The sequence below is a fragment of the Lithobates pipiens genome, unplaced genomic scaffold, assembly GCF_037356315.1.
Source record: "Lithobates pipiens isolate NorthernLeopardFrog02 unplaced genomic scaffold, aLitPip1_a1.2 Scaffold_8, whole genome shotgun sequence".
Lineage (NCBI taxonomy): Eukaryota > Metazoa > Chordata > Amphibia > Anura > Ranidae > Lithobates > Lithobates pipiens.
Genome location: NW_027507903.1, coordinates 420,856,388 through 420,928,476, shown reverse-complemented (window position 1 = coordinate 420,928,476; position 72,089 = coordinate 420,856,388).

The window sequence follows — 72,089 nt, the reverse complement described above, 5'->3', positions numbered from 1 at the left end:
GGGGGGGGGGGGGGGGGGGGCAAGCCAGGACGGCCAGCTTCAAGGGCCATCAGGTTGGCATGTTCAGGTAAGTCTGTGTCAGGCCCAACTGAGGCCACATAGTTCGGTAAGTACTTTTTCAAAAAATTGTGCAGAATGCAGCAGCAAAGCACAATATGATTGAGTTTATATTCCGCCATGTAGATTGGAGTCAAAAATAGGCGAAACCAGCTGGCCATTATCCCAAAAGTGTTCTCCATTACTCTTCTGGCTCTGGCCAGCTGGAAATTAAAAACCCTCTGGTCCGGGGTGAAGGTCCTCATCGGGAATGGCCGCATCAGATGGTTTCCCAGCACAAAAGCTTCATCCATGACAAAGACGAAGGAGAGTCCTTCCACATTCTCCTCTGGAGGTGGCAAGCCCAGACTGCCACTCTGGAGATGCCAGTAGAACTCCGTTTGCGCGATCACTCCACCATCCGACATCCGGCCATTTTTCCCCATGTCCACATACAGGAAGTCATATGTCGCTGACACCACCTCCAGCATCACGATACTATTATACCCCTTGTAATTATAATAGTAGAACCCCGAATTGGGAGGTGGGACTATGCGGACGTGTTTCCCTTCAATTGCACCTCCACAATTGGGAAAGTACCAACGGGTGGCAAAGTGGGAGGCCACAGTCTGCCATTCCTGTGGCGTTGAAGGAAACTGTGGAGTCAAACAAGAAAAAAAATTGTCATTTTGCACATCAACATTGCAAGCAGATTAGACACAAACATTTTTGCCCAAGATCAGTATAACATTTATGGAAATTAGTATTTAACCACTTCCCGACCAGCGCACGACGATGTACGTCGACAGAATGGCACGGGCAGGCATATTGGCGTACATGTACGTCCAATATTCGTTGCCGCCGTGCCATCGGGAGCACGCCGCCGGCGGCGTGCTCCTGCGCTGGTCGGGACCCCCGTGAGTCCGGTCGCGGGACCCGCGGACTCGATCACCGCGGGCATCCCCGCGATCGTCTCACGGAGCGGCCGAATGGAGGAAATGCTGTATAAACAACATTTTCCCATTCTGCCTAGCAACTAGTGACGCTGATCTCTGCTCCATGTGATTGGAGCAGAGATCAGTGTACACTAAATGACAGCCCAACCCCCCCACAGTTAGTAACACACCCCTAGGAACACTTAACCCCTACACTGCCACCCACTGGTTAACCCTTTCACTGCCAGTGTCATTTACACAGGAATCACTGCATTTATATAGCAGTGATTACTGTATAAATGACAATGGTCCCAAAAATGTGTCAAAAATGTCCGATGGGTCCCCCACAATGTTGCAGTCACAATAAAAATCGCAGATCGCCGCCATTACTAGTAAAAAAAAAAATAATAAAAAATTATTAATAAAAATGCTATAAAACTATCCCTATTTTGTAAACGCTATAACTTTTGCGCAAACCAATCAATAATTGCTTATTGCGATTTTTTTTACCAAAAATATGTAGAAGAATATGTATCGGCCTAAACTGAGGGAAAAAATGTTTTTTTATATATTTTTGGGGGATATTTATTATTACAAAAAGTAAAAAATAATGCGTTTTTTTCAAAATTATCGCTCTATTTTTGTTTATAGCGCAAAAAATAAAAACCGCAGGGGTGATCAAATACCACCAAAAGAAAGCTCTATTTGTGGGAAAAAAAGGACAAAAGTGTAAGGTCCACTTATCAGATTCCTCACCTCATCTGATGGCCCATTGCAAAAAAATTAGGGGATGTTTTGGACAGGTAACCCTCTCCACTTCATTGAGAGCTGAATGCTTAAATAATGTGTGATACTTTGGCCAGACCCTCCTTACTTACACTATTGGCAGCCCACTGGACAGATAAGAAGTGTCATAATACAAAAAAATAAACAATGAACAAATGGAAGCACATTTTTACATTCTGCTATTATCTTTTAAGATAATAATAGGAGAAAAAAAAACTTTAAACAGTAACATTTGAAAGTATTGAGGCAGGCCCTTGCACTACATGCTTTGGTGAATTCATCCATAAATCTGACCACAAAAGAGGTAGGTATAGTGTGTATTGGGTTTGGCAAAGTCAGCAGATAGAAGATCAGCTCACCTACCTGTTAAATAATTGATATCTGCCCTGGGGTAGAAAGGCTTCACCAATTTCAATAGTTTATCCAGCGTTGTCTTCCTCTTTATTTTTTTATACTTGACTGTGTATTTTACTTCAAAAAGGACAGTTTTTTTTATGAGTAGGCAGGTACATTTCAAAAATACAATGTCAAATTAACAAGGGACACCAACACCAACCAATCTCTTTTGAGGTTAACAAATAAAAGATAATAATGGTGTTGTGGTAACTTGACACAAAAAAAAGACAAAAAATATTATGGAGATCACTATAAAAAAAACAATTTGGGAGATCTTGATAAAAAAAAAGTAGATCACTATAAAAATAAAAAAATGATTCTGGAGATCTGGTGAAAAAAAAAAAGAAGAGTATTCAGATCACGAGAAATAATAAAAAACCAGTTTGTCAGAACGTTGTGTGAATATCATCAGCAAAGCAACTTCATTATTCTAGCATTATAAAGAAGAAGAGAATGCGCTGCATTGAAAGATTTAAAAATTTGCAGCGTGACGGATGTGCTTTCTCCATTACGAACGATAGGTTTACAAGACCGAGTGCTTCTGTCTCGTACTCTATTCAGAGCATGCATGGAATTTTATGTGTCGGACTTGTGTACACACGCTCTGAATTTCCGATGTTTTTTGTCAGAAAATTTGAGAACCTTCTCTCAAACATTTGTTGGCAGAAATTCCGACAGCAAATGTCCGATGGAGCATACACACGGTCGGACTTTCCGACAACAAGCTAATGTTGAACATTTCCCGTCGGAAATTCCGATCGTGTGTACGTGGCATTACAGTAAAGAACCTTCTACGTAGTTTATGGTTAAACCTCTTTTCTTCTCATTTTATTTATTGGCCAGGTGTCTTATTAAAAGTTTTATCCCTATTGTGGGGTCACCACAGTATGATATTTTTAAATTGAAATCATATCCCCTCTGAAGCGTCTCTTCTGCATAGAGAAGTTCAGTGCTCATAACCTTTCTTCATAACAAATTCCCTCCAGACCCTTTATTAGCTTTGTTGCCCTTCTTTGTACTCTCTCCATTTCCAGTACATCCTTCCTGAGGACTGGAGCCCAGAACTGGACAGCATACTCAGATGAGGCTGGACCAGAGTCTTGTAGAATGGGAGAATTATTGCTTTATCCCTGAAGTTAATCCCCTTTTTAATGCATGCCAATATTCTGTTTGCTTTGTTAGCAGCAGCTTGGCTGTCAGCTGCATAAACACTTAAGGCTAGTTTCTACTAGTTGTGCACTCTGAAGAGGATCCGTGTTCAGATTGTTCTTCAAAGAGCATTTGGCAGGCAGCGAGGAGGTGCAATATTGCTTCCTCGTCACATATTTTAATTCCTTAAACCCTGTAGTACTGTACCACAACCACATTCAGTTGAATGGAGATAATTTTTGCTGTGCTGCATTACAAATCCCCATGACCTAAATGATGCCTTTTAGTTTGAAAGACCTGAACCCCCTCCAGTAAAAAAAATTATCTACGGCCCTGATACTACTTAACCTCCTCCTTAATCTCAAAGCGGTACATTGTTTTGCATAAAAATTTGGCGTTTTATATTGTAGGCCTGTAAAACCACTTTTGGGACACTTCTTGGTTGCCATGGACAATCTCAAGTTTCCAGGCAGAAAGAACAGTATATATAAAATATGTATGCAGGGCACTGGACAAAGTGCTTGGGACAAAAGGGAGGTGAAATGATTTGTTACAGTAATGTAATCTGTACGATTACAGTGTATTGTATGTGTTATGTTTTTTGTACTTTTTAAATTAGCCACCAGGCTCCACCCCCATGCATCGCACCGCTAGCAGGGAACGAAGTCCGGAACACAGAGCATCAGGCGGAATGATCCGGCGGAGGACACAGCGCGGGGACATCGCAGTATCCTGGTGACAAGGTAAGTAGGCTGTACCAGGATTCTGCAATGCAATCCCGAGTGTAGCTCAGGGTTACCGCTAATGGTACTGAAATTTAACCCCAAGCCACACTCAGGAATAGTGCCTGGAGGGTTTAAGTGTATGTCAAGCCAAAAACATTTTTTCTAGTTTTGGGTAAAGCGGAAAGGGTTAGAATACCTGTCACATCTTTACTGCTATCCGGGACTCTTTACCCTCACTTCATGTCTTGCTGACAACGGTTTCACCTCAATGGAAAATCTGCAAACAGGGACACAGATAGAGATACAAAATTTGACATGAGTTCTAGGCTTTCCCTACTGTACTGAAATAAAGCATTTTATTTCTGTCTTTGATATCAGCTAGACAGGAAGTGAGCATGCATTTTAACCCCTTACCTTTCATCCTCCCTTTAAATAATTTGGAATCCCCAGGGGGCCCGAAGGTTCGGTGATCATGTGACCACTGTCATAGTGGTCACATGATTGGAAGCCTGTCCCGCCAGCTGCCTATCTTTACCCTTGACCAAAAGGTGTATTTAACAGCTCAATTCTTTGTGCTGAGAGCATACAGTGAGCATAAACATTGGATACCCACTGTATTACCCAGTGTTGCATATGTGCGGCACGTGGGTGTTAAAGCCCACCATTTTGTCACTGCAAAAATGTGTTGGGTGGTTGTAAAGGGGTTAATGTCACAGTTTTTATTTTTGCTGCTTGTCTTTACATCTGATATATTGCCTGTCCATTTTATAAATATACCCGCTCCCCCTTCCAGTAAGGAGAACAAAAGTTATCAAGCGCTACTCAATCTCTAAATGCTCCAGAGCTTCCGCCCACATGAATAATGCCCACATATTGTAATTCAAACACAATTGCTGTAAGTCCATGGTGTCATGCATGCACCCGCTAGGGATGAGTCTTTGAGCTGGCCTAGCCCCACAGATGAATGCTGCAGAATCCAGCTTTCAGGACCCTCCATTGCAGGGAGAAAATACTCTGACATGTCATGTAACTAGACAGAAGACACCTGGGAGAAGTAGATCTATGTATACCTTTTAAAAAAAGGATCAAAATATATGAGGAGCCCAGGAGGGAGTAATGTTTCAGTGAGGGTAGAGACTAGCCAAAAATGAAATACAGTATGCTGTTAGAAGTCATTTTAAAAATGAAGTATGTTTTTAAATATGTAGGAATACATTGTAAGATGCCATTATTTTCTACAAGGTCCCAAAAGTGTCCCTCCTTTTTCGATCTAACTTTTTATTGTATAAATTTAGAAGACTGCATGCATCATTCTTTGGAACAACTGAATTTGTTACAGTTTACAACACCCAGAAGTTAAAAAAAAACTGCAAAAACTGCATTTGTGTAGCTGTATAAGCAAGACCTTTGTGACCTTAACAGCTAATTTGACAGGATGCAAATTTAAATCCACAATAATATATACAGAATATATGTTGCCTTGTTTGCAGTGGCACTTGTATGTATTATTAATGTTTGTATTTCATTATGCATTGGGGACAGAACCGTCTGTGCACTTGTAGTATCAACTGTTTAACCACTTGTGCCATGAAAATGTAAGTTCATATCTGTACCTTAAAAAATGAAATAATAACTTTTGGATTTGTTGTTGACCATCTCATTTAAACATGACATATACGCAGTTTCACATACTATTATTACAAATAATGGTGTCATCGTTCTCTGCTGGACCCTCCATAATGAATACACATTTGCTGTATTCAGGTACAGTACAAGCTAGTGGTGCCTTTCAGAAGGATTAGAAGACATAATGAATTGAAGGGAAATTGTGTTGTTAGAGTCTCTGACTGTCAGTGGGTGGTTTACTCATTTGGTATCCACTGTAGCAGTGGCTGGAGCAGCTTTGTAATCTCCTGCGCTAACCCACCATGCCCCCCACCCCACTGCTGCAGCCACCGGCTGTGTATCCCCCCCCCCCCCATAACTGTGCTGCCAACTATGTGAGGAAGAGTGGGTTGTGGGTGTTTGTGCTGACTTTCCAGAAAATGCCTACATTCTCTCAGATTCAGTCACTTTTTGGATATTCTGATAGCAGTGGGTGCCAGCTGTGAGAATAAATAGCATCACTGCAGATTTGTCCATCCATGCTGTTTAGTGTGGATGTGGGAATCAAGTAATTTTAATAGAACTGTGTTATGGCCAGAAGACGGGGTCTTAGTCTTATAGTATATACATTAGCAGAGGCCCTAGGGAATAAAATAGAGGGTTTCACATTTTTTATGTCACATGGTATTAGTGGAGCGGTTTTACCAACACAATTATTTTGGAAAAAAATAAACTTAAAATTATGTTAAATTATTTTATTATTTATTTATTGTTTTTATTTTTTTATTTATAAAGTTTCTTTCCTTTTTTTGTATTACTTTTATTGCTATCACAAGGAATGTAAACATCTCTTGTGTGACAGCAAAAGACTCTTGACTATTGTATAACAGATGTACTGTCCCTCCATGCTAACGGACAAACCTTGCTACAGGCCCCATTACCATTCCCAATTAATAGAGACCACACCAAGTTGGGGTAAAATTGGCCGTAGCAGCCCCTTTATTAATAAATTTAAATGAACATAACCATAAACATCTGATATTGGTCTTGGCGGGCACTACACATACCCTCTATTTAATAATAATAATAAAACTAATAATAATACTAATGCACTGCGGAACCTTTTATATCTGCTAATAGGCCTCTAGCCGACATACTGGCTCGGAGACAACCAACTGACCGCAGTGCACCCGTTAACCAAATTCCAGCTAAAACCACCGTTAGCTGGAATACCACCATCGGGACCCATACCACCAATGGGTCCCTACTCTCCTTATCCGAGGTTTCTTCATTCACCAGCCAAGACCAACACCCGCCAGCTGCAACGACATCCTGAGTACACACCGATCTGTAGGAAGAAACGAAGTCAAGTACAAAAAACAAACAGGGAGGGTGGGTGGGAAGCTTGTTCCTGTTCTCTGCACTGATGTTGGGGGGGGAGGGGCCAGCTCCTTTTTACTCTCCTGTCCCCTCCTCCCCACCGCTCCTCCAATCAAGAAAGACCTAACCCTCTCTGTACCCTGTTAACTCTGTCATGCCCGCCCTGCGCTATCTCTTCATTTTATTTCTTTTTCGCTCCGGGCTCTTCTTTATGGAGGGATCTGGGGTCTATTAGAATGTAAAATACAGAGACAGAAAGAAGTCTGCCAGCAGAAGTCTGGCTACTGGATTACAGGCAGGCTGTGCTCCCAAATAGTATGCAAAGAAGAAACCGACCACACTGGGATGGATGTGCTTCCATGTTCTAGCCTGGTCAATTTGAAAAAGGAAAGCAGAGGGACTGGCAGGATTTCATACATAGGAAGCAATGCAAAGAGAACAGGATACATTTTAATGCAATTACATAGAGCACAGACAAATATCAGAAATATTAAGTGTTATGTCAAGGCTGACACCAAGTCAGATTCAGCTATTTACACCAGGTGATTTTTTAAATATTTATATACATACTGTAACTGTATTAATTTGTGTTTTTTGGGGTTTTTTTTGGGGGGGGGGGTTATCTACATTTGCCTATGTTTCTACTGTAATGAATAACAGGTGAAATTGAGACGTAAAATGAATTTATCTGGTGCAGTGTGACATCCATTTCTTGGCTTGTACTCAGCACTGTTATCACACAGGACACATCCAGTTGTCACAATGGAGACCTGGGTGCCAGAATACCAGGACCAAAGCTACACTTACAACCATGGTGATAATTGCACACTATGCTCTGCTCTCCTTCGGTGAAATTACATTTCATCTCTAGTTTAGTGCAAGAACAAGGTTTCATTTTATCCAACACACATTTTTCATGCTGTGAATCAGAGTGACTTTGGGGGGTATCAACAAAGCACTGAGTATTACCAGTTCATTCAAATAGACTCTACTCCTACTGTGCCAGTCAACAGTAGCAACAAGCTTTCCCGGAGAATGGCATAATTTGTCTGACAGTATGGAGCTCTGTTTTCCATGTCCTGTAATTTTCTCAGTGGTGTGTTCAAATGTATTGATGGACAGATTTTATTTTCAAGAAATATATATGTATTCTACCTTTTTATTACTTGTAACAAAGACTCTTTTTTAATCTAATCATTTATACAAGGCTTACAGGTATATTTAATATTTAAAGCAGAATGTAGTAACCTAGGCAGTAAAAATCAGAATTCCACTAGTCACAGTAAATAGATGGGTTGCAAAAGGTTACTGCTTTTGTCACTTTGCTGTACTAGTAATATTACTAAATATCTAGCTATACAGGACAGCTGCTATGTTGCTAATAGAACTGAGTGGAATTGACATATCAAACTTAAAGTGTTATTAAACTTTTAGTAATATGAAAATAGTTCATCTGCCCACCCACAGTGCCCACACCACTTGACGACCAGCCGCCGCAGTTGTACTGTGGCAGAATGGCACAGCTGGGTGAAACGACGTTATGCAACATCGCTTCGCCCTGTGGCCACTAGGGTCGCACTCGCCCCCCCCCCCCCCGAGCTGATACAAGTGCCCAATTTCCAGTTCTCTGAGTGGAGAACAGACAGATCGTCTGTTCATACAGAGTATGAACAGCGGTTTGTCATCTCTCCTGCACAGTCCCCTTCCCACTTCAGTTAGAATACACACTAGGCAACACATTAAAGAGGAAGTAGACTCTCCCACTCTGATGCTTCTTTTCATTTAGTCCATTATAATAAGTAATTATCAAACTATAGCCACTGTAATCCAGACCAAATTGCATATTACTTACTGTTTAAAGGAATGTTAAAAAAAACTTGTTTACCAGGGGTAAGGCAGCGCCATCTTAAGTATTGTTTTCTGAGTCCACAGTGGAGTGTATTTCCGCCCTTACATTGCGCACTTCCTGTACTGTTAACCAAGCCTCCTTCTCAATGCAATGTTTCTATGGCAACTCTGCTTCCCTGTTCATAGCTGACTTGTTTTATTTAATAGTATTTACTTGTGCCGATTGTCTAATGTTTGCCTATGTCAGTCTTATCAGCTTCAGCTGCAGTAATGGCCAGGTTTACACTGCATGTGATGTCACATGGGGTGTAGGAGGAAGCTCTGAGTGATTCTGCAGCCTCCTGGGATTTCAGTGTTGTGCTGTAGGAAGTCCTGACAACAGATAGATAAGCTGCTACGTGCACCAGGTCTGTCCCCCACTCCCTCGATCTTGCTGGTTGCAGGGCTGGGGGCCTGTACTCGCTGCGCGTGGAAGCCACGCCCCATACACGCCCACACAGATGACCTCATTATGGTGCCGCGTGTTGGCATGTATTTGAGCATCTGCGTGCAGTTTGCCGGAGGTTTAGGTGCCTACATATAGGCGTGCAGTCGCCTGTGTGTGGTCGCCTCCTCTCGCAGTGCACGGCATAGCGTGGCGTTGGTGGGTCACCGCTGGCGGCAGGCTGGTTTTCTTTCCAGCATCCAGGGGCTTTATAATTATGCCCCTAGTGGCACCTCCACTTCACTTTCTTTCACATACTTTCATCTAGCCAAGGTATTCACTGTTTATTGTGTTGCTATTGGTGTTTCTGGTGCTTTTGGCACATTTTTTAATTTAATTGTATTGCACTTCTGCACTTTCTTGTTCCCTGGTTGGCTCTGCCCTGCTGCCACTGTGTCACCACCTCAGTTTCCCGGGTGGATGATTCTATCATTCCTTGGTGCCTCTCATCATCAACAGTTTTTCTATTTATGTTCTTCAACAAATGTATTTTATATCCATAGGTAAGAGTGCTAGGACTGTAGTTGCTGTTCCCTCTCTTCCAGTGTTAATTAATGAACATTAATTATTTACCTATTATCCATTTTAGGCATCCCCAGTTAGCTGCTCCTGATGAGTGGATACAAATCAACGAAACGCGTAGAGATTTTATATTTGATGTCATGTCACAGAAACCATGTCTATACCATGGGTTTTATCTGGATGAGCCATCAATTTATTTAATGCAAGATGTTTATGTTGTTCTGTGACTATTCTGGATGTACTGTTGATATTGATTTTATCATATGATACATTGACTACTAGGTTATTCTATTATGATATGATGTATCAATCATGCTTTACTAATTTGTATCATATTTATTGAATTAATTAAATGCATATCAATCACTATATTAAGTCCATTATCGCCACCAATGAATATCCTAGATATTATATTGTATGTCCCATCCTACCCGAGGGGTGTGTTATCATATAAAGTCCCACTTTTTTCCCCTTGCCCCAATTTCCCTTTATATTTCACATAGAGAGTGTGCCGTAAATCAGGGGAGATCTGGGCATGCTCAGTGATGTCATTCTAAAGAACAAAAAGGATTACAACAATAAGGAGATATCTACAAGCAGTGTTTATTAGGGTTTTTTATGCTGATTTACATGGGACAAAGTTGGGGGGGAGAGTTTACAACCACTTTAACCCCTTGATCGCCCCCTAGTGTTAATCAATGCATTTTTATAGTATTGATCGCTGTATTAATGCCAATGGTCCCAAACGTGTCAAAATTGTCTGAGGCATCCACCATAATGTCGCAGTCCCAATAAAAATCGCAGATTGCCGCCATTACAAGTAAAAAAAAAAAATGTAATAAAAATGCCATAAAACTATCCCCTAATTTGTAGACACTATAACTTTTGCGCAAACCAATCAATATACGCTTATTGCAATTTTTTTACCAAAAATATGTCGAAGAATACATATCGACCTAAACTGAGGGAAAAAAAGTTTTTTATAAATTTTGGGGGATATTTATTATAGCAAAAAGTAAAAAATAATGCTTTTTTTTTCAAAATTGTCACTCTTTTTTTGTTTATAGCGCAAAAAATAAAAACCGCAGAGGTGACCAAATACCACCAAAAGAAAGCTCTATTTGTGGGAAAAATTTTGTCTGGGTGACACGTCGCACGACCACGCAATTTTCAATTAAAATGACGCAGTGCCGAATCGCAAAAAGTGCTCTGGTCAGGAAGGGGGTAAAATCTTCCGGGGGTTGAAGCGGATAAAATACTGCCACTATATACCTTTTTGGCTGATCTGTATACCACGATTGCATGATAAGCGGCAGAGTTTGTGCAGAGCTGTGTGTTCAGCTAGGAGGAGATTTCCACTGCAATATGTATACAAGCCCACATGTGTGATGTCAATATCATGTGACCTGGCTAGCCCTGAGAACAAGGAAATGTTCTCTCCAGCAATAGAGACTAAACTGAGCATGTACAGGAGGCCTACCCTCACTGTACTAGACATGTGCACCATCAATAAATTAGTTTATTTTCATTCTGTTCCATTTCGTATTAGCCGTTAAATCATATTTCCTAATTTGTGTCCGAAATTCAATTTGGATTCATAACAAGTATGAATTTTTCGTTAGGTTCGTTAACTTTTCGGAACAATTACAAACGTTCGTTTTGATGAATTTAAGAAGCACCGTTACCGTTAAAGTCTATGGGACATGAACATGAAAAATCAAAAGTGCTAATTTTAAAGGCTTATATGCATAGTATTGTCATAAAAAGTGTTTGGGGACCTGGGTCCTGCCCCAGGGGACATGTATCATTGCAAAAGAAAGTTTTAAAATCTGCAGTTTTTTCGGGACCAGTGATTTTAATAATGCTTAAAGTGAAACAATAAAAGTGAAATATTCCTTTTAAATTTCATACCGGGGGGGATGTCTATAGTATGCCTGTAAATTGGCGCATGTTTCCTGTGTCTACAACAGTCTGAGAGCAAAATTACATTTCTAAAGGAAAAAAAAGTAATTTAAAAGTGCTAGCGGTAGCGTCAGCTATAATGAAATGTCGGGTCTCTGCAATACACATAAAAGTCATTGAAGAAAAACAGCCTGGGATTCCCCCACAGTACATTACCAGGCCCTTTGGATCTGGTATGAATATATAGGGGAACCCGGACCCAAAAGAAATGCGTGGCAGCCCCCCAAATTCCATACCAGGCCCTTCAGATCTGGTATGGGTATTAAGGGAAACCCCGTGCCAAAATGAAACAAAAAAATGGCGTGGGGGTCCCCTAAAAATCCATACCAGACCCTTATCTGAGCATGCAACCTGGCAGGCTGCAGGAAAAGAGGGGGGGTGAGAAAGCAGCCCCCCTCCTGAACCGTACCAGGCCACATGCCCTCAACATGGGGAGGACCTCATCCCCACAACCCTTGCCCAGTTGTTGTGGGGGTATACGGGCAGGGGGCTTATCGGAATCGGAATTTAACAAGGGGACCCCAAGATCCCGGCCCCCCCTGTGTGAAATGGTAATGGTGTACAAATGTACCCCTACCATTTCACAAAAAAAGTGTCAAAATTTTTTAAAAAGACAATAGCCGTTTTTTTTAACAATTCCTTTATTAATGTCTTATTCTTTCCCTGCTTCTTCTTCCATCTTCTTCTGGTCTTCATTCAGTTTTCTTCCTTCATCTTGTTCTTCCCCCGCTTCTTCCTCTGCTTCTTCCACAGATTCTCTGCTTCTTCCTTCAGTCTTCTTGTCTGCATATTCCCCTGGCTTCTTCTTCTCCGATTCGTTCTTCGGACGATCCGCACCCATGGGAGGTTCCCGCTGTGTGACGCTTCTGTTCTTCTGACAGTACTTATATAACTGAGGGCAGGGCAGGGCCACCCGGTGACCCTACCCACTCTGACGCATGGGGACATAACCAGGTGACCCCGCCCCCCTCGGACATTTCAGGTTAAGCCATAGAGAAGTCCCCGTGAAGTCCCCGTGCATCAGAGGGGGGCGGGATCACCTAGGATAGCATGGCTTTCTCCTCCCCCCACCTTTTCTAAGCAAACATACTGTCTACTGTTAACCCTTTCCTGTGACGACTGGAAGTTCAGGGAGGCAAAACTGGGATTGCAAGAACACCTAAATGGCCCAAGTGCTCCTCTAAATGTGAGGTCATGTGATGTACTAGTAACTTTGTGTTTTATCGTCTATTAGAGTGGGAGGGTTTCGGGTGTCACCAGGATAGGAAGACAAAAGTTCTAATTCTTCTTCACTGAACTTTTTGTCTGTGCCCAGTGTGGAGAGATGTCCCATTATGTTTTGTTCTGATTTGAGCGTCCTTTAGCAGGCTTACAGAGAGTAATAAACAACCTGGTGATGACTTTACCCTATAATATCACAAGACTACCACATCACTTTCCCCAAAATTTAGGTGAATACAAACTCAGCAATTTTGTTACTAAATCAAGTCCTCTAAAATTTTCAATTTTAATGGTGTTACTAAGTATCATTGATAGAGAAAGGGATTTTTTTCTTAGAAAAACATGTGCAAAAACTCACCTCCTCCCCTAGGCCATGCCCGTCTCTGCCCCCTACCCACCCCTAGAACCAACCCTAGGACTGCCCTTTGTCTCCACCCCTACACACCTCCTAGAACCGCTCCCTTAAGAGAACAGGTAACCAAGTATAATTTAGGGGGCTATACAAGTAATTTATATGGAATTTGTTAAAAGAAAGCAATGTTGTAAAATGTATAAAATATTAGAAATACCCAGCACTTACCAAAGTAAGCTCAGAGGTACTTCCAGAGAATTTCAACAGGCCCATATCCAGCAAAGAAACAGCCTCATATCCCGCAAAGAGACAGCCCTATATCCTGCAAAGAGACAGCTCCATATCCCACAAAGAGACAGCCCTATATCCTGCAAAGAGAAAGCCCCATATCCAGTAAAGTGATGGCTCCATATCCAGAAAAGAAATACGCCCATATCCAGCAAAGTGAATGGCCCATATCCAGCAAAGTGACAGTCCCATATCCTGCAGAGAGACAGCCCCATATCCAGCAAAGAGACAGCCCCATATCTAGCAATAGACAGTCATAATATCCAGAAAGAGACATTTCCATATCCAGCAAAGAGACAGTCCCATATCAAGCAAAGAGACATCCCCCATATCCAGCAAGAGAAATCCCCCATATCAAGCAAAGAAACAGCCAAAATCCAGCAAAGGTCCAGCCCAGCAAAGAGACAGTCCAAATCCAGCAAAGAGAAAGCCCAGTCCAGCAAAGAGACAGCTCAAATCCAGCAAAGAGACAGTCCAAATGCTGCAATGAGACAGTCTAAATCCAGCAAAGAGGCAACCCAAATCCAGCAGAGACAGTCCAAATCCAGCAAAGAGACATCCCAAATCAGCAAAGAGACATCCTAGCAAAAGACAGCCCAAATCCAGCAAAGAGACAGCCCAAATCCAACAAAGATATAGCCCGAATTCAGCAATTTTTGCCCAATCCAGCAAAAATATGGCCCAATCCAGCAGTGAGATGGCCCACATTCAGCAAAGAGACAGCCCAAATTCAACAAAGACACAGCCCAGTCCATTAAAGAGACAGCCCAGTCCAACAAAGAGGCAGTCCAATCCAGCAAAGAGACCACTCAAATCCAGCAACGAGATGACCCATTCCAGTAACAAGATAGCCCAGTCCAGCAAAGAGACAGTCTAATCCAGAAAAGAGACAGCCCAATCCAGCAAAGAGACAGCCCAAATCCCGCAGATAGATAGCCCAGTCCAGCAAAGAGACAGCCCAATCCAGCAAAACGACAGTCCAATCTAGCAAAAATACAGCCCAATCCAGCAAAGAGATGACCCAATCCAGCAAAAAGACCAAGTCCAATTCAGCAGAGAGACAGCCACAGATACAGCACAGTTTCAATCAGCAGCATTGTCAATTTGTTTACCAAAAAAGGCTAAAAACTTGTGTCCACAGAGACACACGGTCAATTCACTCCACTCTGTGACTTTGACCTCCGGTCTGCAGGGAGAGGCAGAGCAGAATGTAGATCACTCTGCCTTCTGCTCTTTCAGGCTGCAGCCCGGAGTTGAGCTATATTTCCTGCTTGACCACTCTGCCATTTGATCACTCTTGCATGGCAGTGGGCTTTGCTCCCAGTGCCCCCCACACTGTAGAAGATGCCGGAACACCATTCTGGCAAGTTCTGCTAGAATAAAACCCCTGGATAGAGATATCCTTTAAATAATATCCACGTTGTGTTTTCTTGTTTAAAGTCATCATTATAGATATACTGTATATGTAGTATCTCACAAAAAAAGAGTACACCCTTCACATTTTTGTAATGTGACAACCCTGAAGAATTGATACTTTGCTACAATGTTTCCCTGCAGTCAAGCATGGTGGTGGGAGTGTCATGGTCTGCATGAGTGCTGCCCACACTGGGGAGCTACAGTTCATTGAGGGAATCATGAAGGACAGCATGATCTCCCACCCCCCCTTTGGAGACTGGCCCGCAGGACAGTATTCCAACATGATAACGACCCCAAACACACCTCTAAGACGACCACGGCCTTGCTAAAGAAGCTGAGGACAAAGGTGATAGACTGGCCAAGCATGTCTCCAGATCTAAACCCTATTGAGCATCTGTGGGGCATCCTCAAACAGAAGGTGGAGGTGCACAAGGTCTCTGACATTCACCAGCTCCATGATGTCATCATGGAGGAGTGGAAGAGGACTCCCGTGGCAACCTGTGAAGCTCCGATGAACTCCATGCCCAAGAGGGTTAAGGAAGTGCTGGAAAATAATGGTGGCTACATAAAATATTGACACTTTGGGCCCCATTTGAACATTTTCCCTTAGGGGTGTACTCACTTTTGTTGCCAGCGGTTTAGACATTAATGGCTGTGGGTTACATAGTTACATAGTTACATAGTTATTTAGAGGGGACATCAAATTTACACTGTTATACAAGCTGTACACCTACTACTTTACATTGCAGAAAAGTATAATTTCTTCAGTGTTGTCATATGAAAAGATATAATAAAATATTTACAAAAATATGAGGGGTTTACTCACTTTTTTGAGATACTGTATTTAGAGGTATAGTGGCTTCTTCTACTCAGGGGGCCAAAGTGCAACCTTAAAGCATAACTGAACCCAAAAGCAAGAATATAACATACAGCAACCTACAAGTCCCTAGATGTACAGTAGTGGTTGTATTAATTTTCTTTTTTGCTAGACTTTTTTTTCTTTGATTTATATTTACTTTATATTTTATTTTATTTACTTCATATTTCTACCCTGTGTTTCTGCGAATAACACAATTACACTATTCCTGGATGACTGTACTTATTCCTCCACTCTATCTATAGAAGGAGCCAAGGTTGTCTCTCAGGATGAATTTCAAACTAAGGGTAGATTGATGGGACTAGTAGTTTATCAAGATAAGGTAATTGAGTTTTTTTTAGGTTCAGAAGGCACACATCTTTTTTGAACAACAAGTATTTTCTGTCTTGCTGAAAATGTTTTTGGCCCAAAAAAAAATGCATGCACCCACCACATCTAAGCACTTGTAAGCTGTGATATATTACATATTTGTTCTTAAAGTGGTGTTGCCACCAAAAAATGAAAAAGTGCTTAAAATTCTTAAAAACAAAAAACAATTGGAAAAATTTTTTTTTTTTTACTCACCTCTAAATACCTGTTGCCAGGGGGTCCCTTGTAGTCTGCCTTCTTCCTTGCCCGGGCTGGTGACATCACTTCCCCTCGCGCCGCACAGTCATCTGGGACCTGTCACGTGTCCCAGATGACTGTGCGGCGTATCACGGCACCCTGCGCTGCTCGCGCATGCGCAGTGGGTGCCCGGCTGTGAAGCCACAGCCGGGTGCCCACAGTACAAATGACGGCGCCGCAAGCGGAGCGGGGAACGAGGGGGGGCTTCGTTCTCCCGCATTGCTGGACCCTGGGACAGGTAAGTGTCCGATTACTAAAAGTCAGCAGCTACAGTATTTGTAGCTGCTGACTTTTAATTTTTTTTTTTTAGGGGCACCCCACTTTAAGTTTAATTATCCTCAAGGAGCAAAAAAAAACTAAGCAAAAGATTTTTTGGCCAGTAAAGACCAAATGCTGGCACCTTATGGCATGTGTGCTTATGCAGGACGTTTCATTTTAAAAATGTAATATGCGTGTTAGATTTAAATGCAGTGCATATTCTATTTACATTTAAAAAAAAAATGCATAGTCAGAGAAAGGAAGAAATGCCACCTTTACCATGACAAAATGTAACGGAAGTGATGGTAAAAAAAAAAAGGTTATGTAAGCAGTGCAAGCATTAATGAAAATCTCTAAACTCAGAAATAGTAAGAAGTAGAAGCGTTAGACTACGTTCAGTAAATAGTGCTAGAACGACAATGTACTGCTGAGTACTCAATACCGATAAGTCAGTCTGTGCAGCAATTCCTGATTATGCCCTTTCCACAGCATCTCACTAGAGGTCACCAGGAATGGACTTCATACACTCAGAGAAATCACAGTATAAGCTCACTGAATCATCTCTCTGGCTCCGGCAACAGATTGAAATGTCAGGACTGTTCACTCAGGTGGCGCTTGAAGACATTTATAAAGTGATTCGGCTAGTTTACCTTTGTGAAGCTCAGAGAGGCTTGCCACCTTTAGAGAAATGGGAGCTTTCATTGCAGTATTTTCTTTCTCCCTGGGTTTTTGTATTTAAATAGAATTTTTTTTAAAGATGAACTGCAGGCAAACAGCTAACTACCCCTTCAAAATACATATATCAGAGCAGTTTTACCTGCCAAAGGATTTGTATTTCTATTCATCTAGTCCTCATTTTTATGCTGCCATGGCAAATTGCACATTCAGACTGGTGACCTGACTTTTTTCTGCAGCAGTTAAAGTGTAATTCCACTTTTATTGAGAAAAAAAAAAAAGTGAACTGTGCCAATTGCAATGATTTTAACAAACCATGTTGCAGATTCCTACCTGTTTCTGAATAGCTTTTTGTTTCACCATGTCTTTCGTCTACAGACTTTGAATGAGAAGATCTGTATTCATTAAAATCTGCTGGTGTACTGTTGAGAAAAGGTGCAGAGTCTGCATCCCTCTAGAAGTATTTAACCCTTGGGAAACATCTAACCAAAACCTAAATTTCTATTGCAGAGGGCACATAAGAATTGATTCATGCTTTTTCATGGAAATATACATTTTGGGGTCCGTTCTAAATACCAGCGATGTGCAAAGCACCTTCAGGCTGCCATATTGTATTAAATTGTACAGAAAATAATGACAGTGGCTGCAGATTGAGAAAGTAAGTTTTATAACATACAATTACAATATGTCTTGTCTTGTAATATAAATATATGTATAGTATCTCACAAAAGTGAGTACAGCCCTCAAATTTTTGTAAATATTTTATTATATCTTTTCATGTGACAGTACTGAAGAAATTACACTTTACTACAATGTAAAGTAGTGAGTGTACAGCTTGTATAACAGTGTATATTTGCAGTCCCCTCAAAATAACTCAACACAGCCATTAATGTCTAAACCGCTGGCAACAAAAGTGAGTACACCCTTAAGTGAAAATATCCCCAACTAGCCATTTTCCCTCCCCGGTGTCATGTGACCCATTAGTGTTACAAGGTCTCAGGTGTGAATGGGGAGCAGGTGTGTTAAATTTGGTGTTATCGCTCTCACTCTCTCATACTGGTCACTGGAAGTTCAACATGGCATCTCATGGCAAAGAACTCTCTGAGGATCAGAATTTTTTTTTCAGTTTTTTTTTTTTCTGCTCTACATAAAGATGTCCTTGGCTATAAGAAGATTGCTAAGACCCTGAAAATGAGCTGCAACACGGTGGCCAATACCATACAGCAGTTTAACAGGACAGGTTCCACTGAGAACAGGCCTCACCATGGTCGACCAAAGAAGTTGAGTGCACGTGCTCAGCGTCATATCCAGAGGTTATCTTTGGAAAATAGATGTATGAGTGCTGCCAGCATTGCTGCAGAGGTTCAAGGGGTGGGGGGGTCAGCCTGTCAGTGGTCAGACCCTACGCCGCATACTGCATCATTATTGTTTTGAGGGGACAGCAAATTTACATTGTTATACAAGCTGTACACTCACTACTTTACATTGTAGCAAAGTGTCATATCTTCAGTGTTGTCACATGAAAGATATAATGATATGTGAGATTTTATATATATATATATATATATATATATATATATATATATATATATATATATATATATATATATATACTGTATATATTATTTACCATTTAAAGTATTTTTAGATCCAAAACATTATTTTTTTTTATTTAGACAGAGTGGAGAGGAATTTGACCATTTGTTAAATTTTTTGTTAAGAAGATTTACCACCCCCCCCCCCTTCTTTTTCCTTGTGACCTTTGTCCCCAAGAATTAAAAGTGGGAGAATATCTCAACTTTTGAGTTGCCACCAGAAAAAGACACTATAGTAATGGTTACATAACTATAAGGGGAGCAGGGGTGGACTGACAACTCATGGGGCCCCCGGGCAATAGGAGATTATGGGGCCACACAGTATACACAAACACACACACACACACTGTATACAATAACACAGTATACACAAACATGTTTCTATTGGCTGAGAAGGTACTGGAGAGGTGGGGCAGCTATAATCTCTGGATTTTTAGACCAAAAGGATGTCGGTAAGGGACATTTCAGAGACAGATGTAAAAAAAAAACACAAATTTTTACATCCTGTCCCTGGTTTTACTGAGGCTGGCAACCCTGATGGGGCCCTCTAGTGGCATGGGGCCCTCGGGAAGTGCCCGTGTGGCCCAATGGTCAGTCCGCCCCTGAAGGGGAGATTTCACTCAGTACTGCTAGGACCTTGAAGAAGGGGACATATCACCCTTGTCCTGAAAAAGTGTATGTTAGGGCAAATAAAAAAAGGATCATGGACGGTATTCAATTGTTTTGCAGGTGCACTAATATGGCTACAATCACTCACATTTAAAGATTTATTCACATTTCTTATTGTGGCTATGGGACAAGAAGCAAAAGGAAATCACTCTAATGTGAAACAGATGGCAAAAAAAAACTGATGGGGTTATAACCCTCCTTACTTACTTAGTTATATTTTAAGCAATACAACAGGGTCACTTCTTTGATCCCCTGCCTGTGAGTGGACCATTAAGAGTCACAAGAAGTTCACTTTTATTGCTGCCTGCATGATTCTTGCCAACACATGTGCATGCAAAACACCTTATTGTCTCGTAGTAATGCCCATCCCTCTCCTAGTATGAGTGCTGCTGTAAAAGGCTGATTTCAAGTCAAATTCTGGTATTTTTTGTTAAAAATGTTTTACCAAATTTACAGGATTTTTTTTTTCCAGACTACATGTCTGATTTTTTTCATCTTAGTCCCGCGCTCTCCAGCTTCAATTAGTAAAAAAAAATTCAAATAAAGTTATAAAAAAAAAAAATGACATTTTCTTTTTCAAGGGAATGGCAGGAGGGAACGTGCAGGTTACTTTTGACATCTAAAATAATAGTTACTTGACTTTTCTCTAACTTCACTTGCTGCATGATGAAGAATTGAAACCCAAGACAGGCAGGTAGCATTTTTGGGAGGTTAGGAAGTCAGCAATAGCTGACTTTATTTTCTGCAGTACAAATTTCCTGTCAATCATTAAAGCATAAGAAACTAAAAAGGAAAGAGTGTACATTTCTATTTGATTAATGACATTAGATCAATGGCATTATTAAGTCATTAAATCGGAACAAAAATAGAGTTTGCAAGAATGCAGTATATCCTACCACAATATAGACTTTATTGGCACCCACATAAGACAGATACTTTGATCTAAAAATATATATATATATATATTTTTTACAATTTAAAACCATACAGTTCTAAATATCGATTGAGGGGGCATATAAACAGGGCCTTCTCCACATGGCCACAATGGGATGGTGGTACTGTCTGCATCAGGATCCATAAGGTAGGAGTATGGACTGCTGGGCAATCATTTGATCTTACCATCTTTATTTTCCTGGTCCTTATTAAGTCTCTTGGATAACTGTAAATCCCTCTATCTCTTTGGAGAGCTTTTAACGTCTCTTCCATACTGGCTTTAGAATCACAAGCAATGGATATCGAGTATTGGCCTCATAAAGTGTCTAAATTGAAGGTATAAATGTGATAGTGATTAGGGATGAGCCAAACACCCCCTCTGGGTGGTGGTGGTGCCAGAACATTGTACCCCTCACAGATACTCTTGTTGGGCACCGGAATGGGCCCTGCTGTGAAATATTGGATCAAAATTTGTAATTACATGCTCTTGTTAAACAGGCTCAGAAAAATTGGGCCTTGGGTGATGGTGCCCTAAACCAAAAAGATTGTTGGAAGCTAGCATCATCAAGATTGAGGAGGAATTGGATAGTCAGCATAGGCAGTCTTCAAGGGATCCCATATCCATAGCAAATTCAATTAGTTACATCAGCATCAAGTGTTTGATGGCTGCTGATTAGGGATGAGATTTGTGTTCGAGTCGAACATACGTTTGACTCGAACATCGGCTGTTCGCCCGTTCGGCGAATTCCGAACGTTATGGGCCGTTCGCGCCAAATTCGTGTGGCGCTCACGGCCCACAATGCACTGCGTCATCGCAGTGCATTGCTGGCTCATGATTGGCCAAGCATGCACTGTGACCCCGCATGCTTGGCCAATCACAGCGCCAGCAGCGAGGAGAGCCATGATTGGCCACAGGCAGGATGCCTGTGGCCAATCATAGCTCAGGCTGTGTAGTACACACCCCACACTATATAAGGCCGCCAGCGCGGCGGCCTAGTGTAGTGTGTTGGCGTCTGAAGCAGTTAGTGGGTGTTCTGTGTACCTTCAACACAGTACACACCGATAGTTTTCGGCCGATTTTCGTTCTTGCTGTTGTGTAGTGGTTGTTGTCTGTGTGCCCTGACCTCAGAATACACCGCTATATTCACCTCACCTATATAGCTAGTGATCTATCTTTTATAATAGAGCTTGCAGTCAGTAGTGTTAGGAACTTGTGCGTGCTGTCTGCGTGCTCTGTACCCAGTACACACCGCTATATCCACCTACATAGCTCTTATCTATTTGAGCCCACTTGCCATCTGCAGGAGTTAGTGGGTTTTTTGTGCCTCCAGCACAATATACACCTGTATCTACCCTTTATTGCTGTTCTCTAATAGAGCCATCTGCAGGGCTTAGTGGGTGTTGTGTGACTCAATTACAGTATACCCCTTTATCTCTGGTGTTCTATAATAAAGGTATCTGCAGGAGTTAGTGGGTGTTGGGTGACTCCAGCACAATATACACCTGTATCTACCGTTTATTGCTGTTCTCTAATAGAGCCATCTGCAGGGCTTAGTGGGTGCTGTGTGACTCCATTACACTGCTGTTTTACCCAACTCCCTTCAGGCCATTACCATGTCTGGAAGGCCAGCAAGGAGAGGCAGACAGGCGCGAGCCGATAAAAGAGGGCAAGCAGGCTCTGTGTCTAGAGACAACAGTCCTGGTCATGGACGCGGTGCATTGTCATCAGCACGTGGCCATGGGACACGCTTGTCCTTCTTTTCGGCAGCTGGACATGTTGAACCGCAACATGCCAACGACTTGGTAGAGTGGATGACCAAGCCCTCTTCATCCTCCTCATCCTCTCTCACCCAGTCTCAGGATACTAGCAAAGCAGCTGCCAACGCATCGTCTTCCCTCCTCTCAATGTCATCATCAGTGACTCCTTCCCTAGACCCACCACGTCCTCCTGAGGAGTCTCCTGAACTCTTTGAGCACAGTGTTGGGTACATGCTCCAGGAGGATGCCCAGGGTTTTGTGGGCTCTGATGATGACACTCAGCTAGAGGAAGGCAGTAGCGTGAGCGCAGAGAGAGGGGATGCTCAAGAAGGACAGCAATCTGGCAGTCATGTTCCACAAGCTGCAGCATACTGCCAGGTTTGCTACAGCGATGAAGAGGGAGGGGATGATGAGGGCACTGACTCCACGTGGGTGCCTGGAAGGAGAGAGGAGGAGGAGGAGGAGGAGGAGAAGGAGGCACATGTCCAACGAGGCAGGATGCCCTCCGGGGGCCAGCTTAGGGGCAGCACACCGACTGAATCACACCGCAGAGCTCCGCCTGTGCAGGGCTCTGCCTCTGCGCGTTATTCTAAAAGTTCTTTGGTGTGGGCCTTTTTTGAGACGAGTGCATCAGATCGCACCGCTGCTATTTGCAACATATGTCTCAAGCGTATCTCGCGTGGCCAAAACATCAGCCGCTTGGGCACCACATGCTTTACCAGACATATGTTGACCTGCCATGCAGCTCGTTGGCAAGCGTACCTCAAAGACCCACACCAAAGAACAAAGCGGACCTCTCCTTGCTCCTCATCAGCTGGCATCTCCAACCCCACTAGACCTTCAGTCCTCTCTGAAACCTGCTCTGAGAGGAATGAAGGTGTAGAATTAGGTGTGTCACAGCCAAGTGCTTCCGGGAACTCTGCTAGCGGTACACCCACGTCCGATTATAGCAGGCAAATGTCCCTGCCCCAGCTGCTGGACCGGCGAAAGAAGTTCACTCCCAGCCATCCACATGCCCAGCGGTTGAATGCTAGCTTGGCTAAATTGCTAGCACTTCAACTGCTGCCTTTTCAGTTGGTAGACTCGGCACCCTTCCGTGAGTTTGTACAATGTGCGGTTCCTCAGTGGCAGGTCCCCAAACGCCACTTTTTCTCACGGAAGGCGATTCCGGCTCTCTACCGGCATGTGGAAGGCAATGTCATTGCCTCGCTGGACAGGGCGGTCAGCGGTAAGGTGCATATTACCGCTGACTCATGGTCCAGCAGGCATGGACAGGGACGTTACCTGTCTTTCACGGCCCATTGGGTCACTCTTCTGGCAGCTGGGAAGGATGCAGGACAAGGTGCAGTAGTGTTGGAGGTTGTTCCGCCACCACGCCTCCAAAATGCTACTATTGGTTGTGACACACCTCTCTCCTCCACCCCCTCCTCTTCTTCTTCCTCCATGGCCTCTTCCAGTGCTCTGTCCTCAGAACCAGCGGTGCTTCGTAGGCGTTCCAGGGGCTACGCAAGTACGCAGGCAAAACGATGCCATGCCGTGCTTGCGCTGGTTTGTTTGGGGGACAGGAGCCACACTGGGGCGGATGTTTTGTCAGCTCTGCAGGGGCAGGCTGAGAGGTGGTTGACGCCATGCCAGCTTAAGCCAGGAATGGTGGTTTGTGACAATGGCACCAACCTCCTCTCCGCCCTCCGACAGGGACAACTGACCCATGTGCCCTGTGTAGCTCACGTCCTTAACCTGGTGGTGCAGCGGTTCTTGGGCAGGTACCCCGGCTTACAGTATGTCCTGAAGCAGGCCAGGAAAGTCTGTGTGCATTTCTGCCGATCATTTAATGCCTGTGCTCGGCTGGCTGAGCTCCAAAAGGAGTTGAACCTGCCCAAGAACCGCCTTATATGTGACATGCCCACCAGGTGGAACTCAACGTTGGCCATGCTGCAGCGGCTGCACACGCAGCAGAGGGCCATCAATGAGTACCTGGACAGGATCAGGGGAGCTCGGTTTTTTCTCACCACGCCAGTGGGGCATGATCAGGGATGCATGCACTGTCCTGTCACCGTTTGAGGAGGCCACAAGGATGGTGTGCAGTGACAGTGCATGCATCAGTGACACTGTACCTCTTGTCCACCTCTTGGAGCATACGCTGCGTGGAATAATTGACAGGGCACTTGAGGCAGAACAGAGGCAGGAAGAGGAGGACTTCCTTGCCTCTCAAGGCCCCCTTTATCCAGATAGTGTTCCTGCTGTGCCACCCATCACACAGGAAGAGGATGAGGAGGAGGAAGAGGAGGAGGAGGATGATTGTGTCAGCATGGAGGTGGAGGCTGGCACTCAGCATCAGCAGCAGCAGCAGCAGCAGCAGCAGCAGCAGCAGCAGCAGTCTTGTAGGGATGATTTACAGTCCCAAGAAACATGTGGACTTGTACGTGGCTGGGAGGAGGTAGCTGCGGATCATGTTGTCCTTAGTGACCCAGAGGACTCCGGACCGAATGCCTCAGCTAACCTACGCTGCATGGCCTCCCTGATCCTGCAAAGCCTGCGGAAGGATCCTCGTATTCTTCGGATCAAGGAGAGGGACCATTACTGGCTGGCCACTCTCCTTGATCCACGGTACAAGGGTAAGGTTGCCGACCTTATCTTGCCATCGCAGAGGGAGCAGAGGATGAGACATCTCCGGGAGGCCTTGCAGAAAGGTCTGTGCAACGCGTTCCCAGAGACTGGGAGGTTACAAACTCCTGGTCCTGGACAACGTGTTGCTGAGGCATCGGTCAGAAGGAGCGGTGGAGAAGGTGGCCGTCTGACTGATGCTTTCAGACAATTTTTTAGTCCGCAGCCCCAAGGTATGATCGGTTCCAGCAACCATCGCCAGCGTCTGATTTACATGGTGCAGGAATACCTAGGGGCAAGGTCAGACTTGGACACCTTTCCCACCGAAAATCCTCTGGCTTACTGGGTCTTGAGGGTGGATCACTGGCCAGAGCTTGCACAGTATGCAATTGAGCTACTGGCCTGTCCTGCATCCAGCGTTCTTTCGGAACGCACCTTCAGTGCTGCTGGTGGCTTTGTTACCGATCACAGGGTGCGCCTGTCCACCGAATCAGTTGATCGACTGACCTTCATCAAGATGAATCAGTCTTGGATCACCCACAGCTACCAAGCACCTGAAGCTGATGTAACAGAATAATTTTTTTTGAAATATCACATCCCTTCAAGACTGCCTATGCTGATGCTGAGTGACTGTCCTGTTATGTTGATTGTCTATCCTCTTCCTCCTTCGCTGATATGTTGGAAGAACATTTCTGGTTCTGGGTGATGCCTAAGGCCCAATTTTTCTGCCCCTGTTTAACAGGGGCGTTTAAGTACAATTTTTGATGCAATGCTTTGCAGCAGGGCTAATTCCTGCAATCAAACAAGAGTATATGGAAGAGGTTGCAGTGTGGTGGCACCATCACCAGTGCCTAAGGCCCAATTTTTATGCCCCTGTTTAACAGGGGCGTTTAATTATAATTTTTGATGCAATGCTTTGCAGCAGGGCTAATTCCTGCAATAAAACAAGAGTATATGGCAGAGGTTGCAGTGTGGTGGCACCAGCACCAGTGCCTAAGGCCCAATTTTTCTGCCCCTGTTTAACAGGGGCGTTTAATTAAAATGTTTGATGCAATGCTTTGCAGCAGGGCTAATTCCTGCAATAAAACTAGAGTATATGGAAGAGGTTGCAGTGTGGTGGCACCAGCACCAGTGCCTAAGGCCCAATTTTTATGCCCCTGTTTAACAGGGGCGTTTAATTAAAATTTTTGATGCAATGCTTTGCAGCAGGGCTAATTACTGCAATAAAACTAGAGTATATGGCAGAGGTTGCAGTGTGGTAGCACCAGCACCAGTGCCTAAGGCCCAATTTTTCTGGCCCTGTTTAACAGGGCGTTTAATTACAATTTTTGATGCAATGCTTTGCAGCAGGGCTAATTCCTGCAATAAAACTAGAGTATATGGCAGAGGTTGCAGTGTGGTGGCAACCATATTGCAGGAACCAGATATAACATTAAAACCGCAAGCAGTTTTAAATGGTGTTATTTCCATTTAATGTCATTTTGTGCAGGGACTGTTCTAAACACGGGAAACACGTGGCACTTCACAGGCATACTACAGACACCCCCCAGGCACCATATTTAAAGGAATATTTCACTTTTTTTTTTTTCACTTTAATCGTCATTAAAATCAGTGCTCCCGCCAAAACGGCCGTTTTTAAAAGTTTTTTTTGCAGTGACCCATGTCCCCTGGGGCAGGAGCCAGGTCCCCAAACCCTTTTTAGGACAGTATCTTGCATATTAGCCGTTAAAATTAGCACTTTTAATTTCAAACGTTCGAGTCCCATAGACTTCAATGGGGTTCTAAAGTTCGTTCGAATTTGGGGTCCGTTCGAAAGTTCTGGTGCGAACCGAACCGGGGGGTGTTCGCCTCATCCCTACTGCTGATCCAAGACTGATTCATTTTATGAATGTGAGCCTATCAACGGAGTCTGTGGACAGGTGCACTCTTTGATCCATTACAAACCCTCCGGAAGCACTGAATGTGCATTCAAAAAGCATGCTGGATGCAGAACAGGCCAGTAGCTCAATTTCATATTGAGCAAGTTCTGGCCAGTGTTTTATCCTCAAGACCCAGTAACCCAGTGGATGCTCTGTTGGAAAGGTCTCCAAGTCTGCTCTTGCCCCTAGATTCCTGCACCATATTATGCAGACACATGCGATGGTTGCTTGAACTGATCAGACCTTGGCGCTGAGGACTGAAAAATAGTTTAAAGGCATCGGTCATCCGGTCACCTTCTCCATCGCTCTTCCTTTGATTGAATGAAGCCTCGGCAAAATGTTGTTCAGCAGAAGGAAACGGTAACCTCCCAGGGTCTGGAAATGCATTACACAAATGTTTCTTTAAGGCCTCCTGAAGATGTTTCATCCTCTGTTCCCCCTGCGAAGGTAGGATGAGTTCTGCAATCTTGATACCACAAATCCTAGAGCCTTTTTTGCAGGCTTTGCAGAATCAAGGAGGCCATGCAGCGTAAGTTTGCAGAGGCATTCGATTCTGAGTCCTCTGGGTCACTAAGGATCACACTAGCCACATACAACTCCTTGGGTTTCTGGGGACTGAAAACCATCCCTTGAAGACTGCTGCTGAGTGTTATCCTCTACATCAATGCTGACACAATCCTCCTCCTCCTCTTCTTCCTGTGTGTTTGGCAGGCCCGCAGAAATGCTATCTGAATAAAGGGGGCCTTGAGAGGAAAGGAAGTCCTCCTATTTCTCCCGCTGTTCTGTCTCAAGTGCCCTGTCCATGATTCCACAAAGCATGTGCTCCAGTAGGAAGACTAGAGGGACAGTGTCACTGATGCATGCATTGTCGCTGCTCACATCCTTGTGGCCTCCACAAATGGTGACAGTGCATGCATCCTTGATCAGTAGCCTGTCCTGGTGCCATACTCTCACAGGTATTCATTGATGGCCCTCTGCTGTGTGTGCACCGCTGAAGCACTGCCAACATTAAGTTCAACCTGATGGGCATGTCACAAATGAGGTGGTCGGTGGACAGGTTGCATTCCTTTTGAATGTTAGCCAGCTGAGCTCTGACATTGTATGACCGGTGGAAATGACCACAGACTTTTCTGGCCTGCCTCAGGGGATCTTGTAAGCTCTTTTTACCTGCTCAAGAACCGCTGCACCACCTAATTCAGGATGCGTGCCAAACATGGAACATGGGTCAAGTGTCCTTTTTGGAGGGAGGAGAGAAGGTTAGGGCTATTATCGCATACAACCATTCCTGGATGAAGCTGGCATGGCATCAACCACCTCTGAGCCTGCTTCTGGAGAGCTGACAGAATCTCTCCCGCAGTGTGGCTCCTGTCCCCTAGGCAGACAAACTCATGCACCACATAGCATCTTTTAGCCTGACTGCGTTCGTAGCCCATTGAACGCTTACAGAGCACCGCTGGTTCAGAGGATAAATCTGCAGAAGAGGGCACAGAGAAAGAAGAAGAGAAGGCGGTGAGAGAGCTGTGGCAGAATCACTAGCATTTTGGAGGCGTGGTAGTGGAACAGGCTCCAACAACACTGAACCCTTTCCTGCATCCTTCCCAGCTGCCAGCAGAGTTACCCAGTGAAGGAAAGATAACTTCCTTGCCAGTGCCTGCTGGTCAGCGATTATATGAACCTTGCTGCTGAACGCCCTGTCCAACAAGGCCAAAATATTGCCTTCCATGTGCTGGTAGAGAGCGGGAATGGCCCTCCATGAAAATAAATGGCATTTGAAAACCTGCCACTGAGGTACAGCACATTCCACAAATTCACAAAAGGGGCCAGTGTCTACCAGCTGAAAAGTTAGCAGTTGCAGTGCTAGCAATTTGGCCAAGCTAGTATTTAGACACTGAGCATGTGGATGGCTGGGACAGAATTTCTTTTTACAGTTCAGCTATTGGGGTAGGGACATTTTCCTGCTAAAATCAATTGGTGGTGTACTGCTAGCAGATTGGCTGCAAGTACTTGGGACACCTATTGCTATACCATTCCTCTCAGTGCAGGTTTTTGAGAGGACTGGAGGTAAAGAAGGGTTGGAGATCCCAGATGAGAAGCAAGGAGAAGTCCGCCTTTTTTCTTTGATGTGGGTCTTTCAAGCGCTGTTGCCAACAAACTGCATGGCAGGTCGGCATATGTCTGATCAAGTATGTGGTGCCCAAGCAGCTGCTGTTCTGGTCACACTTGATCTGCTTCAGACATAGGTTGCAAACAGAATTGGTGCGATCTGCTGCACACGTGTCAAAAAAGGCCCACACCAAGGAACTTTTAAAAGTCAGCTGGAAGTCAGCAGTGCCCTGCATCTGCGTAGCTCTGCAGTGTGATGCAATAGGGTGGCTGCCCTTAAGCTGCCCCCTGGAGGACATCCTGCCTTGTTGGAGTTGTGCCTCCTCCTTCTCCTACTCCTAACTTTCCTCCTCTCTTCTTTCAGGCACCCAAGTACAGTTAGTGACCTCATCATCCCTTCCCTCCTCATCACTAGAGCAAACTTGGCATTATGCTGCAGCTGGGGGAAAATAACTAACAGTTTTTTGTCCTTCTGTGGCACCCCCCTCTCTCTAGGCTCACGTTACTCCCCTCCTCAACTTGGGAACCAACATCAGAGCCTTCAAATTGCTGTGCATCCTTCAGCAGCATGTACCCGACACTGTGGTTGAATAATTCTGGGGACTCCTCCGTGCATGATGGTGGGGCTATGGAAGGAGTGACTGTGGTCAAGGAGCCAGTGAAATAGGCTGCTTTGGCAGCTGCATTGGAAGGCAAACTACTATGAGCCTGGGTGACAGAGGATGAGGACGGCTTCATTATCCACTCCACCAACTCTTCTGCTTGCTGTGGCTCTATAACATGGCCAACAGCAGAAAAAAATGACAAGTGTGCACCACGGCCTCCTGCAGAGGATGCACCATGTCCATGACCACCACTGTTGACTGTAGACATATTGGCCTGTGAGCATCTTCCTCTCCTTTGTGGCCTTCTGTACATGATGTATTTTTTGTTTTGCAACACTGCACTACACTATATTTTATACTGTGTACACCGCCTGACGTGTATTAGAAACTATACACCACTGAATGCACTGTATATATGGGCTACACTGAATGCAGAGTATGTATATGTATGTATGTATGTATGATAGACTCCCATTTCATGTGAACGGCAGTAGAGACCTTTGGTAGGAAGTTAGGAATCGATCTGAGAATAATCTTGTTGGGAAAAATCACACAAAAAGGCTCTTTGGATGAAAAGGGCATTATTCGGAAACTCTCCTGGTGGGGGCTAGAACACTGTCCTCAATGTTAGATGAAATAATGAACAGGATGATGTTGGATCAAAAGGAGGAGCCAACAAGGCAGGTCACATTTGGCAAAGTAAGACTTCAGGGGAGGTCTGATTTTAATGGCTGCCTTCAGGAAACGGACCACGACAGGATCTATTGCCCACCTTAAATTCGTCATTGCCGAAAGGGCAGAAATCTGGATCTTCAGGGGATTATAAACCAGGCTATCATCCAGTCCCCGCTGGAGAAACTCCAAGATGTTTGAGACTGAAGGAGATTCGGACTCCCAGCCCCTCTCCACAGCGGTGCGTCGGAAAGCCTTCCATACCCGGTGATAGGTCGAGGTTGTAGATTTTTTAAGAGCCTGTAATAAGGTGCTCAACACTCACTCTGAGAGGCCTAAATCCTTCAGAGATCTCCTCTCAATTTCCACGCCGTTAGCCTCAGCCTCCTGGGGTTTGGATGACATGTTCCGTTCTGGAGCAGGAGATCCCGACAAGATGGCAGTGGGATTGGTTGACGCATCTTTATTCTCCACACCAGTGGAAACCATGGCCTTCTGGGACAAAACGGTAGAACTGCTATGGCTGTGACCCTCTCCCTGTAAATCTTCAATAGGGTCTTGAGTATTAAAGGAAGCGGAGGGAACACATACACCAGGGGGAAGTGCCATGGTTTGGACAGAGCATCTTGGCCATAAGCTTGTGAATGGTATGTTCAGGAGAAGAAGCAAAGAATCTGGGCATTCCTCCCCGATGCCATGAGGTCTATTACAGACAACCCCCAGACTCTGAAGATCCTTTGCAGGAATTTGGGATTCAAGACCCGGTCGCCGGGATCCAAAAAGCTCAGACACAAGTGGTCTGCTAAGGTATTCTTGGACTCTGGGAGATAGGCTGCCATCAGGGAAACAAGATTTCTCTCTGCCCAATGGAATATCTGGCATGCGACTTGAAGTAGGACCCGAATCCTGGTGCCCCCCCTGAGGGGACACGTACGCGACAATGGTCTTGTTGTCCAGCAATATTTTGACAGCTTGATTTTTCAAGAGTGGTCGGAAGGCTAGAAGAGGGCGCCAGACGGCCTCCAATTGTAGGACGTTTGAAGTGGGGGGGGGGGGGGCACCGACCCTGAGCCTGCTGGCCCAAGCGGTGAGCTCCCCAACCCAGGAGATTGGCATCAGTCGTCAGTACCACTGGATCTGGAGACTGAAGGGATAGGCCCCGGGCAAGGTTGCGTGAGACTGTCCACCAAAGCAGGGATTGACTTATCAACATTGGAATGTGTATCCTCTGCATCAGGGAGTGACGATCCCATTGGAGAAGGAAATTGCACTGAAAAGTTCTTCTTCTCCACCTGGCCCATGGGTGATAATGCCCCAAGGAATGAACCGGTCATTACTCTCCAGGTTTGGATCTGAATGTCCCAAATTTTCCTCTGAGAGAGAGAGACTCGCCCCTAGATTGTGTTAAACTTCATCCCCAAGTATTCTAAAACCTGGGTTGGCTGCATTTGGCTTTTCCGATAGTTGACTAGCCAGCCGAACAGAGCCAGTGTTTTGCAGGTGAGGGCCGCATGTTGAAGGAGAAGATGTTCTGAAGAGGCTAGCAGTAACAGATCGTCCAAATAATGAAAAATGTGAATGTCTCTGACCCCGAGGGTCACGATGACGGCTGATAGCACTTTCGAAAAAGTTCTGGGGCTGTGCAAAGGCCAAACGAGATGCACCGAAACTGGTAGTGAGAGCCTTCCACAGCAAACATGAGAAAACGATGATGAGCAGGATGGATGGGAACATATAAAAAGGTGTCTGCTAGGTCGATGTAGGCCAACCAGTCTCCTTCTTTCACCACGGATATGATTGTCTCCAATGACTCCATCCTCAAAGGCTGGACCCTCATATAAGAATTTAGAGCCTTCAGATCTAACACTGGTCTGAAGCCTCCTGATGCTTTCGTTACTAGGAACAATGGGGAATAGACTCCTAGACCCCGTTCTTGCCTTGGCACCAAGATGATGGCTCTCGCTGTCAGCAATCCGTCTATATAATTTTGCAATCACTGCCTCTTCTCTGAAGAAGCCAGATCTTGCGTTTCGATAAACAGGGACTGTGGAGGTCTTGACCCAAACTCAAAATGATAGCCATCTCGAATTATGGCCAATTCCCATGCGTCCTGAATTTCGTCTGCCCAAACCCTCTCAAACTGAGCGAGCCTCACTCCCACATGAGGGTCTTGGGTGGATAAATCGTCAAAAGGTCTTATTGGAGGCCTTCGGGGCTTGGCCAGGTTAGGATTTTGAAGCCTTCGGAAAGGATGAACCAGCTGGTCTCCATTGCCTGGAGAATGGCCTGCCAGGCCTGTAGGAACCTGCTTCCTTGAAATTTCCCCCGGACCTGCTTGCCGGGCAAAAGGACTGCCACTGTCTCCTCCTTTCTTGCGGAATTAAGCCCGATTTACCCACAGATACATGTTGGATCGTTGACTCCAAGGGTTTGAAAAAAAAATTGCCGTCATTCCGACCTGGTCAAAGACCGCTTCTGCCAGGAATTCGACAGCTGTTTTAATGAATTGCAGGGGCAACAGCTCCAAGCTCCTCCGAGGAACAACCACTTTAAATCTGTGTCCACTCTCCGATTCATGGGATCTCTAAAAGAGACCAAATGTTCTAATGGTAGAGTGATATGGCGGGCCAATCGCTGCAGTGAGGCATCCACCATAGGGGCAGTGTCCTATAACTCTGCATCCTTTAAACTGACGGGAAACAACTTTGAAAATCTATTATTGATGTTAAGATTCCTTTCCAGCCTAGTCCACTCATCCTCCAATATTTCTTGGATCTCAAAAATGAGGGGAAAGGAAGGCAAGGATTTCTTCAGCTCTGGGTAGTATTTCCATTGCTTTTTTGAAGGAGGGGTCTCTTCCTGCCACTACAATGCGTCTTTAACCGCTTCCACCAAGAGGGGCATTAATGCAAAATTGAAGGTGCGTGAATCAGGGGTCACCTCGGCCTCCGAGGAACAGGAGTTAGTCTCTCCACCTGCCTCCAGATCCGAATCTGCCGAAGAAGATGCTGGTCAGGCGTTTTTCTTGGACGCACCTCTTAGCCCTTCCCCGACTGTGGATTTAATATAGGACTTCAGCTGACGAGCTTCAGATTCGTTATCTTGCGCAGCTTCTTTAAGACAAGAAGCGCACACCAACTTTCGTGGAAGCGTTTCAGCCGCACAGGCCCAACAGCCTGCGTCCTCCAATTGGCTTGGAGAGGAGGACCTAGATGAAGAAGAAGACTGCCCCCTGTGCTTGTGACCAGATCTGGTCTTTTTAGAGGCTTTTTGATGGCTTGACCCCTCTTGACTCAGGTATGAGCAACTGCAATGAGGATGTGGAGAAGGGTATCTGGAATACCGAGATCATGGGGGAACCCATAACTGCATGCGAATCTGCGACTTAACATGTCTCGATTTTTTTTCTTGCTTTTCTGAGACAGCGCAGCAGATTTAGAACCTCTTTGCGGGTGTTTAGGCCGCACTGGGCTTTTCTCTCTGCAAAAGTCAGAGGTGCTATATATATATATATATATATATATATATATATATATATATATATATATATATATGAAAAGCATAGGTAAAAACCTTTCCATGTTTTTTCAGTGCAAACAGGCAGAGAAAACAGGCAGGCAGATAGACCTGGAAGGTAAGGGAGGGTCAGAGAAGGGAACTTGCACAGCGGTATTAGGCAACAGCAGCTAGCATGAAACACCAGCAGAGTGAACAGCCTACGTTTAGGCAAAGCAGCAGCTTGACGAGCTGGAGCTCTGAGGGGAAATTCAGGCAAGCCCAGACTGTGGGAGAAACGCCCCTTAAGACTAGGCAGCGGTGTGAGTCAGCGAGGAGCATCCTGGCGGTTGCTAAGCAACCACACGAGGAGGGAAGCTGCCGTGATGTCACCTGCCCGGCTCAGCGCCGCTCAGAGACACACGAAGGGTGCAGTGCAGAGCCCAGCAGACCGCTAGACACCAGGGAAAAACAAGGTAACAGGCTGCATATTTGTATTGATAAAAACCACACCACAAAACCTGCCTGCTTCTTAGCTGCCAAAACAACCCAGTTCTTTAAACTGTTTAGAATATGTTCCTGCACCATGGGAACCCATGTCCTTGGGAGATTTACAGCCCATCTGGAGGGGTCTTCTGTACTGGGATAGGCTGAACCCAAACAGGAGCCACGTTAATTCAATCCATATTCTTCATTCACAGTGTAGTATATTCTTTATTTATTTATTTTTTAAAAGGCGTCTGTAGCGAGGATGAAAAAAGAACATTGAGCTAGTCTGACAGCCACCCTTTATGGGCTAGAAAAAAGGTGGTCCTGGAGGGGGCAGGGCTGACCCATAGTAGCCATATATATATATATATATATATATATATATATATATATATATATATATATAGATAGAGAGAGACAGATTGATTAATACACCACCTGAAGTGTATCGGAAACTGTACACACTGTATTAGATACTGTGTACACCGCCTGCACTGTATTAGAAACTGTACAATGGCTGCAATGTATTGTATACTGTGTACACCACCAGAAGTGTAATAGAAACTGTACACACTGTATTAGATACTGTGTACATTGCCTGCACTGTATTAGAAACTGTACTACGGCTGCACTGTATTGTGTACACCACCAGAAGTGTAGTAGAAACTGTACACACTGTATTAGATACTATGTACACCACCTGCACTGTATTAGAAACTGTACTATGGCTGCACTGTATTGTATACTGTGTAGAACACCAGAAGTGTAGTAGAAACTGTACACACTGTATTAGATACTGTGTACTGTACTGTGTACACTGCCAGTACAGCACAGAATGCACTGTAGATATAGGCTGCAAAGAATGCAAATATATATATATATATATATATATGCAAACGGGCGAACACCTGATGTTCGAGTTAAACTTATGTTCGACCCCGAACCTACAGTATAGACCTTGACCTATATTATATAGGCTACATTGTATATAAGTGATACTGTTGTTGTCCAATTGGGATATATTTATTTTTTATACCCAGATGCACGGTAATGTCTTGAGAAATGTATGGTTTTAACATTTATATACATATTGGAGTTTTTTTTACTAGCAATTGTAAATAAAGAATGTGCTGTATTATTTTATATATACATGAGTGTCTCTAATGTGGATGCCTATAAAGTTCATATTGTAGTAGGATATATTCCTGTAATCTCTCTTTTCCTATATAGTTTTGGATGTGGCATGGTGGAGGTCTTTATTATCTTTATATGTCTACTAAATGTAGCACCCTCTACCTAAAGGTACGTGCTAAAGTAGTATTTTTCTAGCTGCAGGGCTCAGGTGCAGGTACATTTAGCCAGGCCTGTGTGTTATTTCAGGCCTGGTTGTTTTGATCTGGGAATGGGAGTGTCAGTATAGTGGGGGGTGTGGCCACCTATACTCTGACTCAGAGATCCACTCCAGCTTGCAGAAGGATTTTTCTGGAAGGGAGGCTGGACTTGAGACATGAGTGGCAGGCATCTCATGTGAGGAGCCCTGACCAATTATCTCTTAGTATTGACAGGGGGCAGGCCTCCCATATAAGCTGGGGTCACATGCTTCCAGGGAGGAGTTGTGGAGCCCAGGAAAGATAGCATGGTGTGCTGAGGTGCTGTACTGGGCGCCCCCATGAGGGGATGCGCCATGCGTGGAGGAGGAATGGAGGAGCCGATAGGAAGGAGTCCTAGGGAACGATCTTCATCTCCATGAGAAAGTATCAAGTTTCTGTGACCGGGGAATACAAGACTTGAATGCTGGAGAAGATCAAGTAGAAGAAGTATCAGTGAAATGGGAACACAGGACTTTGATACAAACGAAAAGGTCAGTGTAACATAAAGAAGCAGAAGCAGGAGAGAGTAGTGTAGAATGCTGCGTGGCAGGGGAGCACAGCATGAACAGAAGTGGACAGGAACTGAGAGACTGTTAAATTCATGGAAGCTGGAGGGAGTAGCTGTGTGTAGCTCTGACTCTTAAATTCATGGAGATGGCATCATTCTAGTCTAGAGGGGAATTATTCAGAGTGATTCTTCTCGTCTTAACTGGAAGTAGTGAGTAGTAAATCTTCAGATATACCAAGTAACAGAAGAAGCAATAGTCTGCAGTGAGGATTCTACAGGGAATTCCATTTACTAGGCCAAGGCCATGGATGATACCCTTTCAAAGTGAAGTTTTTTTATGGTCATCTCATACCCCCTTTGTTTCATGCAAGTTATTTCCCATCAATAAAGAGAAAGAAATTCAAATCATTGACTATTTAATGTCTTTACATGGTGCATGGGAGGTCAGCAGCAGGGTGATTGGCAGGTTGCTATAACCGACTCAGTAGCCCTTAGGAGGGTACCGCTACATAAAATTAAAAACATGCAACACTGTTGCACATTACGTGGGATAGACTTTATAAGAATACATTTGTTTGAATAATTTTTATTAAAAGTTTTCTTCACAACAATAGAGGAAAAAATGCAATATAACAAATAAAAATAAAAAAATCAACATTTCCATTCATGTAGACCATGGAAGCAACTAAAGTCAGATCTGTTTATACACTGGAACGTGATATTCACATTTAACCTGATTTAACCCAGGTAATCCGCTCCGAAAGTCATATACCCGTGGTATTTATAATACCTCTAAAATATGGACATACCTGGCTAAAGCTCACGGCTCTCAGAAGAATACATTATTTTTGCACATGTAAAGCATATAACAGATTACATCTGCAGTGCTATAGCCACATACAGTCAGTTACAGTGGTGACTGTGTGGCTCCTCATAGGCGTGGACAGGTTTTAATAACTAACAGCACCTTGCACATTACCTTTCCTCTCTATTCAGTTTTATTGAAGAAAGCTATTGGTCTTAATGTGCCTTCAATAATCTAATATTCTGTTTATTTTCAAAAATGTATCTCTGCTAGTGATGGACGAACTTCCGACGGGACGTTTCGCGAAAGCGAAATGCGAACGGACCCAAACGTTCGCGAAACCGAACGTTCGCCGCGGGCCCCATTGACTTCAATGGGAGGCGAACTTTGCAAACCTTCATGTCGAATTTGCGGCCACGTGGTAATTATTAGGGGGTAAAACGTAGTCCCACCATCTGGACAATGACATAATACATGTATGAGGTGAATTTGGGATCGATAACTACAAGCATTTTTATTTTATTTGGGAAATTGTTCTAACAATTCAGGACTATGGAGCTAATGAAGGCAATGGAGGAGAGGGAAGGTCAGGGACCAGGGTAGGCAAAGAAGAGGGTGCAGGAGATGATCACCAGCAGCGTGACATACCGGAATGACACATGCACCGTGATAGAGGCATCTGACAGCAGCACCGTAATACAGAGCACTGACAGCAGCACCGTGACATACAGCGCTGACAGCAGCACCGTGACATACAGCGCTGACAGCAGCACCGTGACATACAGCGCTGACAGCAGCACCGTGACATACAGCGCTGACAGCAGCACCGTGACATACAGCGCTGACAGCAGCACCGTGACATACAGCGCTGACAGCAGCACCGTGACATACAGCGCTGACAGCAGCACCGTGACATACAGCGCTGACAGCAGCACCGTGACATACAGCGCTGACAGCAGCACCGTGACATACAGCGCTGACAGCAGCACCGTGACATACAGCGCTGACAGCAGCACCGTGACATACAGCGCTGACAGCAGCACCGTGACATACAGCACTGACAGCAGCACCGTAAGCAGCCCCAGGAGGAAGTCAGCACAGCACAGGGATGGTGTGATCCCCTCATAATAAGAACCCCCAGGAGGAAGTCAGCACAGCACAGGGATAGTGTGATCCCTTCATAATAAGAACCCCCAGGAGGAAGTCAGCACAGCACAGGGATATCATAAGCAGCCCCAGTAGAAATATGACACCGCTCAACCTCTTCAAAGAGGAGGGTAGGGGCATATAGTACGGTGTGCTTTTTTGGGTCAAGGAAGTGAGCCAAATGAATTAAGAAGGTCTGTGTGCTTGATTAAAAAAATAGTTTATAGACATATACATGGTCTACTGGTCACATGTGTTGAATTCCTCCGAGATCCATGCCTCATTCATTTTTAGAAATGTGAGGTAGTTAACACTGTGGTGAGCTAGGCGAGTACGCTTATCGGTCACAATCCCCCCTGCTGCGCTGAACGTCCTTTCGGACAGGACACTGGATGAGGGGCAAGCCAACAGTTCGATTGCAAATTGGGCAAGCTCTGGCCAGAGGTCAAGCCTGCCCACCCAGTAGTCTAGGGGTTCATCACTCCTCAGAGCGTCCACATCGGCCGTTAACCCAATGTAGTCGGACACCTGACGGTCTAGGCGTTCCCTGATGCTGGATCCGGATGACACCTGTCGATGGGTCGGCTGAAAGAATGACCTCATATCCGAAGTCACCAACACATCTTCAAACCGGCCTCTTCTTGCAGGCGCTGTTGGATTGGTACCCGCAAATCCTTCTCTGGGAGTGGGAATTGCTCCTCTGCCAGCGCACGCAAAAGCAGAATGCAGCATTTCTCGAAGCAAGGCCTGGAAGTGCTGCATTCTGACAGCCCTCTGCGACGGCGGTAACATTTCCGCCATTTTGTGTTTGTACCGGGGGTCTAAGTACGTTGCCACCCAGTACTGGTCCTTGACCCTCATGCTTTTTATACGGGGGTCCCTATTAAAACACTGGAGCATGAAGGCCCCCATTTGCACTAAAGTGGAAGCGGTGTGGTGGCCTGGCTCCTGCTCATCATCCAGGATAATGTCGTCCTCTTCATTCTCCTCTCCCCATCCTCGCACAACAGGGATCCCAGAAAGGTTTAAAGCATGCTCTTCTTGCTCCTGCTCATCCGCCCCGGCACCATCCTCCTCTGACTCCTCATCAGACTCCTGTTGTTGACTTGTCTCAGATAGAGTAGCCCCCCCTGGGAATTCATCCAGCATTGCGACTTCCTCATCTTCCCGCTCCTGCTCCTCCACAGCCTGATCAATGACACGACGCAATGCACGCTCCAGAAAGAAGGCATAAGGTACCATGTCACTGATGGCGCCATGGCTGCGACTGACCAGTTTGGTGATCTCCTCAAATGGCCGCAGAAGTCTGCATGTGTCGCGCATGAGCAGCCACTGGCGCGGTGAAAAAAAACCCAGCTCCCCAGAACCGTTTCTTTCGCAGAGTTCATACAGGTAGACGTTAACTGCACGTTTCTGCTGGAGCAGCCTATCAAGCATATAGAAGGTTGAGTTCCATCGCGTCGGGCAATCGCAAATAAGACGTCTGACCGGCAGATGGTGTCGCCGCTGAATGTCAGCAAGGCGAGCCATGGCCGTGTAAGATCTTCTGAAATGGGCCGAGATTTTCCTTGCCTGCCGCAAGATGTCCTGGACCCCAGGGTATTTGACAAGGAATCGCTGCACGACCAAGTTTAAGACGTGTGCCATGCACGGCACGTGCGTGATTTTGCCCTGTTTCAATGCGCTAAGCAGATTGGCACCGTTGTCACACACCACTTTACCAACTGTCAAATTGAGCGGTGTTAGCCACTCATCTGCCTGTGAACGCAAAGCTGAAAGGAGTGCCGGGCCAGTGTGGCTCTTTGCTTCCAGGCACAACAGACGCAGCACGGCATGGCAACGTCTCACCTGGCATGTGGAATAGGTTCTGGGGAGCTTGGGCGGTGCAGTGGAAGAGACGCTAGCAGCGGAAAAGGAGGAGGCAGCTGAGGAGGAGAGGGAGGAGGATGGAGTAGGAGGAGGAGAAGAAGAGTCAGGCCTGCATGCAATCCGTGGCGGTAAAACCAAATCTACACGGGTGCCACGGGTTACATGCTTGACGGCCGTCAGAAGGTTCACCCAGTGGGCAGTAAAACTGATATACCTTCCCTGCCCGTGTTTGCTAGACCACGTGTCTGTGGTCAGATGTATCTTGGCACCGACACTGTGTGCCAGAGATACATTCACTTGCCGCTGAACATGGCCATATAGCTCTGGGATGCCCTTCTCTGAGAAATACTTCCTTCCTGGGACCTTCCATTGTGGTGTTCCAATGGCCACAAATTTGCGAAAGGCCTCCGAGTCCACCAGTTTATATGGCAGTAGTTGGCGGGCTATGAGTTCTGACAAGCCAGCCGCCAACCGTTGGGCAAGAGGGTTATCCGGCGTCATCATTTTTTTACGCTCAAACATTAGGCCCACGGAAGCCTGCCTTTTTGCAGAAAAATGTGAGCTTGGCGTGATGGAAGGTGGAGTGGAGGACAATTGTGAGGAGAGAGGAGAAGGAGAAGTAGAAGACGAGGCTGGACGGTGAGAGCCTGCAGTGTGGCTTTGTGTGTTCCGTTGCTCCCACTGGGCTCGGTGATGGCTGCTCATGTGCCTTCTTAAGGCGGTCGTCCCTAGGTGAGTATTGGGCTTACCGCGACTAACGCGTTGACTGCAAAGATTGCAGATGGCAACGCTATTGTCAGCAGCGGACACGTTAAAAAAAGCCCACACTGCGGAGCCATGTGCCGGTGTCCTGGGAGCGCCAGATGTGACCGTACATGGTCGATGACTCGCTCCTGATACATTTGCAGTCTGCTTTGTCCCTGCTGTGCAATGTAAGTCATTGCTGCTTCTCCTCCCTATCTGCTGGTCCATATCTCCCTCTGAACTCCCCTCCTCTTCCTCTCTTGTGGGCACCCACGTGACATCACTAGACACGTCATCATCAACGTCACCTTCCCCACCGCTATAAGTAGAGATCTCGGAGTAGGCAGCAACACCGGGGACCAACCTCCTCCTTGGGCTGATCTGGGTACTGGCGTCAGACTGCTGAGTAGCGCTTGTTGCTACCTCCTCTTCCTGATCCAATACCAAGAGTGGCTGCGCATCAGAAATGTCCTCTTGATATGGATCGGAAAATAATTCCAGTGACTCAAGCGGAAGGTATGTGGTGGTGGTGGTGGTGGTCGTGTTGTTGGTGGTAGTGTCTTTGGGGGTGCACATAGCAGAGAGTGAAGAAGAGGGTGCAGATCGAGAGGATGAGGAGGGTGCAGAAGAGTAAGGCTGAGCGAGCCACTCAACCAAGTCTGGTGCATCCTTTAAAGTAATTGAACGCACCTTCTGCAACTTCCCACTTTGGCTCAAGCCTGTTGCTCCTGCCCTACCCCTACCACCCCTGCGGAAGGGCCTGCCTCTTCCTCTGCCTGTCATTTTTTAAATGACCCTGTGACAAAACTCTTAGTCCCTATACCGATGAAGGACTGCTGCAGTATAGGGCAGCGGTCAGCAGTGGTGCACGTCAACCCTATCTATTGTGGACCGATAGCGGTCCTTACAGAACAGCAGACTGTACCGCACTCAAGCCTATGTACCGTAGCACCCTATACCAAGTTACCAGTCCTTATAAGAACTTTTGTGGACCAAGCAGGTTGTGTATTAGTGTTTAGCAGACTGTACGTCAGTCCCTATACCGCTGAAGGACTGCTGCAGTATAGGGCAGCGGTCAGCAGTGGTGCACGTCAACCCTATCTATTGTGGACCGATAGCGGTCCTTACAGAACAGCAGACTGTACCGCACTCAAGCCTATGTACCGTAGCACCCTATACCAAGTTACCAGTCCTTATAAGAACTTTTGTGGACCAAGCAGGTTGTGTATTAGTGTTTAGCAGACTGTACGTCAGTCCCTATACCGCTGAAGGACTGCTGCAGTATAGGGCAGCGGTCAGCAGTGGTGCACGTCAACCCTATCTATTGTGGACCGATAGCGGTCCTTACAGAACAGCAGACTGTACCGCACTCAAGCCTATGTACCGTAGCACCCTATACCAAGTTACCAGTCCTTATAAGAACTTTTGTGGACCAAGCAGGTTGTGTATTAGTGTTTAGCAGACTGTACGTCAGTCCCTATACCGCTGAAGGACTGCTGCAGTATAGGGCAGCGGTCAGCAGTGGTGCACGTCAACCCTATCTATTGTGGACCGATAGCGGTCCTTACAGAACAGCAGACTGTACCGCACTCAAGCCTATGTACCGTAGCACCCTATACCAAGTTACCAGTCCTTATAAGAACTTTTGTGGAACAAGCAGGTTGTGTGTTAGTGATTAGCAGACTGTACGTCAGTCCCTATACCGCTGAAGGACTGCTGCAGTATAGGTGAGCGGTCAGCAGTGGTGCACGTCAACCCTATCTATTGTGGACCGATAGCGGTCCTTACAGAACAGCAGACTGTACCGCACTCAAGCCTATGTACCGTAGCACCCTATACCAAGTTACCAGTCCTTATAAGAACTTTTGTGGACCAAGCAGGTTGTGTATTAGTGTTTAGCAGACTGTACGTCAGTCCCTATACCGCTGAAGGACTGCTGCAGTATAGGGCAGCGGTCAGCAGTGGTGCACGTCAACCCTATCTATTGTGGACCGATAGCGGTCCTTACAGAACAGCAGACTGTACCGCACTCAAGCCTATGTACCGTAGCACCCTATACCAAGTTACCAGTCCTTATAAGAACTTTTGTGGAACAAGCAGGTTGTGTGTTAGTGATTAGCAGACTGTACGTCAGTCCCTATACCGCTGAAGGACTGCTGCAGTATAGGTGAGCGGTCAGCAGTGGTGCACGTCAACCCTATCTATTGTGGACCTATAGCGGTCCTTACAGAACAGCAGACTGTACCGCACTCAAGCCTATGTACCGTAGCACCCTATACCAAGTTACCAGTCCTTATAAGAACTTTTGTGGACCAAGCAGGTTGTGTATTAGTGTTTAGCAGACTGTACGTCAGTCCCTATACCGCTGAAGGACTGCTGCAGTATAGGGCAGCGGTCAGCAGTGGTGCACGTCAACCCTATCTATTGTGGACCGATAGCGGTCCTTACAGAACAGCAGACTGTACCGCACTCAAGCCTATGTACCGTAGCACCCTATACCAAGTTACCAGTCCTTATAAGAACTTTTGTGGACCAAGCAGGTTGTGTATTAGTGTTTAGCAGACTGTACGTCAGTCCCTATACCGCTGAAGGACTGCTGCAGTATAGGGCAGCGGTCAGCAGTGGTGCACGTCAACCCTATCTATTGTGGACCGATAGCGGTCCTTACAGAACAGCAGACTGTACCGCACTCAAGCCTATGTACCGTAGCACCCTATACCAAGTTACCAGTCCTTATAAGAACTTTTGTGGAACAAGCAGGTTGTGTGTTAGTGATTAGCAGACTGTACGTCAGTCCCTATACCGCTGAAGGACTGCTGCAGTATAGGTGAGCGGTCAGCAGTGGTGCACGTCAACCCTATCTATTGTGGACCGATAGCGGTCCTTACAGAACAGCAGACTGTACCGCACTCAAGCCTATGTACCGTAGCACCCTATACCAAGTTACCAGTCCTTATAAGAACTTTTGTGGACCAAGCAGGTTGTGTATTAGTGTTTAGCAGACTGTACGTCAGTCCCTATACCGCTGAAGGACTGCTGCAGTATAGGGCAGCGGTCAGCAGTGGTGCACGTCAACCCTATCTATTGTGGACCGATAGCGGTCCTTACAGAACAGCAGACTGTACCGCACTCAAGCCTATGTACCGTAGCACCCTATACCAAGTTACCAGTCCTTATAAGAACTTTTGTGGAACAAGCAGGTTGTGTGTTAGTGATTAGCAGACTGTACGTCAGTCCCTATACCGCTGAAGGACTGCTGCAGTATAGGGCAGCGGTCAGCAGTGGTGCACGTCAACCCTATCTATTGTGGACCGATAGCGGTCCTTACAGAACAGCAGACTGTACCGCACTCAAGCCTATGTACCGTAGCACCCTATACCAAGTTACCAGTCCTTATAAGAACTTTTGTGGAACAAGTGAGTTGTGAATGTTTAGCAGACTGCAGCAGAAGGGCAGCAGTCAAGTATAATATCCTTTCTATATTTGGAAGAAAGAATATTATACATGTACAAGCCTATTACTGTACCACTGATACCAGTCCTGAAAAGAACCTTTGTGGAACTAATAATAACAGCAAGTCTTTAAAATTACCCTCACTGCCTGACAACACTGCTTCCTTCCTGTCCCTATACAAATTGGCAAAAAAAGAGAACGATTAGTGGTTACTGGAACAGCTCTTTTGTGGACCTTGATAGTAACAGCTAATGATGATGATGATGATGATGATGATGAAAGACTAATCTGGCTGTCCCTGTAGCATACACCGTCCTTTCCCTTTCTCTAAACTAACAAAAGACACTCAGGCTGCTGCAAGAATCAGCAGCACAGCAAACCTATCAACACCTAACACCTATACCAGTCCTGAAAAGAACTTTTGTGTACCAAATAGCTAGTGGTTTATCTCTCCCTACTCCACACAGGAACCTGTCCCTATCGTAACAGAAGAAAGAATGTAAAATGGCCACCGGATCGGGTGTATTTATAGGTTAGGGGGAATGTACAAGTGTCCATGTGCTGTCATGTCTCAATTGGCTGTCCTGTATCACATGATAAACGTGTCACCAAAGGTTAAAGTTCTTGTATACATTAAACACGTAAGTCCGCCGCGGCGAACGACGGAAAAAGGCGTTCGAACGTGCGGACCGCGAATGTCGGAAATTCGCCGCGAAACGACCGCCGGGCGAAACGTTCGTCCATCACTAATCTCTGCTTTTTCTTTGGAAGAAGCGCATAAAAAGTAAATGAGCTACATATATCTCTATTAGCAGGTTTTCGAGATATATTAGTAATCATGTCATTTCTTCCCTGACTTTTTACTCCCCGAAGAGTGAATCAACACAAGAAAAAATATCTGAGACAAAAATAAAGATAAATATTTAATAGGAGCTCTTGTTTATGAAAATTAAACACATGTCAAGTAAAACTATTTCAAGAATGCCAGCCACACATTCGAATGTGCTTGGTAAGCACTAACGATCTCCTTTTCGACACATGGGAATCTTATAGTAGTCTATAATTTAGTAGGGTGATGGGATTCTTCAATTTATTAGTCAATATTCTCAACAGTAAGCAAACAGATAAACTGATTAATTTCAGTAAGAATGGAGGTAATCATTATTTACATCCGTGTTCTCTTTACCATGGTTGAACGCTGACTTAAGGGAAAACCACAAGCTCATTTTTCCCTCTTATTAAATAGAAAAAAGTGACTTGCTTGTTAAATGAAGCCATCCTTAAAAGCCTATAAACAAGGAGGGTAAATAATTGTTTTTGATATCTTCAACCAAACCATCAAAAAAACAGGGGCAGGCTCAAGTCATTCTTTTATGTAGCTTTTAAAGGAGAACTAAAGTCACGCTTTGAAAAATTGTGAGGAGCAAGTATTTGCAAAAAAAAAACAAAAAAAAACTTTTTAATATAGCTCTTTTCATATATAACTGCACAGCGCACATGTTGTGCAGTGTATGCCAGAGCTTTCCGATTTGTAGAGAATTCCAATCGGACAAAGTGCCACGCATGCTCAAATCAAATTACGAGACCAAAGCTATTGGCTACTAGCCTCAACGTAGTCCCGTTGTAACGAACGAACGTCATCACGTTCCGCACAATCATATTTTCCGACAACTTTGTCCAACCGTGTGTATGCAACACCAGTTTAGGACAAAATCCGTCTGAAAAAATCAGATGGATTTTGTGGTTGGAATATCCGACCGTGTGTACAAGGCATATAAGTTACATTGTCAGTGGCCATCCAATAGCCAAGAAACATCTAAAGGAGCGGTAATCAGAGCCTTAAAGTAATACTAAAGTCTTGGTCTTTTACTTAAAAATAACAAACATGTCATACTTACCTGCCCTGTGTAGTGGATTTGCACAGATCATACCGGATCCTCCTCTTCTTGGGTTCCTCTTCAGTGCTCCTGGCCCCTCCCCCCTGTTGAGTGCCCCACAGCAAACAGCTTGCAGTGGGGGCACCTGAGCCGAGCTGAAGCTCCCTATGGCATTTTGGCCTGCCCCGCCCCCTTTATCTCACATTTTGATTGACGGCAGCGGGAGCCAATGGTGCCGCACTATTGTCTCAGCTAATGAGGTGAGTTCCAGGCAGCCGAGACACTCCTACAACATCACTGGATCTAGATGGGGCTCAGGTAAGGATTAGAGGGCCTGAGAGGGGCTGAGAGGGGCTGCTGCACACAGAAGGCTTTTTATCTTAATGCATAGAATGCCCTCTTTTCTCTATAGCTATTCAAAGTGTACAGTTTATATTGCATTTCTGAGCACCCAGAAGCAGGGGACAGGGATATGATCTCACAATGCACAGCATAGAGCAGGGAACTGGGGGTAATCTGAGACCTGACCGGAAGGAAAGGACACACCCCCTCTACACAGTCTTATAGGAAACCATGCACAGCTGAGGCTGTCAACCTGCTGTGTGCTGGAAGAGACACGGAGCTGTTTCCAGAGATTGAGAAGTGACTCATGGAGACAACAGAGGAATTACAGAGCTGACAGAAATCACACTAGGTGCTTTGGGTTGAGTCAAGTGCACACTATAGAAGGATATGCTTTGTTCATTTTTCATTTCAGGTGTTCACAACCACTTGTCACTGCTGAAGGAAGGCACACTAAGTATGCTGGCAGACTTGCACATTGTGGTAAAATCCCACCCACCATGATGCAAGATTTATTTTAATAAGCAACAAAACAAAGGTAGATATAAATTGGTTTCCTTTTCTGGGCAAAACCAGTCCCTGGGTTACTACTGCTATCCAGTAAACACTGCAGCAGTAAATTATAAAGTTCACTCAGTTTACCTTAGCTGACTGCTCTGTAATCCACTGAAAAACAATCAGAATGTAGAAGACACCTTACATCAGGGATATGCAATTAGCGGACCTCCAGCTGTTGCAGAACTACAAGTCTCGTGAGGCATAGCAAGACTGACAACCACAACCATGACACCCAGAGACAGAGGCATGATGGGACTTGTAGTTTTGCAATAGCTGGAGGTCCACTAATTGCATATCCCTGCCTTACATGGTCAGGGGGAGTGAGTACTTCCTGAGTCCAGTGGTGGTTAGTTTCCTGCCTGCTTTGTGAATAACCATTCACATTCAATTACCCGTGGCAGATCTGAATCTATGCATGTGCCTCCACTGCAGGGGCACTTATATTTTAATGTTAGGACCACAGATACCAGGGTGCCATGACGTGGCTCTGTGGCTCACGCATGCAATTGCAATGTGTGCGGACTAAACCCCTGTTTTTAACGCATACTTTTAGACAGGTTAATTTGGTTGTCTGCGAGCTGGTGGTAAGTAGGCTTTGGTTTTCTCCTGGACATTCCCCAGCATTCCGCAGACATTGTTGTTACCTGTTTTAGCCTTCCAATGCCACTTACTGTGATAGCCAGCTATAGATGAGGGTGGTGGCAAGTTTTTATTATCACGTGTGTGTTTGTATTGGTCCAGTAGTGCACCAACACCTTTGCTGCCATTGTGCTCTCGCTGGGTGTTTGCTCCTGTACGTTTAAGGAGGGGTGGCTCCCCTTGCTCTCATCTATCCATCAGAATGCACGTGCCTCCACTGCGGGAACACTTATATTTTAGTGTTAGGACCACAGATACCAGGGTGCCGTGACGCGGCTCTGTGGTTCATGCATGCATTTGCAAATGCGTGCAAACTAAACCCCTGTTTTTAACACATACTGTTAGACAGGTTAATTTGGTTGTCTGCGAGCTGGGGGTATGTAGGCTTTGGTTTTCTCCTGGGCATTCCCCAGACATTGTTGTTATCTAATTGTGATAAACCTCTTAGGTGTAACTTTCTTCACATCTGTTTATGAGAGACAGTAGGTGTGTTTGGGTAATTATTTTCCTGTATTTCTAGTGTACTACTAGTGTAAGTGTATGTATTTTTTTTTCCAATAAAGTTTTCTATTGAATGTCCAAGTAGGGAAGACCCTCACCATGCCAACATCCAAAATATAGTTAAAAAAACATATAAACAACATACAAACAACACCTTGTATGGATACAGTTACCAGTTACCCAATAATGCAGTTATAGAAGATTGGACTTACGGTACAAAGATTAATTCAATACTGTATCAAGGTAAAAGAAAAATTTCTGAACATGGTCATGTGCCCAAACAGAACACTTCTCAAATGGTTCAGCAAATATCAACAGGAAGTGCGTGTGGTCACAAGACTGCAAACACTTAGCCTGTGATTAGATAGATGTACACAGGAAGTAGAGAGATACATAGAGCAGTATAATGACACATATCCATGCAATCACACACCAAGTGGCCAACGTCAAAACTCCAGCCCCCTGAAAAGTGGATAGACAAGAACAAACCCTACCATAATGGGGCATATGCGCCAAATAGTGCAATAACATATCGCACAAACGCAACACAAACCACAAAACACAAACACATCAACAACATCATGGATCCCAAAAAACAGGAAACTCCCGCCAACAAGCAACTGGCAAGCTCACGACAAGATAGACATACAGATAAATAAAAATAAATGAAAAATGAAAAAATAAACACCACTGTGTCCAGACTAGAAGACTAGTAATTGTGGCGATCAGCGATTTTTATTGTGACTGCGACATTATGGCGAACACATCGGACATTTTTGACACATTTTTGAGACCATTGTCATTTATACAGCAATCAGTGCTATTTAAATGCACTGATTCCTGTGTAAATGATACTGGCAGTGAAGGAGTTAACCACTAGGGGGCAGTGCAGGGGTTATGTATGATGTGATGTGTTTTTTTTATTGTAGGGAGGCATGGCCTAGCTTGTGATGTCCCTGATCGTCCTTCCCTATAAAAGAGAACAGACAATCGGTGACAGCCGCACAGGGAAGCACAGGGAGAGATTTGTTTACACAGACCTCTCCTCGTTCTTCAGCTCTGTGACCCAATCAAGGGACACCAGCGGTGATCAGGTCCGCTGGTCCCGAGGCCACGGAGCACAGTACCGGGTCAGGAGCGCGCCACCGGTGGTGCGCTCCCAACCCATGGCTGGCCACTTAAAGAATCACATAGCTGTACGTGATTGTGCCCAGCCATGCCATTCTGCCAATGTATATGTGCGGGAGGCGGTCCTTAAGTGATTAAAGAAAAGGCTTGTAGCTAATAATATCACTGAGGCCAGGGGCAGTGGTAGCATCCAGAGTGTGAATCCATCTCATTTCCCTTTGTAAAATCTTTTTAGCATGATTACCACCTCAAGAGTTTATTGGAATGTGTTCTAACACTGCAAATTTTACTACACTGCTGTCACCAACATGCATTTGATTTACATGTCATCCTATAGGTGTCAGCAGTTGATTACGGTTGATGTAATATATACGATCCTTGATTCTATGCCAAAAAGGTTGTTTCGTTTTGCCCATGTAGAAACTACCACATTCGCAAAACATAATGTACACTGTCTGACAGTTGATGTTGAGTATCGTAGAGTGTAATCTGCTGTTTGGCAGATACATTGCACAGTTTTCATACTGTATATCCATGGACAAAAAGCGCATGAACCACATTGCCAGGTTCCTCTCAAGGTGGTATGTTCCCTGGCTGTCTCAGTAAAAATGACTCTATATCGATTTGTATCAATTTGTCCCTGAGTGATTTTGTCCTGAAAGTTACATTGGGTTTAGAACCTATATATTTACAAAGGATGGGATCATTGGTAAGGGGATAACAGTGTTTCTTAAGCATTTCTCGTATAAATGAGTGTTGGCAGGTATAGGTAATAATCATCCTGGTGGTATCTTCCTCATTTTGTCGGGGTCTCTTACATAGAGCTTCCTGTCTGGTCTGTTTAGATGCTTGTTTGTAAGCCTTTTTCCAATTTACAAAAGTAAAACAAGAATATTCCAGTTACATATTGAAACAGTGTTGTCACAGAAATAATGATATAGCATTTCAAAGTAAAGAAGATATACTTTAAAGCAGTGGTTGACAAATTTGCTTGGAATCTAGGAGCCAGCTAAAAAAGTTAGGAGCCAGGTCCGTGACGGCGATCTGGACCTGTCCCTGGCCTGACATGGAGACGAGTGAGGGGAAGATAGCGCCCCCAGCCCCCCACCTCCCCCCACGTCTCCAAGTCATTGCCCATAGCTCTTAGAGGGACATTTTTTTTATTTTATTTTTTTCAAATGACAAATTATTTTTAAATTGCATTTTAGTGTAAATATGAGATGTGAGGTCTCTCTGACCCCAGATCTCATATACAAGAGGACCTGTCATGCTTTTTTCTATTACAAGGGATTTTTACATTCCTTGTAATAGGAATAAAAGTGACACAATTTTTTTTTTTTTTTTTTTAAAGAACAGTGAAAAAAATAAAAATAAAAGTTAAAATAATAATAAAAAAAAAATATTTTAAACGCGCCCTGTCCCTCCAAGCTTGCATGCAGAAGCGAACGCATATATGAAAGCGGTGTTCAAACCACACATGTGAGGTATCGCTGCGATCGGTAGAGTGAGAGCAATAATTCTAGCCCCAGACCTCCTCTAACTTAAAAAGTGCAACCTGTAGAATTTTTTAAACGACGCCTATGGAGATTTTAAAGGGTAAAAGTTTGTCGCCATTCCATGAGCGGGCGCAATTTTGAAGCATGACATGTTGGGTATCGATTTACTCGACGTAACATTATCTTTCACAATATAAAAAAAAATTGGGCTAACTTTACTGTTGTCTTATTTTTTTTTTATTATATACATTTTCCCCAAAAAAGTGCGCTTGTAAGATCGCTGTGCACATACGGTGTGACAGATAGTATTGCAACGACCACCATTTTATTCTCTAGGGTGTTAGAATAAAATATATATATATAATGTTTTAGGGGTTCTGAGTAAAGGGAAGGAAGATAGGCTGGCAGGGGAATTAGCATTGCATCCATTAGCATTGCTGGTTGTAATTCCATAGGTCCACCAAAAGAGGGCGCCAGATTCCAGAAGGAACCATAGGATCGTAGAAGGCCTCAAAGCCGGGGGCTCAATTACCGGCTGCCGGCGGCGCGGCCCGACGCGATCGCGCCGGGGGGTCCGCGGAGACAGCATACCCCCAGCTGTGCTGCCCCAGGTCGCTAATTCTAGTCGCAAATGCGACCTGGCGCCCGGGTTTTGTCGAGCCCAGCTTTAAAGTAAGTTATCATAAAATACTATAGTCAAACTAGAAACTCTTAAGGTGTTTAAACATTTATATAATCCCTGTTTACAACAAAGGGAACTCGCTGTAAACAAGGGATTGTCGATTAATGCAGGGGTTGACAAATTTGCTTGGAATCTAGGAGCCAGCTAAAAAAGTTAGGAGCCAGGTCCGTGACAGCGATCTGGACCTGTCCCTGGCCTGACATGGAGACGAGTGAGGGGAAGATGGCCCCCAGCCCCCCACCTGTCTCCAAGTCATTGCCCATAGCTCTTAGAGGGACATTTTATTTGTTTTATTTTTTTCAAATGAAGAATTTTTCTTTAATTGCATTTTAGTGTAAATATGAGATGCGAGGTCTCTCTGACCCCAGATCTCATATATAAGAGGACCTGTCATGCTTTTTTCTATTACAAGGGATTTTTACATTCCTTGTAATAGGAATAAGTGACACACATTTTTTTTTTAAAAGAACAGTGAAAAAAATAAAAATAAAAGTTAATATAAGAAAAAAAAAAATTTTTTTAAACGTGCCCTGTCCCTGTAAGCTTGCGTGTAGAAGCGAACGCATATATGAAAGCGGTGTTCAAACCACACATGCGAGGTATCACTGTGATCGGTAGAGTAAGAGCAATAATTCTAGCCCCAGACCTCCGCTGTAACTCAAAACATGCAACCTGTAGAATTTTTTAAACGTCGCCTATGGAGATTTTAAAGGGTAAAAGTTTGTCGCCATTCCATGAGCGGCGCAATTTTGAAGCATGACATGTTGGGTATCGATTTACTCGGCGTAACATTATCTTTCACAATATAAAAAAAAAAATTGGGCTAACTTTACTGGTGTGTTTTTTTATTAAATAATTTTCCCCCAAAAAAGTGCGCTTGTAAGTCCGCTGTGCAAATACGGTGTGACAGACAGTATTGCAACGACCACCATTTTACTCTCTAGGGTGTTAGAATAAAAATAAAAAAAATTATATATTATATATATATATATATATATATATATATATATATATATATATATATATATATATATATATATATATATATATATTGCTGGTTGCAATTCCAACGGCCACCACAAGAGGGCGCAGGATTCCAGAAGGAACCATAGGATCACAGAAGGCCTCAAAGCTGGGGGCTCAATTACCAGCCGCTGGCAGCGCGGCCCGACGCGATCACGCCGGGGGGGTCCCCGGAGACAGGATACCCCCAGCTGTGCTGCCCCAGGCTCCAGGTCGCTAATTCTAGTCGCAAATGCGACCTGGCGCCCGGGTTTTGTCGAGGCCTGGATTAATGTATTAGAAAGGAGTGGAAGGAAAAGTAAGATGGTTGGAAGTTACCTTACTAATCAGAGTACTTTGGAGAAGATAAATGTTCAGAAACAAATGTAATAGTTCTTAGTATTTTTTCAGAAAATTTTAAGCCCTAGGATGTGAAATCCATTCATTCCAGATTTTAATAAATTTAGCTGTGGAGCCCTTTTTGTGTGCGAACGTTAATTCATAGTGAGTCTTAGAGTTTATTCTCAAAATAATATCTAATAGGTTAGGGGCTAAAGTAGATTTCCACAGTTTAGTTATTGGTTGCCTTGAGGCTATTAGGTCATTAGCAACAATAGTCCTATACTGTGGTGGGTATAGGTCTAGGTTTAGACCTAATAAGGCCATTTCTGGTGTGAGTGTCTTTAAGTTTCCTGTGAGGGATGCAATAAAGGAGGAGATTGTCTTCATAGAGCCTTACATTCCCATAGTGTATGTATTAAGTTGCCAGTATGGGTATTACATCTCCAGCATGTGGAGGATGAAGAGGGAAATATTTTACGTCTCTATGGGGTCAGATACCAACGGTTTAATATTGTTTGGGTGTTTTCTCAATGTTTAATACATGATGTTGATGCACTATTGATTTGTATGGCTTTCTGCCATGTTTCCCATGAAATGGTTTGAGAAAGGTCTTTCTCCCATTTAGTGTATGTATTTATTTTGATGTGACTCATAACTGTGTGAGCCTGTAATTAGGTCAGGTTACTTCAGGTCAGCCTGGATGGCTCAAAAGTGCAGGTCTCTGCTACCTCAGCCTGAAGTTTGGAGAAGTTTCTGTAAGTCAGTGGTAAGAGGCCAGAAGATCCTGATCTGCATATTTGAAGGAATCTGGCCAATCCCCAGGCAGAGAGCTTGGCAGGGTTGCTATGTCAACCCTTAAATATGGGGGAGCCTGGCCAGCAGGGGAGTCGAGTGGAATATGGATTGCTGAGAAGGCTGTCAGTGGTCTAAAGGTGTCCCCTAGGTCTAGGAGGGGCTCCGCCTCCAGGCTGGGGCTCGGGCTGGCTTGGAAGAACCCTTTCAGCGTCCAGTTAAGAAGGACTCTTGCATAAGAGAAGTAAGGAGGTTAGAGTGAGTACATCAGCACACCCAGGTTATGGTTTTCACAAGTTGAAAGACTGCCACATGTAGCAAGCTTTCAAAGGACTGCGCTGTGCTTAACTCTTTATCCCTTGTCCAGGGAGATCTTCAGAGCAACCAGGAGGGCTGGTTGTACCTGCAGCTGGTTAAGCTGTGAGCAGTTCTACAAGAGGAGAGTAAATACTACTGCATGCAATTTTGCAATTTTGCTATTTTCCAAAGCGGCTAAAGAGCACCTGATCCGTAAGGAATAATATAATGAAAAATGAAATATCACATGTATTCAGACACTTTACTCATACTAATACTTATTTGAAGCACCTTTAGAAGCAATTACAGCCTCAATTATTTTTGGGAATGATCCAAGTTTGCAACAAGCTTTGCACACCTAGATTGTGGGTTTTTCTGCCATTCTTCTTTGCAAATCTTCTCCAGCTCACTCAGGTTGGATGGAGACTATCAGTGGACAACCATTTCCAGGTCTGTCCAGAGGCAACTCTAGGACATACTTTATGAATGTACTATATCTTTGAATTGTGTCTCGCTAGGAATTTCAGAGAATATAGGAAGTTAAACAGTGTAATCAATGTGTGTGTTGATTTTGAAGAATGAAGCAATGCTCATTATTGCGTCTAACGTTTTTTTATGCATTTCTGAAGTGGTGAAGTAGCATCAAGAAACTTGTTAACCACTTGCCGTCCGCCCTATAGAAAAATGACGGCGGCAAAGTGGTTTCAAAATCCTGATCATATGGCGTCCTCAGGATTTTGAGCATCGCGGCGATCGTTGTTGCGGGGTGTCAGTCTGACACACCGCAACTACGATCTCGGTAAAGAGTCTCCGATGGAGACTCTTTCCACGTGATCAGCCGTGTCCAATCACGGCTGATGACAGTGTAAATAGGAAGAGCCAGTGATCGGATTTTCCTCACTCACGTCTGTCAGACGCGAGTAGAGGAGAGACGATCGGCTGCGCCTCTGGCGGGGGGGTCTGTGCTGATAGATTATCAGCGCACCCCCCTCAGAGGATGCCCACACTGGACCACCAGGAATGCCAGTCAGTGCCCACAATGGATGCCAATCAGTGCCCACAATGGGCATCAGTGATTGGCCTATCAGTGCCCATCCATTCCGCCTATCAGTGCCCATCTGTGCCACCTATCAGTGCCCATCCATGCCCATGCATACTGCCTATCCATGCCCATCTGTGCCGCCTATTCATGCCCATCCATGCCCCCTATCCAAGCCAATCCATGCCAGCTATCAGTGCCAATTTGTGCCACCTATCAGTGCCCATCCGTGTCACCCATCAGTGCCACCTATCAGTGCCCATCAGTGCTGCCTATCAGTGTCACATATCAGTGCCCATCAATGCCACCTCATCACTTCATTGGTGCCACCTCATCGGTGCCCATCAGTGCTCGTCAGTGCAGCCCCATCAGTGAAGGAGAAAACTTACTTATTTACAAAGTTTTGAAACTGAAACAAAAAAAACATATTTTTTTTCAAAATTTTCGGTCTTTTTTTATTTGTTTAGTAAAAAATAAAAACTGTAGAGGTGGTCAAATACCACCAAAAGAAAGCTCTATTTGTGGGAAAAAATGATAAAAATTTCATTTGGGTACACTTTAGCATGACCGCACAATTGTCATTCAAAGTGCAGCGCTGAAATCTCAAAATTGGTCTGGGCAGGAAGGTGTTTAAGTGCCTGGTATTGAAGTGGTTAAATGCTTATGAAAGTGTTATTTTTCTAGTGGGAAGTACTTAAAGGGTATGTAATGTAAGGGAAATTATCTCCTTTGAGGCATGGTTAGGTTGTGGTGTGATAGTAGGCATTTTAGTGATTTCTCTGCAAGAAGGATTTGTATATTTTGATCTCTTTGACACTTGGCTTGGTCCAGCTCAAGATGATCATGGAAAGTTTGTCCCGGTCACTTACTGGCACGTTACTTGCTGGCACGGTCGCTTTCTGGCACATCGCCTGTTGGCACAGTCAGTTGCTGGCACCCAAACTTGCTGGTACAGTGTCTTTTGCTGGACACCTAGAGGACTCAAGTAGTAGTTTTTGCGGGGTATCACATCCCGTATGACTAAACCAATTTCCAACTGCCTTGGAAAATAGGCACCACAAGGATCACAACCAACTTAAAATAAAATTACATTATTTAATAATCATAAAATCATAATAAAAACAGCAAAACTCTATTGCCACAAAATAATAGAAGAAAGAATTCCCCTTTAGATACTACACAGTTAATCACACAGTGGATGTGACAAATGAATGGGAAGTGCCACCATCCTTGACTTCTACATATTCTGTGGTTTTCTGCTCCTTCAGTAGGATGTAAACACCATAACAGTATACATTAAAAACAAATACGGTATAAAACTCACAGAAAAGGCATCACAAAGGTGTAATCATCCGGGGACCCGTAGGAGTGCATAACATTAGATGGTACTTCCTAAAATTGTATATGCGGTTTAGACAACATTATAATGGTAGTAGCACTAGATGGTTAATACTAGTGGAGGTATACATAAAACATGCATCTAGGTGAACAGTGAGCAACCAGTAAACATCACATATCAGAACTAGAAAAATAATCCAGACTTGCATCACCAAACACATTATTTTACCTGGCACTAAACTCTTCATGCCAAAGGAATGCCTAGAAGAATGTTAAAGGTATCACAGAAGATGTATTAGCATATTCAAGAAATTAAGGGGCATTAGTCATTATGGAAGCTCATGGCTCTGTGTACAATCATGGGAAGGGGTTACTAAGTTGGTATGGTTGGAACACATTTAAAGCCACCCTCCATCATTTTCTCACATCCCCACCAGTCCTAGCTTCCTACATAAAGCACCCCCCCCCCTTTCCCCCCAACAATATTTTAAAAAAAGTTGTCCAGTAGCACTGTAAGCTCAGGATGGAACAATGTTGAGTCCCCTGATGGCCTTGGCTCACATGAAGTAGGTTAATTGATACTGGGTAACTCCAAAAATGTGTGGCTTCCAGTGGTAGAATTAAAGGAGACTGCTATAGTTTGGAGATGGTATTTCCACCAAAGCTTTTTTTTTTAAGGTGGGGTTGGGCTTTATTTCAATTATATATAATCAAGGGTCCTTATTTTTAAATTAAGAAGGGGTTCAACACCAAAAGGATTCTCTGTTTTTGGTATTCTATTTTCAAAGTTGGTTGTCAATAGGAGTAAGTAAGAGAATATAAAAATAAAGTGTATTACTCTCTTTCAGGTAAATGGCATCTTCAGCTATAAATGGCAGAACTCGTCATTTGAGAGATTGATCCACAAAACTAGTCTGACTGCCATTACCAAGGTCAAGAATGTTTTTTTTTTTTCCCCCACTGTGAGACTTTTTTTTCTACCTTCTGGGTCAACATCACTATAATGATACCTTAATAATAAGGTTAGGCAGGTTGATTTTTTAGTTTTACTGTGTTTCTATATTGTATTATACAGTAACTACAAGTTTAACAATCTATTATACATCAAAAATGCCATTTAAAAAAAAGTCTTAGAAGAGAAACATACAGGGATGATACTGTTGTATTCCAGAAAGTAGACATGTAATTAAAATTTTCAAAGTAAATGTTTCCCAGTGAAAATTGTGGTAACTGCTTTTATGTTCCGTGTTAATTTTGACCCTTCTAGATAATTTGCAAATTGATAGAGTTACTATTACTAATAGTAAATATTCTGCCATTTTCTATTTTTCAGTTTTAAATAGCAGATATACTTCCTGGTTCCTGGAGGGGAGGGGGGGAGGAGAGGTTTGCATAGCTAAGGGGTGGCAACTTCCTCTGGCACTGCCATTGCTATGGAAACCTGCAAGCTGTTACACTGCTTGTGCTGCACTGAGCATGTGCAAGATCTGCAAGGAAGATATCCAGGAAGAAATACAGTCTGGCTTCAGATCCCCACACATGAGATGGCCACAGTTTGCTGGAAGTTTATAAAGTAAGAAACTAATGCTGCAACCATGCAAATCGGACCTTAGTTTACAGCCTAACTTTACTAGAATACATTAAGTTTGTGTATTATAGGGGTATTTTTTATCTCAAAAACATAATTTCGGCCGCAACACTGCTTTAAGCTCTCTGACAATGACTATTACCCGTGCAGCACTGTATCCAAATGAAAATGTTATAATTTTTTTGAGACAGCTTGAGCTTCCTTTTGGTGGTATTTAACCTCTTTCCCGGCAGCTGCATGTATATATGCAGCCTCTCGGCAGGTGACCTTAACTCTAAAGCCTCATGCACACTGGACATTTTTACAGCAGCTGTTTTTGACAGTAGATGTTTTTTTCTACAGTCATTAAACTCTCCATCATGTTATCATCCTATGGGTCCATGCACACATAGGCTGTTATCAGCAGTTTTGGGCAGTGGCATTTTGGAGCAGTAAAAGACAAAAAAAACAAAAAACGAGTGGGCTCTAAGAGACGGTTTTCAGCTGTAAAATGCTCTAAAGCTGATAAATGCTGATAAACATTGAAAAACGCTCAAAAACATCATTCACCAGAGTTTTTTAATGTCCATTGAAAAAATATATAATTTTTTTTTGAGACAGCTAGAGCTTCCTTTTGGTGGTATTTAACCTCTTTCCTGGCAGCTGAATGTATATATGTGGCCTCTCGGCAGGTAACTCTAAGGCCTCATGCACACTGGACGTTTTTGGACATTTTTACAGCAGCTGTTTTTGACAGTAGACTTTTTTTCTACAGTCATTAAACTCTCCATTTTATCCTATGTGTCCATGCACACATAGGCTGTTATCAGCAGTTTTGGGCAGTGGTGTTTTTGAGTAGTAAAAGAAAAGGAAAAAAAATTGTGGGTTCTAAGAGACGTTTTTCAGCTGTAAAAATGCTCTAACGCTGATAAATGCTGATAAACATTGATAAACGCTCAAAAACGTCGTTCATTATCATTTTTTAATGTTTTTGATCCATTGAAAAAATATTTTTTTTTTTCTTTAAAAGAAAAAAAAAACGCTCAAAAAACGCTAACGTGGAAAAATGCTAAAAAAAAGTTAATAAATGCTAAAAAACGCTATTGCAAAAACGTGGGAAAAGCTGAAAAAAGTTGAAACTCTCACTGCAAAGCTACTGGTGTTTTTATAATGTTATTTTAACATCCAGTGTGCATGAGGCCTAAGAGGCCGCATGTAAGTGACCCTATGTAAACACAAAACTGCTGAGAGCAACCAGTCTGCATGATCACAGAACCCAGTGGGAACCAGAAAGCTTTCCGATCACAGCGGTCACATGACCCAAATGCCTGCCTCTCAGCAACTAGAAGTTTTTAAAGGGCCAGGAGGCGATAGCCCTCATAAAATAATGTTTTAAATACCATATGGATTGGGAACGTTTTAGTAGTCCTAAGAGCACTACAAGACGCTACGCATGGAACAGCAAGCTAATATTGCAACTGCAGGGTTGAACACACTACATCAATCAGGTTAGAAACTACACTTTGTAAGTCTAAGTCACATGGAATTTGCTCATTTACAATTCCTTCAGGAGTAGACTTATGCTGCGTACACACGACCGGACTTTTCGAGGGACTAGGTACGACAGACTTTCGACGGAGTTCTGACGGAGTTCTGACAGAGTTCTGACGGACTTTCCGAATGAACGGACTTGGCCACACACAATCACACCAAAGTCCGACGGATTCGAACGTGATGACGTACGACTGGACTACAATAAGGAAGTTCATAGCCAGCAGCCAATAGCTGCCCTCGCGTCGATTTTTTTTTCCGTCGGACTAGCATACACACGAGCGAATTTCTCAGTAGGAACTGGGTCCGGCGGAGTTCTGTCGGAAAAATTTGAAACATGTTCCATTTATAAAGTCTGTCAGACTTTTGCAAATCAAAAGTCCGCTGCAGCCCACACACGATCGAATGGTCTGCTGGAATCATTCCGTCTGACTTTTGATGTTGAAAAGTCCGGTCGTGTGTACACGGCATTAGAAGGCACTGAATTTGAATAGAAGATTTTAATAGGAGTCTGGGGCACATTTAGAGTTGAAGGCCTAAAAAGGTATAACTATATATTGTTGTTTATGGTGCTGGAGCTTAGTTGGAAGTAAGTAGATTGTTCCATTAATTGTGAACAGACTGAAAATAAATTGAAGTGGATATTAAAGGTCTTGTGAAAAGGAGGTCCCAGTCTCACACTGCAGAGCTATAGAAGCCTTTAATGAGAATGAACCTATATTAACAGGAGTCCCAGTATCCAGGTAACAAGTGTCAGTTCCATCTAGGGATAACAAGAAATTACCCCTAAAAACAAATGAGAAATATAGGCTGAGTTCACCTTTGCAGAGGGACTGTCTACTGTGTGCTAGACATGTGCAGAGTAAAATATTTCGTTTCGGAATTTCGTTTTCGTCTGAAAACTTAATTTATTTAGTTACTCCCGAAATTCGTTTTTATTTATTTCGTTTTTCGTTCAAAAATTGCATTCGTCCGAAAATCCACATGAATTACGGTCGAATCTGTCTTGGAAGGCTTATGGTGTCTGTCGAATGTATAAAGAAGATTCGACGGAGCTAACTATATAGCATACTTTAGAACCCTATTAAAGTCTATGGGACTCCAACGTTTAAAATCTAAAGTGCTAATTTTAAAGGCTAATTTGCAAGTTACTGTCCTAAAAAGTGTTTGGGGACCCGGGTCCTGCCCCAGGGGACATGTATCAATGCAAAAAAAAGTTTTAAAAACGGCCGTTTTTTCGGGAGCAGTGATTTTAATAATGATTAAAGTGAAACAATAAAAGTGTAATATTCCTTTAAATTTCGTAGGGGGGGGTTGTCTATAGTATGCCTGTGAAGGGGCGCATGTTTCCCGTGCTTAGAATTGTCCCTGCACAAAGTGTCATTTATGCAGGAAAAAAAGTCCTTTAAAATCACTCGCAGCTATAATGAATTGTCGGCTCCCGTAATACAGAGAACACTCATTGAAAGTCATTGATAAAAAAATAAATAAATAAATAAATAAAAAAAAAAGCGTGGGGGTCCCCCAAATTCAATTACCAGGCCCTTCAGGTCTGGTATGGATATTAAGGAGAACCCTGCCTCAAATTTAAGAAAAAAATTGACGTGGGGTTCCCCCTAAAAATCCATACCAGACCCTTTATCCGAGCACGCAACCTGGCAGGCCGCAGGAAAAGAGGGGGGGACGAGAGAGCGCCCCCCCCTCCCTCCTGAACCGTACCAGGCCACATGCCCTCAACATTGGGAGGATGCTTTGGGGGTCCGGGACCCCTCAAAGCACCTTGTCCCCATGTTTATGAGGACAAGGGCCTCATCCCCACAACCCTGGCCGGTGGTTGTGGAGGTCTGCGGGCGGGGGGCTTATCAGAATCTGGAAGCCCCCTTTAACAAGGGGACCCCCAGATCCCGGCCCCCCCCCTGTTTGAAATGGTAAGGGGGTACAAAAGTACCCCTACCATTTCACAAAGAAAGTGTAAAAAATGTTTAAATAAAACAAACACACTTTTTAAAAATTCCTTTATTAAAAATAAAAAAAAGATTCCAGCGGCGGTAATCCACTCTTGCTATCCAGCGACGGACGGTCAGCTCTCCATCGATGTCTAATGTCATCCAGCGCAGCGCAGCATCCTTCTTCTGTCTCCTCCACGGAGACACTGGAGGCATTCCGGCGCTGACGTTTCTTATATACGGAGGGCGGGGCCACCCGTCACCTGACCCCGCCCCCCTCTGACGCAAGGGGAAACCCGGGGTTCCCCGTGACGTATGGGTGACCCCGCCCCCCTCTGATGTAACGGAAACCTGCCTGTGTTACATCAGAGGGGTGCGGGTCACCCCTACGTCACAGGGAACCCCGGGTTTCCCCTTGCGTCAGAGGGGGGCGGGGTCAGATGACGGGTGGCCCCGCCCACCCTATATAAGAAACGTCAAGCCGCCGGAATGTCTGTAGTGTCTCCTCCACGGAGACAGAAGAAGGATGCTGCGCTGCGCTGGATGACATTAGACATCGATGGAGAGCTGACCGTCCGTCGCTGGATAGCAAGAGTGGATTACCGCCGCTGGAATCTTTTTTTTATTTTTAATAAAGGAATTTTTCAAAAGTGTGTTTGTTTTATTTAACCATTTTTTACACTTTCTTTGTGAAATGGTAGGGGTACTTTTGTACCCCCTTACCATTTCAAACAGGGGGGGGGGCCGGGATCTGGGGGTCCCCTTGTTAAAGGGGGCTTCCAGATTCTGATAAGCCCCCCGCCCGCAGACCTCCACAACCACCGGCCAGGGTTGTGGGGATGAGGCCCTTGTCCTCATCAACATGGGGACAAGGTGCTTTGAGGGGTCACGGACCCCCAAAGCATCCTCCCAATGTTGAGGGCATGTGGCCTGGTACGGTTCAGGAGGGAGGGGGGGCCGCTCTCTCGTCCCCCCCTCTTTTCCTGCGGCCTGCCAGGTTGCGTGCTCGGATAAAGGGTCTGGTATGGATTTTTAGGGGGAACCCCATGTCAAATTTTTTTTAAATTTGATGCGGGGTTCCCCTTAATATCCATACCAGACCTGAAGGGTCTGGTTATGGATATTTAGGGGGAACCCCACGTCAAATTTTTTCTTAAATTTGAGGCAGGGTTCCCCTTAATATCCATACCAGACCTGAAGGGCCTGGAAATTGAATTTGGGGGACCCCCACGCTTTTTATTTATTTATTTTTTTATTTTTTTATCAATGACTTTCAATGAGTGTTCTCTGTATTACGGGAGCCGACAATTCATAATAGCTGCGAGTGATTTTAAAGGACTTTTTTTCCTGCATAAATGACACTTTGTGCAGGGACAATTCTAAGCACGGGAAACATGCGCCCCTTCACAGGCATACTATAGACAACCCCCCCCCTACGAAATTTAAAGGAATATTACACTTTTATTGTTTCACTTTAATCATTATTAAAATCACTGCTCCCGAAAAAACGGCCGTTTTTAAAACTTTTTTTTGCATTGATACATGTCCCCTGGGGCAGGACCCGGGTCCCCAAACACTTTTTAGGACAGTAACTTGCAGAATCTTTTCTCTCTGTCAAATCTTTTTTCTCTGTCGAATATTTTCTCTATATAATCTTGGACTAATAGAGGTAAGGTTAGGCACATTCGACCACAGGTTCTATAGACACAGATTGTTGTCAGAGTCATGTCGAATCTCCTATTCTATATCGAACTGTTGTAACAATGAAAACGAAAATAAAGCATTTATTTATGTCGGATCTTTCGTTTTTCGGATTTTGTGCTTTCGTTATCGTTTGTCAAAACGAAAACGAAAATAGCTGAAATTCGGACGAAAATGCATTCGGACGAAAACGAATGCACATGTCTACTGTGTGCCATTTAAAATAAATGTTACATCACACTGCAGGAAAAACAACTATTCCCAAAGTGAGGCAAAGTGAGGCAAATTCTTGCATACTCACAAACCCAAGCAGCTGAGGATGAAAAGGGTTGCAAGCAGCCAGAGGTGATCGAGTCTCCATAGGCAGGCACTAAAATGAGACTGGAGACCTGATGATCCACAAAGCATTTCAGAAGCAGGAGCAGCAGCAGTAAGATGTATTTTCTAAGCTGAGCAGTGTTAGCCCCTGTACACACAGTCGGAGAATCTGTCAGAATGTGTCTTATCGGAACGTGTCGTCAGATAATCCGACTGTGTGTGGTATGCATCAGACTGATTTCGTCCGAATCTCTGTCCGACCCAATTTTCCAACATGTTGGAAATATTTCCCGACCAACTGGGCCGGTCGGACCTAATCCGATCATGTGTATAGCATTTTGATCGGACCAAGTGCCACGCATGCTCAGATCAAATTCCTACATCAAAGCTATTGGCTACTAGCCTGAATGTAGTCCCATCGTAACTAAATTACGTCATAACATTCTGAAAGATCGGATTTTTCGCCAACTTGGCCCGACCGTGTGTATGCAACAGTTTCGGACACAATCCGTCAGACTAAATCCGACGGACAAAATCCGACGAATTTGGTTGGCAAAATCTCTGACTGTGTGTACAGGGGCTAAGAAAGAGTGCGAAGTATGTGCAACACTCCACCCAGGAGTAGTGTCAGCACTCAGCTTCCTCTGCCCCGTGTAAGATGTTGGTGACGGAAATTCAAAATTGGTGCCCAAAGGTACTATCAGCTTAACTCCAACCAACCTTATTCACTAAGTGAGTCCTCAGACTGGGTCACACTAGAGGCTGTGCCATGGCTCTAGACCTGGTGAGTGCTTTGTGACTAACACAGTGCACAGGTCTGGAAAGATATCACAATACAATGCCTGAAGGTCATAGTTCAGACTAGCCTCATCACATCCAGAAGCTTGCTGCACATTCCAGACCACATAGGCTAGCTCCATAGTTTTTTCATCCACAGTTAGTCAGTTAAAAAAAAAAGAAACAAGTCTATCTAGTTCACAAACATACAATCCCATATACACAATCCTATACCCAGTTGATCCAGAGAAAGGCAAAAAATAAACAGCAAAGAATGATCCAATTTGCTACAGCAGGGGAGAAAATGACTCCCCGATCCACTGTGAGGCAATCAGATATTCCCTGGATCAACTTTACCCATAAATGTTAGTATCAAGTTGTATTATGAACATTTAGGAAATAATCCTGGCCTTTTTTAATGCTAGCTACTGAGCTAGCCAGACCTAGCTCTTGAGGGAGTCTTATCCATTTTTTTGAAGCTATTATTGTGATGAAACCTTTCTGTATTTGGAGATTAAATGTAAAGAGTGCCCCCTTGTCCTCTGTGATGACCTTAATGTGAAAAACTCAACACCAAGTTCTCTATATGGACCACTTATGTATTTATACATGTTGATCATACCCCCCTTAATTTCCTCTCCTCAAGAGAGATTACATTCAGTTCCTCTAATCTATCCTCATAGCTGAGCTCCTCCATGTATCTTATTGGTTTGGTTGCCCTTCTCTGCACTTTCTCCAGTTCCCCAATTTCATTTTTGTAAACTGGTGCCCAAAATTGAACTGCATATTCCAGATGAGGTCTTAATAATGATTTGTAGGGGGCGGGGGGGGGGATTATATTTTTCTCTCTGAAGTCTATGCCTCTCTTAATACAAGAAATAACTTTGCAACTGCAGCTTGGCATTGCATGCTATTATTAAGCTTGTGATCTAACAAAACACCCAGATCCTTCCCCACCATTGATTTCTCCAGTTTTACTGCTACTAGTATGTATGATGCATGCATATTCTTAGCCCCCCAAGTGCTTAACTTTACATTTATCAACATTAAACCTCATTTGCCACATAGTTGCCCAGTGAAACAGTGCATTGAGGTTGGCTTTTAAGTTGGAGACATCCTGTATGGATGTTATTCCACTGCATGATTGGTGTCATCTGCAAACACTGAAATTGTACTTTTAATCCCAGACCCTATATCAATTATAAATAGATTTAAAAAGTAAGGTTCTTACCTCAGAACCTTGGGGTACACCACTGATAACCTGAGACTTTTCTTGTCTTTAGACAGTCTTCAATCCATTTACAAACGGATCTTTTCAAGCCAGTACACTTTACCAGCGTGGTCTAGGAAGGCCTCCAAAGGATATTGCTGAAGATATGATGAATGATCTGGACAGCTGCTATGTAGAGACTAGCTCGAGTAGCATATTTAGAACTCTTTTTAAAGTCACCAAAGAAAAAATATCCGAGGTGCATACAGTATTTTGTTTCAAGAAAAATACAGCGATAACAAATGTTAATGAAAAATATAGTTTCACCAAAGCTAAGGAAAAGGCATCTAACATTCTAAGACACAAACAAGCAGCTGAGGCATGACTATTGGAGACAGATTTATACAGGGGATAACTTAAAGCGGGAGTCCACCGGGACTCCGCGTTTTTTTTTTTTTTTTAAAAAGCCAGCAGCTACAAATACTGCAGCTGCTGACTTTTAAAATAGTGACACTTACCTGTCCAGCGCGCCCGTGATGTTGGCACCCGAAGCCGATCTCTAGGTCGCCTGTCGGGTCCTGCCGCCACCATCTTGGGTATGGGAATCAGGAAATGGAGCCTTTCGGCTTCATTTCCCGGTTCCCTACTGCGCATGCGCGAATCGCGCTGCGCAATAAGGACGCTCCCCGCTGCCTCTGGGATCTGTGTGTTTCCCAGCAGGCAGCGGGGCACTTGCGGGAAGGGGCGGGCACTTGCGGAAAGGGGCGTAAGTTACGCCCCTTTCTGCAGAGAGCTATCCCGGAAGTGGGTGCAGTTACCTGGATTATCCAGGTAACTGCACCCCCCTCCCCCCTGAAAGGTGCCGATTGTGGCACCGGAGGGGGGGAGGGTTCCGATGAGCGGAAGGTCCACTTTAGGGTGGACCTCCGCTTTAACTTTTTTTCTTTGGCAATATTCTAATCTCCTAAAGGCAGTACCCTAATCCAAATACTAAGAATGTATACCTTACAATAAAAAAGGTTACGTAAAAATAAATTCACACATATCACCTATTTTGTCTAATGTCATTATGTTTGTTTCAGGAAAATCTCCTGTTCACCTTAGATCAATCAAGATTCCCGATCTGCAGCAAGGCAGAAGTTTTATTCATAGGTATCAATACATATGGGTGAGGTCCTTACATGCACATATTCAAGCGAAGAGTCACACCCAGTAACCACAGACTTAGCTTTTAATAATAGTAATAGTAGTTTGCCAAGCTACAAGTGATGTGGGAGATAGTTGTTCAGCTAGACCTTTAACTGCATCTCTAGTATAATTTACAAATCTCTGCTGATTGTAAAAAATGTAATTTATCCAGTCAACATTATTATATATTGCACTCTACCAGAAGAACAGAGACTCAAACTCTGCTGTCACTTGGTTCCTGGCTTTAAACTCATTTGGCACTCCCTATCTCATCAATATAGACCTGGGAATCAAAAGACCCTTTTTTGAGGTCTCTGAACCTGAGGAGAGAACAAACTCAAAGTATGACAAGATATATTAATATTAGGTGTGTAACCCTTGTACAGTTTCAACATGCATTGTAGTCCTTCAGGATCAGTTTGATCATCTAACAGAATAGGTACTGTAGCCAAGTAAGGCCTGGCTCCAGCACATACCAGACAATTTTCCCTTTTTAGTGTACTAGCTGTATACCTCAACTATTCCAGCCACTCTTCTTATCTTGGTATCCTGTCTCCAGAGCAAATCTATCTTCCAAGGTCAGATTAGTGAACCTAACCACAGGGCCCATTTGCTCTACTATTGTTTTTTTGGCCCTTCTTTCTCCTCTTCAATCTGGGGCCCTTTCTCATTTTCCTTTTTAACTGCAAGTAAGAAAGCTCCCATGGGGTCAATTCCAGTGACATATATATCTATCTGATCACACTAGAGTCTGTGCTTGTTGATTACTCCCACAGTCCACCAATTGACACATGTCAACCAGTATCGTACTCGTCGCCCCCCTCCTCAAAAGTTAGATTTAAAAACTTTTTTTCCACAGTGTAGGACCTCCCTTCAGAACCAGGGTGTTTGCGACCCACATTAAACTCACCAGAGACCCTGCAATAAACACTGTCCTATTCATCCTGACTGTGGCTTCCCAAGGGGTAGGGTAGCGGAGACTTCACCAGTTGAGACGGGTTGTATCCTTTGTAGCCGGACTTCCTTGGTTGCCACAGTAACCTTTTCCTACTCTACCTGAAAAACCTTTTTACAGTGGGACTGGTGAATCTAAAGCCGCGTACACACGGGCGGATTGTATGGCCTACTTTCGAATGAACGGACTTGACCACACACGGATGCACAAACAGTCCGTCGAAAGCTTGCGCGATGACGTGTACAGCACGTACGACGGGGCTAGAAATAGGAAGTCCAATACACAGCAATGCAACCTTCCGCCGTGTAAATCCTTTCTGAGCATGCGCCATTCTTAGTCCGTCGAACTAGCCTACTGACGAGCGGATTGTCCGCTGAAACCAAAGTATGACGGACAGAATTTCGAAAAATCCGAAATACTTAGTACGCCAGACTGCACGCTGAAAAAGTCCGCTGAAGCCCACACACGAGCGGACTGTCCGCTGAAATGTGTTTCGACGGACTAAGTAGGCCATACAGTCCGCCCGTGTGTACGTGGCCTTAGTGGATCTTTCTGCTATACTTACTGCGGTAGGGGTGGTCAGAAGGACCTGGAAAGGCCCTTCCCATATGTGTGTGTGCCAATACTTCTTCTTAATGACCTTGATCAGTACCCAATCACCTACTTTAACTTTCTCATCTGTCTTTACTGGTCCTTCTGGAAATGAACAAACATAATTAATTTGTTTCTGTTTCAACAATTTAGTCATGTATTCTGCCAAACTGTGTTTGGTTTCTTCCCCTGATGATATATCTGGAAATATGGGTGTTTTATATGGCCTACCATGCATCATTTCAAAAGGACTCAATCCTTCCTTATTAGGTGTTATGCCCTGTACACACGGTCGGACTTTCCGACGGAAAATGTGCGATCGGACTGTGTTGTCCAATAATTCCGATCATAGAATTTCCGACACATAAAGTTTGAGATCTGGATCAAAAATTTTCCAAAAACAAAATCCGATTGTTTAAATTCCCGAATGCCTGTAGACAATTCCGACGCACGAAGTGCCACGCATGCTCAATATAAATTACGAGACGAAAGCTATTGGCTACTGGCCTCTTTAAAGTCGCGTCATACGTGTTGTATGTCACCTCATTCTGAATGATCGGATTTTCCAACAACTTTGTGCGACTGTGTGTATGTAAGACAAGTTTGGGCCAAAATCCATCGGAAAAAATCTGACGGATTTTGTCGTCGGAATGTCCGACCATGTGCATTATGTGCATGCTGAGAACAGCTAAGGGTAAGCAATACATCCAATTCTTCCCTGTTTCTTGCATAGCTTTTATTAGTTTTCTTTTTAATATACCATTGTGTCTCTCGACCAGACCTGCTGACTGTGGGTGGTAGGCACAGTGATATTTTACCTGTATTCTCTTAGCCTCAGTTAAGTGTGTAATTGTGTTGTTCACAAAGTGTGGGCCATTGTCACTGTATATTTTCTCAGGGATCGCAAACCTTGGGATAATATCTCTTAACAGTGCTTTTGCTACTGTATGTACATCCGCATTCCCTTTGGGGAAGAGTTCTACCCACTTTGTTAGTGCATCTATGATTACTAGGCAATACTTTTTCCTCTCACATTTGTCTTGCTCTATAAAATCCATACATATGTGTTGGAAAGGATATTATGGTGTAAATTGGAAATTTACCTTTCTGGGATGTTATCCCTCCTTGTGAATCCATATGTTGTACAAACTTTATTTAACATAGCAACCATTCCGCAGCTTGACACATGGGTTACTCCATGTGTCAATACTGCAGCATACCTGTATAGTGACAGTGACTTAGGTAGCACTGGTTTATTGTCAGGTGACATGTAAATTCCATTATTGAGTGTACAATGTTTATTTTTCCACTTTGTGATTTCTGTTAGTCAGGGCCGTCTTTAGTATAAATTGGACCCTGGGCAAAAATTTTCTTGGGACCCCCCCATGCAATTTCCCTCTCCACCTACTCTGAGACATACGACAAATAGCAGCTAGACTTAAAATCAGTTTTCTATATCAGATCAGGCAGCAATTGAGATTGGTTGCCAGCAGTTACAGCATTTCATTACTGCTTACTGACTAGTTGCTAGAAGTTACAGCACACATTACGGCTTACTGATTAGTTGCTAGAGGTTACAGCACATCACCCCCTCACAGCAGGGGGCATGATATACATAGGAATGCCGCCTTTATTTGCATACCAATGCCGCTGGCCGCAGCTATTTACTTAGTATTGTCGCCGCTATTTACATACGAATGCCGGTTATTTACATGTAAACATAGGATCTGCAGGTGAGTCATCTGCACACAATAATAGGGCAGAGCTGGACAGCATTAGTACCAGCACTGCACACTGAGATATTGGGACACAGCACAGGAATAAAACTTCAAGGGACAAGGGAATTTAAACCAGGATAGTTGGCAAGTATGAGGCAGCTGTTTTGGGCCCCACAACAATGACAGGGTCCAGGGCAGCTGCCCCTTTTGCCCTGCCTTAAAGACGACCCTGCTGTTAGTGAGGCACCTTGTTGCATTTCCTTCAGTACAGTGTAATCTAGTATAACTTGATTAGGTTCTGTACTCTCTATCGTAAGTTGTGAGATGGCTGCTTGTTTGGCCGTCTCATCTGCTCCCCTATTCCCTTTTGAGACTGTGTCTGTTTTATTTGTATGTGCTTTACATTTGCATAAGGCTAGCTTTTTTGGTAATTGAATTGCTTCTAGTAGTTGCAGAATGAAGTCCCTATGTGTGATGTGCTTTCCACCAGAAGCTATCATTTCAATGTTTTTCCATTGTTGTGCAAATACATGTACTGTGGAAAATGCATACTGGCTGTCTGTATAGATGATTACTGCCTTACCTTTGGAAAGAATGCAAGCTCTTGTCAGAGCAACAAGTTCTGCCGCTTGCGTTGAATAGAGTTTTGGCAAGGATTTAGCCTCAAGTATGGTTGAGTCTGAAACTACAGCACATCCTGTTGCACATGTGCCATCAGGATTCTTTTTGCTAGAACCATCGACATACAGTACCATATCAGGGTTTTCTAATGGTGTGTCACTCAGATCTTTCCTAGGTAGCACCTTTTCTGTTATTGCTGCATTGCAATCATGTGGTTCATCATCAGTTGGTATTGGTCACAATGTGGAGGGGTTAAGAAGAGTGCACCTTTCAATTGTTAAATATGAATGTGTCAATAGTACAGTCATGCAAGATAAATGTCTAGCTGAACTAAGGCGGGGGATCTTTTGCTGTAATAGAAATACAGACACTGCATAAGGTAATTTGAGAGTGATATAACACAGTGTAAGCAGAGGCCTATTATTGCCTCAGCTGCTGCCACCTCAGTTTGTACACAAGGTGGCAATGCTCTGGCAACACTGTCTAATTTAGTAGAATACTAGGCTTTTGGTCTCTGTCTCATCATGTTCCTGGCTCAGGACTAAAGTCTTGTGTCCTTCTCTCCAGTCTACTGTCTGTACAAATGGTTTGTCATAGTTGGGTAGGCCTAGCACTGGGGATCCAACAAGGACCCTTTTTAACTCAGAGAACATGTCTACAGTCTGATCAGTCCATGTTATATTGTCCTGAGGTGCTGTGAGGGGTTCCATGGACCAACTCTACCAAAGGTGCTGTTGGTGTGGAATAGTTAGGGACCCAGGCCCTTCAGAGTGGATGTCTATCGCTATTTTCTCAGTCCAGAAATCATTCCCCTAGCATTTTGAGTCCTTCAGATGAGGTATCCTGTAAAGATCTACTCATCTTAGTCAGATCTAAGGATGGGCTTCTAGTACGACCAGGAGCGCCTGGCTCCGGACTTTGGACCGAAAGGTCAGTGAGAGATCCCTGTCCACCAGCTCTCCTTGGGGTTTTGACTTGGACTAGTGAGACGGGTGGAAGGGGAGCTTGGTTTTGTTCAGGGGGAGTATCCCGTCTAAGGGGAGTGGATGTATTTGAAGTAGGAGGGACCTCTTCTGGTGCCACATATGGGGGTGGCTGCAGAGGGGCTTGGGAGGGCGGGCTTTGGACAAATATGGTGCTCTTTTTTTATTTTTCTCAATCAATGATTTTATTAAGAGAGGTAAGTTGTTTACAACAGGTTGTCATGTGTTTATAAAGCTTTCACGTTTTTCTTTTTTCCATCTTGTATACATACTGGACTCTGTATAGCCAATCCTTGACCAAGGGAGAGTGGGTGGATTTCCAATGCGGAGGAATGAGGGTTTTTGCTGCGGTCAATAGGTGTCTGGTTAAAGACTATTTGTATTTACTTAAGGTGCAAGAATTAATGTGAATCAGACATGACTCCGCAGTTAAATTAATTTTGGTGCTTGTAATGTGCTTAATCCAGTGAGAAATGTTTTTCCAATAGTGAAGGATTGGAGGGCAACTCCACCATATGTGCAGAAAGGTTCCTTTTTCTTTCTTGCAGTGCCAGCAGATGGCTGACGCTGAGTGGAACCATCGTTTAGTTTTTTTTGTGGGGTCATGTACCACTGTGTTAAAATCTTGTATGACATTTCTTGGTACTTTGTGCTTAATGAGCACTTATGCGT